This window comes from Watersipora subatra, chromosome 6 (assembly GCF_963576615.1).
Source record: "Watersipora subatra chromosome 6, tzWatSuba1.1, whole genome shotgun sequence".
Taxonomy (NCBI): domain Eukaryota; kingdom Metazoa; phylum Bryozoa; class Gymnolaemata; order Cheilostomatida; family Watersiporidae; genus Watersipora; species Watersipora subatra.
This window is the reverse complement of record NC_088713.1, coordinates 9,415,274-9,487,362: the sequence shown is the minus strand read 5'-3', so window position 1 is coordinate 9,487,362 and position 72,089 is coordinate 9,415,274. Positions and strand designations below refer to the sequence as shown.

Genomic DNA, 72,089 nt, shown 5'->3' with positions numbered 1-72,089 from the left:
CGCTTGCATACAGAGCACTTTAACGTCCAGCCACCACCAGTAATATTTTCTCAGGTTCTGACCACAATCTGCTTTTTTCATAAGAATAATACAGAATATTATGAATGATAGATTTAAAATATACATAATTTCCGAATGACTAAACATAACCGTGAAAGGAAAAATGTTTGTTAAAAATGAACTCGCACAAAATTTGTAGGGAATTCTTTCGACAACATCAGAATTTCTCTATCATCGCAATTAAACTGCAAATTTTATTGAATTGATTAAATTAAAACGAGTTTTGTTTTAGTGTTTAAGGATAATTGACAGTCAAGACATTTCAAGATTGGATTTTTTAAATTTAGGTCGCAAGCAAAATGTTCAAATCAAGTTAAATTGTGACATTGACATTTGCTACAATTGCAAAAAATTCACAAATTCACACTTTTAATGCTGCGACTTGGAAGCAATAACCAATATCAACTATAGCAATGATAACAACTAATGTTTTCATTTTGCACAAGTTTTTCTTCTGAGCATTTTAATTGTGATAAGTTTTTTGTCAATTTTGTTTTTGATACATCCTTGCAATCAGATACCTCAAACATTAACAAAAACGATTGGAAATGATAAAAAATAGTGATACTTTCTAATAAAATCTACAAAGATGTTGTATGAGTTTATATTTGAAAGTTTGTTGTAACAAAATGATGTCTTTTGAAAGCATACAGTATAAAGTTTTTTTATCATTAAACTGAGTCAGCAAATCTAGGATCTTAGATAAAGATTATAGCGGCTAATACAGAATTGGAAAAACAAAAAGGCGCTCCTGTCCTTGATTATTGTACTACTATGGCACTAAAGGAACTAGTGATTGGAAAATGTGGCAACCAACTATATCTATTTAGAACAAAGTTGTTTGATTATTATTGCTTTTTATTAGTTTGCAATAATGAGAGTGCTTTCTAGGTCAAATACAATGTTTGAGTTTAATAACTGTTAAGTAGTATAAGTAATAATGAAATATTCCAGAAATATTTTACGCCGCAGATCGCTGATGCAAAACTAGCTGGGTTCAGTTGACCAATCATAGTTTTTCTCCAACAAAAGAGACCAAAAGAAATTCACGCTTAATAAGTTCAAAGGTCATGTTGTCACACAGAGCAATGGGAAACTTGTGGTAACAAACAAATGTCATAGAGAGCAAAATGTTAATGTAAATGTATGAGCAAGTGAATAGGATACTAAAGCTATTCTGCAGTTGGTAGGGTTGGTCTGCTAAAGGTCCTTCATTTGAGAATTTTTTAACATTATGAAGCAACACTAATGATTTAAAAAAGATTATTTTGCAGTTTTTCTAATACAAGAATATCAGAGTTTCATAAGTGTGTCAAATGATTTGTCCAAGTGCGTATCTCCTATAAATATTCAAATCCAGTGCACTCCCTGGTTACTACGCCCTTGTTTTACAGTTTTTGCCTTACAATGTGGAGCAGGATGTTTTTTCGTCCGCTCATTGCGGGTTTTTTCAACCAAAATGTCTCGTGAAATTAAAATTTTATCATCGGTGTGCTGACAGCGTTTGAATTAGAAAGAACTCGATGGCATTTTGCTGAAATCTATTCTGCAACACTTGAAAAATATATAATGCTTGCTCTATCTCAGTTCAGCGTGCTTCTTGTTTTGCAAATGCTTAATATTGTGTGGAATAAATATTTGTGAAAGTGAAAGTCTGTGGTGAATTTAAGCATTTAATACAGTATTTACTACAAAGTTTAATTTATCATCCCACAACCAAACGAGCGGAAGCGAAGTTTGAGAGTTTTTATGATAAATGCATGTGCACACAACTTACGAATACTATTCATCAACATTGAGACGAACCCTTGTCTCGAAATCTCCTCAACAAATTTAACCATCATTTTGTAGAGTCGTTGAAGTATAATAACAATACAAAAAACATATAAGCCTATTTAATTATGTTACCAAGTCTTTGTAAATTGTCAAAATTCTCTTAAAACTTACCCATCTGAACGAATTACACACAAATAGACAAATTAATTTAGCTGAAATTCTTCACAAAGCGCTTGACAAGCTTGGTTTAATAAAAGTTAAGACCGGAAAATGCAACGCCAAGCAACAGAGAATAGATCGATTAAGTCATGCGCATTGCACAGAAAAATAACGTGCATATTTCACCAGTCTATAGCATTGTCAAATTGCCGAAGGTTTCTGTAATTAACGTAGGAGTATTGAAACAGGAGTACTGTGGTATTCTAACTGATGTCCAACGCAGTGTAAGTAAAGGAAATTATGATGATATTTGTTTCTAACAATCCTAATGAGATTATTACAATATTTAATTATAAGTTTGGATGACTACAAAACAATGACTAAGTAGTACAGATTTTCTACAAATTTTCTAAAAATCTATATACATCATGTAAATATCACAACTTATTGATATTGCTAGCTATGACGTTTTTAAATGTAAACAAAATTGTGCATTGGTTTTATATTCTTACTATATTAATAATATTTGTTATTCTAATAAAATCAGTGCATTTTACTTCTAATATTGCATTTCTCCTATTGCAGAGAGAGAGAGATATTAACATATAATCTTTCACTTTCATTATTCCTATTTGTTGTATATAATAACACCCAGTACATTACAACTAACATTGCAGTTATTCTGTTGCACTGCAGTGCCATTTGACTGCTAATATTGCATTTCTCAACCAACAGTACCCTTTCTTTTTTCCAATATCATTTTGGTTGTGGGCTGTATGACAGGGGAACTTCTAGTAAGTACGCAAATATATATACATATATATATATATATATATATATACTTTTTTATTTTCTTTATATATATAGCTTTAATTTGTTTGTCGTTGGTCATAAGATTGACAGAGACATTAAAGAAAAAGAAAATAATTACAATTATATAATTGATAATTATATATAACAACTAAGTACACTAAATTTACAGTAGCTCACTATTATTACTGAGATTAGTATACTATTTTGCTAATAATTTCTTATGTATATAAAGTATTACCTCTTCTTGCTTAAGATGAAGTTTTTATTTTGATGTATGCTTATGGTGAAGCAACTCTAGGATATAGTTAAATATGTGCTGTCGTTTATATAGTAGATATAGATATGTGCTGTCTAGGGTACTTGGAGGTTAAAACACAAGTGACATAAGCAAGCAATTTTGGTTGTATTTGCAGAAACCAAGATAAAAGCGTTTAAAAGTGTTAGTTGGTTTCATCAGACTCTTGCTGTCAACTAACAATTGCAATTGGAATACTGCGTTAACTTTAACTGAAGTCATTTTTTTCTTTTTTAAATTTTTTAAGTTTTCTGACCTAAAACTTTTTTGTTTCACTGCTGAACCAACTAGTATCAGAATCGAAAATTCATAGTAAGAACTTTCTTGCATAGCTATGTCTTTCACCAAGTAGAAAATGAATTTTTAACACTGCGCACAGCTTGCGCATCTCGGCTAAACTTCATTATTATTTTTAAAACAGTAACACAAACCACTGAAAGTCCAATTTTTTCACAAATAAATTTTCCTATATTTTTTTTAAATATGAAGTTTTTTTAAACTCTTAAAGGAGTTTAAATAAAACCCACATTTAATTAAGCCTAATTTTTTTTTTAAATGGTTGGTTAAATTTGATAATCACAAAACATTGTGTCTATTGTAAAACTGATGAGTCTAATATTATGCAAGCTATTCTGGTATTATATTTTATTTTTTTTATAGAACTTATGCTTGATGAGAGCTGTTTGATGAAATATTTCCGACAGCAGGAAAAATAAGTGTGCTGCTATTGCTGTTTACTAAACTGTGTCTGCGAGTTCTAGCATAGCCATCTCAAACTTACAAAAACAATTAAACTCAAAGTTGAGAGCTAAGATACACTAGGTAGTAGGAGCTTTATTAGTGCATGCAATTAATTTTTTTTACATTTCAGCTTTTTTAAAATAGTATATTAAAATCTGTAATTTACATAATCAACTAAATTCAAAGTCTTTATTCTAACAAGAGCCATGCCCATCTGTCTATCTAGCTGGCCAGAAATCTGTTTCAAACCAGAGTTAGAGGCTGGGGAAACAATGCATTGTACAAGATTCAAATTCGTAGCTATCAGCCTGTCAGACACAAATAACTGCAGCTGGTATTTGGGAATATCTGTACGTTAAGTTATTTTATTAAATCTGACAATCTCTCACAGCCAGAGCAATAGTAATAAAATATATAAAATTTGTTTGTTAATAATTATGAATAATTAATACATAATAATGATAGTTCGAGTATTGTAAAATTTCATAACCATATTTTGGTTGCAACAACGCCAACAATTTTCTACGTAAAAGTTTTTAACAAAATATTCAATAAGGCCATAATAAAATTGAATTATTTTGTTTCTATATGAATAATGAAATGATGCCAACATATTTTATTTTTGCAACACATGTAGTTTATTACTTTAAATCATTTTCATTTCTTTAAATTCATTTTTGAGAATTTTTCTCAAAAAATGTCAAAGACTGCCTGGTAAGTTTTCAAATTTATTTGGCATCGAAATCCAGCCACTTTACCTTTATTCAGGCGAAATATCAAGCAAGATATTTTCTGGGTTTATGTCATACCATTGTTCAATATCTTGTGAAAATAACTCCGCTAAGTCTGATTCTTGAGCAAACAAACTTTCCATATTTTCATCCTAGATGTTTACGCATGTGAGAATTTCCGGATTTGCTTCACCTCCTATAGGTATTTCAATAGGAGCTGGTAGTCCTATCAAATTTGCATCACGTCCTCTTGCTGCAGATGCACCTGGTGGCCTTATGACAGTTGCAGCCGATGCCTGTTTTGCAGTTGCATCTGGTGGCCCTATGAGAGTTGCAGCTGGTAACCCTACACAACAGTTTCAGCTGGTAGTCTATGTTGGGGAGCATCACCTCTTGGTTTTTGCCTCTGAACAAATAAATTTGGAGGAGCTGTTGGCGCGTTTGGTTGTTCAAATTGGTTAAGTTTCATATATACCATGTTTCCTTCGTGTGCATCCTTTGTGTTTTGCCGTTGCACCCGCTGGTTCTACAACAGTTGCAGCTGGTATCCCTATGACAATTGTAGCTGATGGCCTTACAACATTTGCAGCTGGTGCCTGTTTTGCAGTTGCACCTGGTGGTTGTACAACAGTTGCAGCTGGTGGCCCTATGACAGCTGCAGCCGGTGCCCGTGTTGAAGTTGCACCCGCTGGTCCTGCAACAGTTGCAGCTGGAGGCCCTATAACAGTTGCAACTGGTGGCCCTCCAAAAGTTGCAGCTGGTGGTCTTTGTTTTGGCTGTTGTCGTTGACCAAGTAAATTTGAAGGAGCTGTTGGCGTGTTTGGCTGCCCAAATTGGTTAAGTTTCATATACACCATGTTTCCTTTGTGTGCATCTTCAATAACTCTTAAGGGATCCTCAATAAATGGGTTCTGTAAAACATTTAAAATTAAATACGGTTTAATAGCCATGTCTTTATTTAATAACAACTTTAATTTTGCAATTTATACATTTTTATGTTTTTTGGAATTTGTACAGACATTTTGTAAGTTAATATTTTTACTAAATTTTTTAAAACCATTGTAAAACTTTTATACAACATTGAAAAAATTAAATTAATAAGGATATGTACCAGTTGTACCGTTTTGTATTTTATGCATTTTTATATGTTGCGCTACAAAAACTACTTAGCTTAAAAAATTTAGTTACAGATAGTTTAGTTGCAGTTACAGGTAAATTTAGTATCTACTGGTGAACCCCCTACCACCTAATATAGCTTTAGTTCTCTAATTAAATACGGGTTTTATCTAAACTGCTTTAAGAGTTTGAAAAAACTTCATATTTAAAAAAATATAGGAAAACTTATTTGTGAAAAAATTGGACTTTCGGTGGTTTGTGTTAGTTTTAGAAATAATAATGAAGTTTAGTCAGGATGCGCAGTGGTAAAAACCAAGCTGTGCGCAGTGGTAAAAATTCATTTTCTACTTGGTGAAAAACATATCTACGGATGAAATTTTCTAATATGTTGTTTTAATGCTAATACTGGTTGGTTCAGCAGTAAAACAAAAGACATTTTAGGTCAGAAAACAATTTTGAAGATTTAAAAAAAAGAAAAAAAATGACTTCATTTAGAGCTAACGCAACATTTCAATTGCAGCTGGTAATTGACAGCGAGAGACTGATAAAACCAACTAATTTTTTTAAATGCTTTTATTTTGGTTTCTGCAAATACAACAAACATTGTTTGTTCATGTAATTTGTGCTTTAACCTCCAAGTACCTCAGCCAGCACATTTTAGCAATATTTTAGACTTGTTTCACCATAAACAAACATCAAAATAAAAACTTCAACTTAAGCAAGAAGAGGTAATATTTTATATACATAAAAAATTAATAGCAAATTAGTATATTAATTTCAGTAGCTATAGTTAGCTACTGTAACTTTAGTGTATTTAATTGTGGTATATAATTATCAATAATCTAGCTACATTTATTTTTTCTTTCTTTAGCATCATTATCAATCTTATGACCAATGGCAAACAAATTAAAGTCATATATATAGGTACATGTATATATTTGTGTACTTATAATAAATAAAAATTTATAGTAAATACTAAACTAAACACTTGAATTCACCACAAATTTTCATTTCAACAAATTTGTATTCCCGACAATATTAAGCATTCGTAAAACAGGAAGCATGCTGAACTGAGATAGAGTAAGCATTGTATATTTTTCAAATGTTGCAGAATAGATTTCAGCAAATTGCATATTACGATCTTTGTGATTCCAACGTCGTCAGCACACCCGATGATAAAACTTTAACTTTAAGAGACCTTTTTGTTGACGTCCTATGGCGAAAAAACCTGTAATGAGGTGACTAAAAAAACTTGCTCCAAATTGTAAGGCAAAAAACTGTAAAAGAAGGGCGTAGTTACCAGGGAGTGCACTGTATCTGAATATTTATAGGGAGGATGCACTTCGACAAATTATTTGACACACTTATGAAGCTCTGATTTTCTTGCATTAGCAAAACTGCTGAATAATCTTTCTTAAATCATTAGTGTTGCTCCATAATGTTAAAAAATTCTCAAATGAGGGACCTTTAGCAGACCGACCCTACCAACTGCAGAATAGTTTTAGTATCGTAATCGCTTGCTCATACATTTACGTTAACATTTTGCTCTCTATGACATTTGTTTGCTACCACAAGTTTTACGTTGGTCTGTGTGACAGCATGACCTTTGATCTAATTAAGCGTGAATTTCTGTTAGTCTCTTCTGTTGAAAAACAAATAATGATTGGTGGACTGAACCCAGCTAGTTTTGCATCAGCGATCTGCGTTGTAAAATGTTTCCAGAACATGTCATTATTACTTATACTAATTACTCAAGAGTTATTAAATTCAAACGCTGTATTTGACCTAGAAAGCACTCTCATTATTGCAAACTAATAGAAGGCAATAATAATCAAACAACTTTGTTCTAAATAGATAGAGTTTGTTGCCACATCTTCCAATCACTAGTTCCTTTAGTGCCATAGTAGTACAATAATCAAGGACAGGAGTGTCTTTTGTTTTTCCATTTCTGTATTAGCCACAATAATCTTTTTTTCGGATTTTAAATTTACTGATTCAGATAAAAGGTAAAAAAACTTTATACTATATGCTTTCAAAAGACATCATTTGGTTACAGCAAACTTTCAAATATAAACCTGTACCTTGCAGATTTTATTAGAAAGTATCAGTATTTTCTTTCATTTTCAATTGTTTTTGTTGATGTTTGAGGTATCTGACTGCTAGGATGTATCAAAAACAAAATTGACAAAAAACTTATCACAATCAAAATACTCAAAAGGAAAACTTGTGCAAAATGAATTCATTAGTTGTTATCATTGCTATAGTTATTGCATTCAAGTTGCAGCGTGAAACGTCATGTTTTGTGAATATTTTTGCAGTTGTACACATCAAAATCACAAATTGGCTTGATCTGTAAATTTTACTTGCGACCAAGTTTTATAAATTCCAATCTTGAAACACCCTGGCTGTCAATTCTCCTCAAACACTAAAACAATTTACAATGATAGAAAAATGCTGATATTGTCGACAAATCTCAATACAAATTTTGTGCAGGTTCATTTTTAAAAAACATTTTTCCTTTCATGGTTATGTATAGACATTTGGTAATTATGTATATTTTAAATCTATCATTCATAATATTCTGTATTATTCTTATGAAAAAAGCAGACTGCGGTCAGAACCTGAGAAAATATTACTGGTGGTGGCTGGACGTTAAAGTGCTCTGTATGCAAGCGCAATTGGTTTATGAACACTTGCCAGAATGCTGCCAGGAGAGGTGAATTCATAATAAAAGTTTGATGGTTGTTAACAACAATAAGCAAGTCTTTAGCGATTAAGATTCTATTGCCACTGAGCTCCTCCGCCTCTAACTAAACTTCTAGCTAAATCACAAAGTCAATGTTTGTACAACAATCCTCCTACCTATTTGCAGTTTACACTTAGAGCGAGTGCAGCGGATGCCATACTTGACCTTTGAAGAACCGCTGACAACAACTTGTGATGAAAAAGCTTTTTTAGATTTTTTGTATTTGTTGTCAACAAATATAAAATTACAAATTTCAACATTAAAGTTGATATTAAAAAATATCAATGCAGCTCAGAATTATGACAATTGGTTAGGAAAACAAACAATACCTTCTGGTATTCCAAAATAATTGTGCAAAGAACTATTCTTTATGCTTTATCGGCTCTAAAAATAGCTTGTCTGTCTGTTTGAAGCTATGATTAAAATTTGGAAAAAAAGATTGCACCGTAGGGGATTTAAACCTGTGACACTGAGCTTAACCTTTAACACAGAGCCACCTGCACCAATCATTCACTTTCCATAATTCAAAATTAAAATGCATACCTATTATCTGCTCTTCATCAGCACACCTGACAATTTCTCACAGCACGCTAGAATACCTAGTTACTAGTAATACTTTTTACTATAACAAGAGCTGTGTCTGTCTGTCCATTTGTCTGTCTGTCTATTTATCCATGGATAAAATTATCCATGTGCCTGTTTGCCCATCTGCTTAAAGCCACAGTTTGAAGTTGGAAAAAATGTATTGTACATGGTTCGTAATCTCAACTATCGGCATATTAGGCTAACAATCTAATAAATGCAACAGCTCAACGCCTGCTGGCGTGGCAGACTTGTACTTTCAGTTACTACATCTTACCATCTCTCATCTTATCATCTCTCATGATTTGAAGATGAGAGATTGTAAGAGGTAGCAACTACTCTTCAATATATAACAATATTTCTGTTAGTCATTCAAAATGTGAAAAAATACTAAGACTGCTAGTAAATTTAAATTCGGTATAAAGTTTTTATCCAACGACCAAACGAGTGGAGCGAATGTTTAAGAGTTTTTATGATAAATGCATGTGCACACAATTCACGAAAATTATTCATCAACTACGTCAGAAACCCTTGTATCGTAATCTCATCAACAAATTTAACCATTTTCCTTTGGAGTCGTTTAAGTATAATAACGATACAAAATACATAAACCTATGTAAATATATTACCAAGTCTTTGAAAAGTGTTGACATATTCTTAAAACTTACCCATCTGAATGGATTATACACAAATAGACAGATTAATTTGGCCGAAAATCGTTATTACAACTTGCGAAGCCTTACTTTTATCAAAATTAAGACCGACAATTGACATGCCGAGCGACAGAGAATAGAACCATTAAGTTGTGCGCATTTCACGAAAGAATAACGTGCACATTTCACGAGTCTATAGCATTGGTGAATTGCCGAAGGTTTCTGTAATTAACATAGGAGTACTGAAATCATTTCTTTTTTGCCGATTTTAAAGTAACTGACATTTTGGAAGCTTTTGAGTACTTTGGTATTCTAACTGATGTCCAAAGCAGTGAAAGTAAAGGAAATGACGATGATATTTTTTTCTAACAATTTTTATGAGATTATTACAATATTTAATTATAAGTTTGGAGGATTATTGATGTGTTATAGTCCCACTGGCAACATCGATGATGGGCAATGTGTTACTGTTATTATTTTTTCTAAATAGTTTTATTAGATAGATTTTCTAAAAATCTATATAAATTTCACAACTTCTTCATATTTCTAGCTATGATGTTTTGAAATTTAAACAAAATTGTCCATTGGTTTTCTATTATTACAGTATTACTATATTAATAATATTGGTTATTCTAATAATATCAGTGCATTTTACTTCTAATATTGGCCAATATTGCATTTCTCTTATTGCAGGGGGAGAGATATAAACATGTCAAGAATTCCTTTCATTATTGTTGTTTGCTGTATATAATAACACCCACACCCAATACATTACAGCTACCATGGCAGTTATCCTATTGCACTGCAGTGCCATTTGACTGCTGATATTGCATTTCTCAATCATCAGTACCCTTTCTTTTTCCATTATCACTTTGGTTGTGGGCTGTATGACAGGGCAATTTCTAGTAATATAATTTACTGCCTACTATGTGCTTACCTTACACTATTAAATAAGTTGATGTACTTCTGAGGCATTATTGTGACTAGTTATTTTATAAGTAGATGATGATACAACAAAGCTAACATTAAAAAACACCAATTAATTTCATTTCCAACAATCTATATATACATATATATATATATTTATATATATATATATATATACATGTACAAATGTTTTTCCAAAACTGTGTGTTATCCAGCTATAACTATTAAAGTCTTGGAATACAGAGTCCGCAAGCAGAAGAATTGACCTGGTTCACCAGTCGGAAACCTAACTAAGCAACACTAGCTTGATAGATTCACTAAGCTGTATATGCCACTATATATGAGCAAAAAGGCTCTCGCTTTCAGCTACGGCGCAAAGTGATGGTGTAACGGGAGCTCTTATTAGTAAGCTTGCTCAAACTATCCATTGACAATATGCCAGGATAATAGCAAGTGGCAGGCAACTGTTAATATTTGGACAAGGCCTGGTAGCACATCTAGTATGAATATGAATATATCGTTTTTGCATTGTAATTTTTTATCCTTACGTAAAATTGAATCATATTTTTCAAATGTAACAACTAAAAATCATTTTATATTTATTTTTAATATGTTATGTAAAATAATATAGCTATTATTAGTTTTAATCAATCATTTTCTTAAATAATATAACAATTAATATTTAAATAATACATTTAAATGGCAAATTAAAATCCTAAAAATAAATATAATGTAATACATATGAGTATTACAACACGACTAAGGCATGATAATAAAAATAATACTTTTTTGAATATTGTAAAATTTAAACAAAACTTTTATTGGAACATTGCTAACAATTCTTACTGTAACAAATTTTAATGCACTTTTAAAATATGCTATAGCAAAATTTCATTAACCTTTTTACGTGAATTGATGAAATGAAGCTGGCATAATTTATTTTTGAGATAAATGTAGTTTATTACTTGAAATCCTTGGAATTATTTTAGAAAGAAATTTAGTTCAGAGAGGTTCACCAAACAACTTTTAACTTTTCAAAATTATTTGGTATCAAAATCCGGCAATTTGTTTATTAGGGTAAAATATCTTCCGGGTTTATGTTTTCCCATTGGTCAATATCATCTGCTAGTAATGCAGTCAAATCGCTGAAATCTTCAGTGGGTAAAACATCTAAACTTTCATCATACAGGTCTTCTATGCAGTTAAGAAAATTTGGGTTTGGTCCTCCTGTAGCTATTTCAACAGGAGGTGGTGGTCTCACAATAGTTGCAGCTGGCTGCCGAATCGCAGTTGCACCTGGTTGTCTTACAACAGTTGCAGCAGGCTGCCAGGTTGCCTGGTTTATGTCTTCCCATTGGTCAACATCATCTGCAAGTAACGCTGCCAAATCACTGCAACCTTGAGCGGGTAAATTGTCTAAACTTTCATCCCACAGGCCTTCTACGCATTTAAGAAAATCTGTGTTCGCTCCTCCTTCTGCAGCTATTTCAACAGAAGCTGGTTGTCCCACAATATTTGCAGCTGGCTGCCAAATCGCAGTTGCGCCTGGTGGTCTCACAGTAGTTGCAGCAGGTGGCTGTGTCACAGTTGCACCTGGTGGTCTCATAACAGTTGCAGTTGGCTGCCAGTTCGCCTGGTTTATGTCTTCCCATTGGTCAACATCATCTACAAGTAACGCAGCCAAATCGCTGTGACCTTGAGCGGGTAAATCATCTAAGTTTTCATCCCACAGGCCTTCTATGCATTTAAGAAAATCTGGGTTTGCTCCTCCTTCTGCAGCTATTTGAACAGAAGCTGGTGGTCCGACAATAGTTGCAGCTGGTGGCTGTGTCACAGTTTCACATGGTGGTCTCACAGTAGTTGCAGTTGGCTGCCACATCGCAGTTGCACCTGGTGGCCCTATAACAGTTGCAGCCGGCTGCTGAGCCTCAGTTGCACCTAGTGGCCCGACGACAGTTGCAGCTGGTGGTTGGCGTTGGAGAGCATTACTTCTTGGCTCTTGACTTTGACCAGGTATATTTGGAGGAGCTGCTGGAACAATTAACTGACCAAGTTGGTTGCATTTCATATATACCATGTTTCCTTTGTGTGCATCGTTAATAACTTTTAATGGGTCTTCAACAAATGAATTCTGTAATAAACATGAATATAAAATAGTAGTCTCATACCCAAATCTTATTTTTTAAACTTTAGTTTTGCAATGATTACCTTTTTATGTTTAAATAAAATTGTGTACAGACTCTAAAACTTAATAGTTTTACCGAAGTTATTAAAAATAATTATTAAATTTTTACGCAGAATTAAAAAGAGAAAATTACTTAAGTCATATACAAGTTTTACCATTTGGAATTTTAAGGAAATTCCATTTCATGTATCCCATTAACCCTTTGAACTCTGATGGCCAGTTTTCCGGCATTGGGCTAAGTGTGCCAGAAACCCTAATGGCCAAAACATCGACATTCAATTAGTCCTGTTTACAAGTACTATTTTTAAGTAATGGCCTAGACCGATCAAATTAGTTCTTGCGCAGGTTTTTAGACCAGAGATTTTACTTCCATTCTTAATCATTTTAAAATATAATTATTCACTGCCTTTTTAATCATAATATCTTTTATTGGAACAAAATTGCAAAAATATTGATACAACATATTTTTTGGCAGTTCATGAAGGATTCTAATGCAGCTGAATAAATATATGAGACTAACTATAATTGTCCAGATTATTTTATGTTATGAAACAATGATGATTATGTACTCAATAGATATGATCCTACTGTAAAGATTTTGATGAGTTCCTGAAATTTTACAATTTTTTATGTTTTAGTTCGGGTAAAAAAAACCTGTTTTCTGTTTTGGAACATTTGCTGTGTGTGTTGATGAACTTTTACCAGTGTTTTACCAACTATCATTTTATTATGAGAATATATAATTATTGCTCATAAAAACTTTTAAAAAATTTTAACGTTGGAAAAGCTGCTCAAAGATGCTGACATGCATTGACAAGAATGACCGAGCTCAAATAATTAAAAAAACTAATATGCATGACAAATTTAATTACACGCACAACTACATACATTAATTTAATTAAACCTACATTAATCTACTAATAAGGCTTCGACCACCCAATGTAACTTTAATTTCCAAATTTAATCTCGAATGCTCATGCGAATGAGACAAGGCTCTACTGGCAAGCCCCCAAAAACCATGTTTAGCTTTAGCTCCTAATTTCAAACTTTATTGGTAATATACATGTAAATATGCTAAAGTCCACAGACACAGTTTGTTAAACAGTATAGGCAGCACAGAACCTTATCTCTTCTGCTGCCGAGAAAGTTAAGTTAGCTCAAACATTAAACACTCTTCATGCAATTTGAGCTGTCATCAACATAATTCCTAATGAATGACTAACATATATTTTTAAAATAACTTAAAGAATAGAGAAAGCATAATATTATTATGATTTATTAGTTATCTTGAGGTGTTGACTGATGTTCTGAAAAAAGAATCAAGGAGATTGGCCCCCTAGAAGCTGAGATATAGACAGCCAAACACAGGTCTACCTAATAAAGAATCAGAGGAAAACCCTTCGAAAATCCCGAAAACTATGACGTATAAAATCGACTTAATGGTCATGTGCCGGAGTTGCGCACCCTTACCGCCGTTACTTATAATGATTGTTTTGGCTACGAGATGTGAAACGCTTCTCGCGATAGTAAATAATTTACATACTAGCTCTGGTTTCTCAGAAAAATCATCCAAACATTGTGTGGTAAAGGCATTTGCCCACAACCCCTCGTCATGATTTTTTAAAGCAGAAGAGCAGATTTTGACTATTGTGCTTCAAATTTTAACTCGATCTCCACGGATATGCTCCGAAGATCATCTGTTCAACGAACGGCGCGTGTATAGTCTATATGCGATATCCGCGATTGCAGTTTTTTTAGAATACGAAATAGGAATGGGACTTTTTGTTCCTTCATCATTTTTCTACTGTGTATCTACTGCAGCATTCAGTTGATTTTCATGATTATCGTCACTATTAACAGACTGGAAGTTCACTACAGCCATAATCTTAAAAAGACTAACTTGACCGTGCTGCTCTTGCTATAAGAAAAGAAAACGATAACTTTTGCTTTGATTTTTCTATTGAGCTATTATCTTATCTATGATTATTTTTTATGATTTATATAATATTCATAATGCATATTATACAAAATAATAATATAACTGCGTATAGAATAAATGATGTAACTAATATAATTTGTAGAAAATTCCAAATGATAACCGAGATTGATTTAATTGATTCTATTTATTAGCTATAGTTAAAAAATCTGAACAACGCTAAAGATGAGTCTGAATAGGGAAGCTAAGTAGGAGAACAACAAAACTGAGTTGAACTAGCAAGATAGCGAAATGTTGCGAAATAATAGATGCGTGTAATTATTTTATGCTAAAACTAATCTACACGTCAGAGGGACTGGTTCGGAATTCTAGGAGCGATGATTGTTAGGCCCAATTTGATTGTTCTATACTTCCAGGGATTAAACCAATTAAAACGCCGTGATTGTTATAGGAGAGCGCATTAGTTGGCTTAATTGACCAATGACACACAAGTCGATTTCATACGTCATATATTGATGATTACCAAAACACTTTTGTTTTTTGGTAGACCTGTGTTTGGCCGGCTATATCTCAGCTTCTGGTTGGTCAATCTCCTTGATTCTTTTTTTAGAACATCAGTCAACACCTCAAGATGAATAATAAAGCATAATAATATTATGCTTTCTCTATTCTTTAAATAAAATTGGATTTATCAGTTATATGAAATATACAGTTTTTAGTGGTTACCGAATTGTAACCAACTTTTTAACAGTGTTTAGATAAAATTTATGAAAGATAAACAAAAGATTTTTAAGCTTTAGTGAGCCAAGTTTGTTATAATACTGCGCTCACTCATTTAATACTATTAAAGTTTTGAATTAGAAAATGCTAAACTAATATAACAATCAGCAAGGATGAGATTCGTTGATTTTTAAAAATCAACAAGACTCATCATTGCCTTTTGGCTTGCTAAAAATTTAAAAACGATAAGACAATCTTAGACTTAGAAACATTTCTTATGATTTAGGCTTGAGAATACCTTAAATTAATTGATTTGATTGATTGGAGTGGTTAAAAACCTTGAGTCTTAAACATTTATAGTATGTATGGTCTGCGATAACAATAATATACAGCCCCACAAGGATAGGCGACGGGCATCATGTGGGCGGGGTTTAATGATTGAGCTCTGTTGGGATGAACCCGAACATAGCACTCGAACAAACGAATATGCTGAATAAAGACCCTTGTAAATTTACAAATATTATGAACACTAGTGGTTATTTTACTGATCTGTTGGTTTCATTTTGTTGTCAAATAAATATAGTTGCCCAACATTGTCATCATTATGCTCAGTCAGTTGCCTTTCTTAAAGGTTGACTTGCAACAAAATTCACTATACAGTTATTTGATATCAAAAGATTCACCATGTTTTACTATATTGTGTTGTACAGTGATGTGCAAAAGAAAGGGCCCACCCTAAATTGTTGTGTATTTCGGACAGTAAACCTGTGCTGAAGCAAAGGTGTTCACTCCAAGTATAATAATGTATATATTTTTGGAATCAGCAGTTTCTGGAGAATCGGAACCTGATGTCATTTTTGATCTATCCTGCAAAATGTAATGTCTGGGATGGAATTTCCATTGCAACTTCCGAAAATGCCTAATATGGCATAATTTAATTTCATCAGTATTACACAAAGTATCATTGGGAAACTCTTTTTGTCGAACAATTCACTCTCTTGGAAGTGTTGGTGGCCCTGAAAAGGGCCGTTGGGGTTGATTTTGGAAGGTCATTAGTACTTTGAGAAATTAGTCAATAGTACTTAGTGCAATGCGAATCAGAGGTGGGCCCTTTTTTGCACATCATTGTAGGTGCAAAATGTGTGGAAATGTGATTACAAGCTCTTAAAAGCTCAAAAACGAACAATTAATCGCAGCCACATGAGATCGTCATAGTTTGGATTCTTTTTTCCAAAACGGCTCAAATATGACATAGTTGGTGGAGATGGCTTCTGTTTACACTTTCATGCAACCTTATTCGTCAAATATTTTTACAAATATACTTCACGCATTCAATAAAACCATGTCCATTGTTCTTACGCATCTGTTTTATCGTCATTGTAATGCTGTCACTTTTAGCATTGATTATATCTTATAACTTACCGTAAAAATTTATTCGATTTTTAACCTTACCTCGAAGGAGTACATATCATTGTCTGATAATCATGACAAGCCTGTTGGTCACCTGTGATAATCGAAAAGTGCTGCAAAAATTATTTGCGAAGTATTGGGTCACAAGATCAGAATGCAACTTGACGATTAGATCAAGCCGAAACAAAACTGTATAGTAGCGAGCATCTATATTTTATATGGGGTCTTCCGTAAAACCCGAAGTGTTTGTCATAAACTAGTGCTACGATAAGTTTTATATTGAGCTTTTTATTGGCCTTTCAATTCACGTGAGACCATCACGTGATAAGACAATAACCAAACTGTAATTACTACGTCAGATAAATAAAAAGATTCCAATCTACGGCAGCTTTTCGTTTTTGAGCTTTAATAGCTTGTAATCACATTTCCACATAGTTGGCCCCCACAACACAACAGAGTAAGACATGGTGAATCTTTTGACGCCAAATAGCTGTAATGTGAATTTTGTTGCAAGTCAACCTTTAAAAACCTCAAGTTAACCTCAACAATAAAATATGAAATCCAAAATATTCTCAAAGTAAAATGAAACAACTTTCTAATAGTGTAAATATAATTCCCAGGCATATTAATTTTCAAGTACTAGTTTTTCTGTTACAGATACATACAATCCAGTATTACGCTAGTTGTTAAAACTTGCCGCCATAGTGATAGACCTTTAGAAGTTTTGTAATTATCTCACTAACTTCAGACAAACCTTAAGTAAAATAGAAAAATTGACACTTTTCGCAGATTTTTACAGTAATAATTGGTCTTGAAACAGGAGCAATGCAAAAAAATAAAATGGAAAACAAAGTACTCTAATTCAACTATGATAATCTATGAGCTCTAAATTAAAGTTATTTCTTTCTCCAACATCAACAATAAAAAAGACATACTTTATTTAGAAAATAAAATGTTCATAAAATGTAGAAGAGATCATTGTGAATTGTCTCTATTGATTTTAATAACATAGACTGATTTTACACTTTTTTTAAATACAATAACAGTAATAATAATAATGATACATAATAACAACAATTGTATTAATAATAGTAGTATTAATAACAATCATGACAATAAAATGAAAAGGTAAAGATACTGTAAGACTTTCCTATACAAACAGACCAAATCATACCAGCCCGGAAACCAGACACCGTTGTGCAAGACAGAGAACCGACCACTCATGGATAATCAACATAGCCGTGCCAGGAGCTGCAAAGATAACAGAAAAAGAGGAAAAGAAAATAAAAAGGTGTCAAAACCTGGCAAGAGAGATGAGGAGAATTTGGAAAACATCACAACGGTTGTACCAATCTTTGTGGGAGCACTGGGAGCAGTGACAAACTTGCTCAAACAAATGCAGCTGCTGTACATGCAGAAGAAGGAAGTAGATAGGGTGCAAATCTCGGCCTTCTTAAGATCAGTGAGGATACTGAAAAAGGCGTTGAATATACCATGTTAGGGGGCCCCAGCGCGGTACCAACGCATCACCGGCTGAAGAGCTGAGAAAATCAGCAAGGACATAATTATATTAATGATAATAGCAATGATATTAATAATAATAATTATTATTATTATTGTTATTATTAATATAACTAACAACTAATCACAATGAGAAGAGGAGAGGATGGACACGAATAAACAACATCAATGCAATGGAATGCTACAACCAAAGTCAACTAAAGAAGAGAGGATACATGAAAAGAATGCATCAAATATGGAAAGATCGAGGATTGTTTAGCACAACAAATTAAAGAATAGCAGATCAAGTAAGAGTCATCAAAAGAAATGGACTGATGTCCAACTTGGAGATGGAAGAGATATGACAGAGAGTAACAATGGCACTACCAAACACTCTGATTCAGAACAAGAAGTAAATGAGAGCGAAATTACTGTGGAAATAATAGAAACGCCAATCGAGAGACCAAAAGCAAATGAAGAACAGAGAGAGATTATCAATCGCCTCAAAGACATCATTGAGGGACTGGAGCAAAGGTGAAATATGCCAAAACTGAAGAAGATACCAAAAAATAAGATCAGGAAGCAACAGTAATAATCAATCAGGCGATCGGGTTTATTGACACCACTGATATTGAAGGTACGAACGACTTGATATATGCAGGAGCACAGCTGGTAATGGAAAGATTACAGAAAGAACAGAAAACTGGTTGCAAGATAACCCAATTACCGGTATGGAAAATGAGACTAGAAAGAAAGCATGAGGAAACACGGTAAGATCTAGCAAAGATGAAAAACATCAAAGAAGGTAGGCAATTCATCACAAAAGAAATAGAGCAAGGGTATTGGCTGAAGAAAAAAGGAATAGTTCGAGTGATTGAGGAACGCTACTCTGGAGTTTTGGAGTAACATATGGGCATGGCCGCACACTCATAAAGAAAATGCCAAATGGATCAAGGAGGCTGAACACGACTACAAAGATTTAGAAAAACCATCTGATATGGAGATCAATGTTGTTGGATTAAAAAGAGTCCTTGGGAGATTATCACCGCAGAAAGCCGCTGGACTGGATGGAGTACAGGGCTATTGGGTCAAGAACTTCACAGCTTTTTGCACAAGAATTGTGAATCAGGTGAAGGAAATTATCAAGAGAGGCACTCCAACATCATGGATGACCACAGGAATCTCATCATATTTAGTCATGTTTACTTCATCATGATATTAGTCTACCTAGCCAGGGTCTAGCTTTTTGAGTGGGTGGGCTATTTGCCCCCCTCTCCTTTCCCCCTTCTTTCTTTTTCCTTTCTCACTTTTTCTTTAGAGAAAGGGAAAAGAGAGAATGGGGATAGGAGAGGGTGGCAAATAAAGTTCTGATGGCTCATGATTTGTGTGCAACGTTTCATAGCTTTGATACTTTTAATCTATAGTGGTTATCAGATATTATCACAGAATTGCTTTAGTTTACTGGATTATGTGTCCAAGAAGATTTTTATGTGAAAACAAATGTCATTTTTTCACCTTCTCTTCATTAGCTCCATTGTTAACAACAGTGCAGTCAAGCACGAGGTACAATACAATGATGTTACGTCATGCTATTTAAGTCTGGCAGGCTTTTTCCCTATTTGCCAATCTAGGTTTGTATATCTATAGGAGATCAATATTGCGGGGTTGAAAAGAACCCTTGGGATATTATCAACACGGTAAGCCGCTGGATCGTATGGAGTACAGGGCTACTGGCTCAAGAACTTCACAGCTCTTCACACAAGAATTGTGAACCAGATGAATGAGATTATCAAGAGAGGCAACCCGACATCATGGATGACAACAGAAAGAACAGTGCTAATTCCTAAGGATGCAAGCAAAGGCAACATACTATAAAACTCTAGACCGATTACCTGCCTGCCAATAAAATACAAAGTATTGACAGCAATCGTCTCGAACAGCATTTACAAACACCTGAAGAAAGATGAACTATTACCTTGAGAACAGAAAGGCTGTTGAAAGAAAGGTTGAGGAACTAAAATACAATTGATAATAGACAAGTGTGTTATGAAAAACAGTAAGGCTGGCGGTGGGATGGATTTACAAAAAAGTGTATGATATGGTTCCCCACTCATTGATAATAAAAGTAATGGACATGTTAGGGCTCTCAAAAACATCAAGAGGTTCATGATAGCAGGTATAAAACAATGGAAAACAGAGCTGGAAAGTGGAGGGAAAGAACTAGGAAACGTATCGATCAGCCGAGGTATCTTTTAGGGGGGGACAGTCTTTCTCCTTTGATGTTTGTGATATCAATGATACCCCTCACAACTGTACCATGCAAAGTTAAACCAGCGTACCACCTCAAAAACAAGTATGCAGTTAACCATCTACTGTATATAGACGACCTGAAACTGTATGGGAAGAACAATAACGAAACTGAGACACTGATACATACAGTGAGAATCTTCAGCAATCACATCAGTATGAAGTTTTGGATTAGATAAGTGCGCTACCATCACCATGAAAGAGTGCAACTAACTGGCAGAGAAAATCTCATGCTACCAAATGAAACAGAAATCCATGAACTAGAAGATAATGAAAGCTACAAATATTTAGGAGTTTTAGAGGCAGACGATATAAAACAACTTGAAATGAAAGCTAAGATCTCAAAGGAATACATTCAGACATTCATGGAAGTGCTGAAATCAAAGCTGACTGCTGGAAATCTCATTACTGATATCAATACATGAGCTGTATCCTGGTACAAATACGGAGCAGGGATTATTCAGTAGACAAAGGCTGAGTTACAGCAACTAGACAGAAGGACGCGGAAACTAATGACAATGCATAAAGGTCTCCATCCAAGATCTTATGTAGATAGAGTATATGTTAAAAGGAACCAAATAGGAAGAGGATTAATGAGTGTAGAGGAAACTGCAAAATACGAAAGTCACAGTCTGAAAAAGTACACGGAGGGCAGCCTAGTCAAATTTACAAGAATTTATAACAGTGGGTAAGATCATAAATACCGACAGTGAAGATGGAAGACAAGAGTATAGAAACCATCAGAAAACTGAACGAAAGCAAAACTGGCATGATAAGCCAATGAATGGACAACATCTACAACAGACAAAGGATTAAGCAGCAAAGAAGACATGGCAATGGGTGAAGAGGGAATGTCTCAAGCGAGAGACTGAGAGCCTGATCATCGTTGCGTAGGATCAAGCATTAGGAGCCAACTATAGGAAGGCCAAGATAGAAAAGTCAACAAACGATCCAAAATGCAGATTGTGCCAGCAGAAAGATGAAACAGTCAGCAAATATCAGCACGGATATTGGGGGGTCCTACCACACAAAATTGTCATTAGAATAGAATAGAATCATCATTAACTTTTAAAATCACTGTCATTACTTTTAAAATCACTGTTGTCATCTTTTTCAAGTCGGTAACCAAAACAACCTCTTTCTTCATATTCGTTATTTTAATACGAATACTCATTCTGGCGGCACTGGGTTGCCTTGAAAACCTGAAACTTGCACAGCTTGAACTTCTGCTAATCAAAAGCATGGCTCAACCAGCAAATTCACAAATTTGTTAGTTATGTTTGGGAGCATTGCTGATTATTCCGCAAAAAGTGACAGGCGTCTTTGGTTTTTATGGCAACACATCTTTAACTGAAAATAGACCAAGATTGTGATAGGTTTTCAGTCTATCACTGTCGGTCATAGACTTAGAAACTTAGCTGCTGTCAGTGTGTGGTGACATTTCATTCCTGTTTACTTAAATTACATAGCAGTCTATAAATGCTGGGCCAGATGCTTCCAACCGAAACTAATGAAGTTTTGTTTGATCGTGTTGATTTATGGACAAATAATAAGTTAGTGAATCTACAGCCACATGTAACGAACTTTTCGTTGGTTCTAAGCGGAATTACGAAATGAACGAAACTCACGGAATTATTCCGGGCTTCTAGGATCGTGCTAGCAAGCACGATTCTAGCAGCTTTTGCAGTTAGTATAGTCCAAGACATGTATAATGACACACAATAAAAGTATGAGTGCACTTCAATATAGTACATACGATGCAACTGCTTAGATCGCGCTATTGTGGGTATTTATCGTTTATACACCATTGCTACAGATCCTTTATTTTATAATAATAAAAATTTCTTTTTAACAGCAAAATTTTTGTGGTATAAAGTGTTGCTATTTTTAGTGAAATCATATTATTTGCATCTTATTTACTATAGTGAATTGCCGTGAGGATTTTTTGCGTGTCACATTTTGTGCTTTGGATTACATAAACTTTAAAAGTTGCTAGAATCGTGTGCGCTAACCAACAATAGCGCAACATAAGCAGTTACATCGTGTGTCCTATGTTGAATTGCATCGGTAATTTATTGTGTCATTACACGTGTCTTAGACTAATTGCTAAAGCTGCTAAAATCGTGCTTGCAAATAATTTGTTTAGCTAGTTAAAAGCGTTTCGTCGACGAGTTCGGTGGGCATGCACAGCTCAGATAATTTTGTAAACTTCTACCGAATAATTCTGCGTTTTTTGGTCAGAACTCAGAACCAATGAAAAGTGTGTTATGTATAGCTGTACCTTCTTTAGTAAGCTTACACAATCATTGTCAAACGCTCCTTGTTGGCACGGGAAATGCTAGTGTTGTTGAAAGCAATGTTATCAGTCTAGGGGAAGATAGCTCAATGATGCAGACAGACAAGGTTGTTAAAGCTAGAATACCTGATTTTAATAAACAAAAACCAAACAATGTCAGATCATAGACATAGCACTATCTGGAGACACAAGGGTAGTACTGTTATATCTGATATCAGTCATGTACAGATAGACGTAAAGAAATTGGCAAGTTATACCACCATACGGCTTACATAACAAACTCCCAGAGTTACGACATCCACAAATCTCATCTTTGGGATTAGTGCCATCACATGACAACCCACTCATTCCACTGTCTAAACTTTAAGAACGTTACATTGGAAGGCTCAAGATTATTGCAAAAAGCCAGTAATGGAAACCCAGATTAAAATCCTAAAAACGGCATCACACCCCCAGTCAACGACAACACCCAGACGATAACAACTTTCGTCATGCGGTACGAAGATCCGCGTCTGGTGCCAAGCTACACCAGACAGGGATTAAAACTGGAAGATTAAATGTTATGAAACCTCGCTGACGTAAATTCAACAGGACATAGCCAGGAACCCCAGAAACTGCAAAACCCAAAATTGGAGATCTGAAACATATAGTTTCACTCTTTGACACCCAGGCTAACTCCTAATCGATATATAAGGACGTATATTCACCTTCATACTTCACTCTTCAATACAAGCTTCTTCACAGCGGTCAGACGTGTCAGCAGAAGAAATGGAAGAGTCAACTTTAGGAGAACAAAAGGGGTGACTATATTCTAAGTCTCTAGAAATTTACTTGTATACTTTTATAAGTTTAGTCTGGAGTGCAACTTATTATATATTTTTCTTATTCTTAAATAAACATAAGGTATTGTGAAACCCCTCTTTGCATACCTTAGGAATTTTCTTATCTCAGAGCATAGTCCTAGATTCTCACATCTAGGAGGGTCTTTTATAAGATCCTGAATACTTAATCAACGAAACATTGGTTAACAGTCATTAATCAGGATTAGGCCTATCTGAGTTTATTATAATAATTTAGCAGTGCATCTGCTCGTGACAATAAACCTGAGCTTACTCCCTAACCGTTGTAAGATTGCTTGGTAGGATAATGCAATACTATCAATAATCATCACAACAGTACAGAAGGAAGATGAGAAGATTGGTAAATACAAAGAGCTTGAGTTTGAGATAAACAGACTGTGAAAGGTGAAGACAGAAGTGATACCAATAGTAGTGCACTCAGAACAATATCAATGAGACATATAGCATACCTGGCTGAGGTGGGAGTAAACATATCTTTTGGGACTACACAGAAGACCTCCATCTTAGAAACAGCTCACATATTGAGGAACGTACTCTTTAAGTGGAATTGAGGAAGATGTTGGATCCTTTGGCCTTTTGTAAAGGCCAAAGGACTCAACATGGACTCAACATGGACTCAACATGGACTCAACATGGACTCAACATGGACTAAAACCAGCCACCTACCACCACACGACTGTGAAGAAAAACTCTAATGATAATGGTAATATTAATAATAATAGCAATAATAATAATGATAATAATAGTAATAATGGTAATAATAATGAAGTAATAAAAATAAGAGTAATAATAATAAGGATAGTGATAATAATATTAGTAATAATAATGATAAAAGTAATGATAATAAGAATAATGAAGGTAAGTTTGCGCAGGAAAGATTGTCACAGTCGTTACTCTTTGCTGTATAACTACATTTCAGTATTGATTTGTGATGTGAGCAAATACCAAGACTGCTAGTAAATTTTCATTTGAAATAAAAATGTTATATTATATGCTGCCAACTATGCGCTTACATTACACTGGTGAGCAAGTTGATGTGGTTTTGATATACTCTTGTGACTAGCTATTTTCTTAGTAAATAACGCTATATCAAAGCTAACATTAAACACACTAATTGATTTCATTTTTAACAAAGTCAATGCAAATATATTGTTTCTGCAGTGTAATCTTGTATTTTGACATAAGGTTGAATAGTTGTTTTTTAAAAATAGCATCTAACAAAAAATTTATATTTACTTTCAATATATATTACATTATATTGATGGTTCATCTGATTTTAATTTAGCATTTAAATTTATTACCTAAATAATAATTAATATATTATTTATAAATATGATTGAACAGTTTTAATAATAACCATATTATTTTACATAATATAAGCATTACAACACTACATTAAAATACCACTTTTTCGATTCAGATTGCGACTGCAGTCAACCAATTTTTCATAAAATATTTATAATTTGTGTTTCAAATGGTACATGTAGTTATCAAAAACTTACTTAATCACAAAAAATTTACTAGCTTTTAGCTTGTAAAAGCAGTAAAAAACAAATTTTAAATATTATACAATAATAATAAATAGATTCATTAAATGCAGCATTTTTATATTGATGCAATGTTATTTTAATTAAAACTCTTTTAATTTTTACTGTATACGGTGGAAATTTCTATAAACCAATTATAAATAGTTTTTTATATTTAAATTATTTCAGGTATAAACTATTATAATAGCTATGTAGGTTACTTGATATAATTTGCTAATGGTGCAAATAACATATGTCATTTCAAATATGCCTTCAAGAAAAACACTACATAAATTGAAAGAAGGTGAAAGTTAACAGAGCAGGAAGAAAGAGCAGGAAGAAAAAACTAAAAACAACAGTATGCGGTGCTGTAATTATTATTAAAATTTATTAGAATTAGGGTTGGAAAAAGTCATGTTTTTTTTTAATCAAAAAAATCAGATTGTCTTGATTTCAATCAGACTTTTTTGATTTATTTTAGATCTTTTTAAAAACATTATTCACCAGCTATTTCTCAAAACCGCTAACATAATGTCACTTTCTTTTGTTCAAGTGTTCTACATGAATGCATTAGCAACATAACAAAACAACTTTGCATCACTTTAATTTATTAAAAGTTGTTTTCATTTTAACTTTGACCAAATTGTGCATTTCATATTTACAGAATACCCTCTATAAGTCCTATTTTATGAAAAAGTTTAAAAAAGAACAATCAAAAAAATCATTAAACATGATTTTTAAGATGAGTTAAATCAATGATTTAACTAATCGTCAAGCCCTGATTAAAACAGAACAATGGAGAAGAGGCAAGCTCAAACAGATGAAGTATGCAAAACACCAAAACTGTGTAATATATTCCTGAAGTTCAGTGAACATAGGGTCTCACGTCATATTGGGTTATCAAGATTGTTTTTTGCTGACCAGGTTACCCTTTTTGTATGTCGAATAAACTTCCTAAAGTCAGCAATATATCATCAACCATAAAAAAGTTTGAAAATTTTATAAAAGTTATAATTATATAAGATGAGATATTAGGACATACTAAAAGTTGTGAAAGACTGAAAAAAATTAGAAAGGTCTAGGAAAATTTTGTAGTACGAAATGTTATGTAATGATTTTGTACTGGTAATGGTAAAAAACACAGAGAAAGTTACTAGATGGTCCCATACGTTTGATCAGCAGTATAGATTGTGTGATTAAAAAGATAGGTAGTTGTTACAAGTATTATCAGTCTGATTTTGTTCAAGTTAGATGGCATTTGAATGTTTAATGTTAAAAAAACTATCTACCAACAATCAGAAAACAAAAATACTATATCAAATAAGTTTGCTGTAACAAAAATTGGTGGAGTTTTCAGCAAAATCACCATGTAATAGTGCAAAAAATAATTGACCAATAAAACTTAGCAAATATGAAATTAGACTAGCTGATCGGATAAAATAGAAAATATTTTCAAATAACAATTTAAAAACCCTAGTTTTTTTAATAAAGTTGAAAACTGCAAGAAAATTATTGAAAATTAAAAATCCCTATGTGGTCCCATAATTACCATTACTGCTGTGATGCGATTCTTTGGAAGCCATCATTTATAAAATTGTGTCAATTAGGTTTCAAAAACTGTTTTTTATCATGATAATTACCCATTTGTCTTTGAGACTCCTTCTCTTGACGAAGACCTTTCCGCAAAGTTTATTGAACAGTTCATTTACTGTTTCGGTGTCTCCCATTAGCAGCAGTTCATTTGTACACCTTGACATGATGAGCAGAGCCTGCATGATATGAAATAATTACTACGCTGTATTGTATTGCATAGTAACATATTATAAAATATAATAATATATTGTAATATATGTTCCAGGTAGTGTAAAAGTTTTATGTGAAATAATTGCTTTGTACTAAAAAAAAGTTCCATATGACGCAGTTTCCAGTAGGGCGAGTTCTTAAATTCTTATTGAATGGTAACCGATATTGCCGCAATTGAAAAAGATGTAAAGGTTTTGTGCCAACCTTGCTTTGCTCCACTAGTATCCATGTCCGAGGCAGCTGCTCCTTGGCAGATCGTGCCAGCCCCGGTCGTCGCCTTCTCTCATTCCTGATCTCTCTTGGGTGCTGCCACATCTACTGGCTTCGGTGAACGCAATGCTTCCTCAGCTTCTTTCCAGCTCTTGGTGGCTGAAGCTAATAGTTCTAGTAAAGATGCAACACACGCGTTATCTAGGTTCTCCACTAAACTGAGGGCATCCTGAGTGAGTGCTCCAACAGGAAAGCCCTGGTTGCGGTCGGAAGGGCCGTTTGGCTGTCTTTTTTATCTGCCTCTGAATTGTTTTTCGGTGACTCCATCAAGTAACATACTCCATTCTCGTACCGATCTGGCCTTTTAGTGGTCCAGACCATCTTTGGCTTGTGTCGGACAGGTTTCGATGAGGCCTCTGGTTTCAGAGTCATTTCGTTTGCCTCCGTCATTGATCCCGGTTCTTAAAGAACTTCTCTGGGTGTGGCTGGCTAAATTATAATTGAGCCCAGTCATTGATTATCCTCTCCTCCTGGTCCGGCTGTAGTTCCTACAGGAATTGTCTCCTGCTCTTGGTTTTTTGTGACCTCCATGCGGAGTTTTTCCCAGCTGGCGGGTGACATTACTGATAAAGAGTCATTTCTGACTTCCATCGGCTTTCTCTCTGACCTGCTATGCCGAGTTCCCTTCATGTCAGGGCCTCTGCTTTGCTCTGGAGTGGCCGGGGCTTGTCTCAGCCTTTCTAGACAAGAATGGTAGATATTCAGCCTTGCTTCACTCCAAATGGAGGACTGACCCTGTCGCTCTACCAGATAGGTTTGGTTGCCCTAGGTTTTCAGGACTTGGTATAGTCTCACAAACTTCGCCTGTAGCTTGGGTTTTTTCCTCGCCTTCGGCGTTTGTTCGAGGGCCACACTCAGTCGTCTGAGGCGTACAGCGGTAGATCTTCTCGGTCTTTTTGCCTCACCTCTATCTGGTTTTGTCACAGCATTTCATGCACAGTTTGCAAATTTCGTTGCACTCCGAGTGCATGCTCGTGGGTAGGGAAGAATCGGTGGGTGGGGGTGACTCTCCAGCTGGTCTGGCAACCTCAGCTCTTGTCCCAACTTCAGCATATTGGTTGTTTCTCCGGTTGCGAAAGGGGGTGCCTCGACATGCCCTCATCAGCTGGGGCGGTAACAGGTCCCACTCGTCCTGTCCTCGAGCTAACAGTAACGCCCTCAGAGAATCCCCAAATCCATGGTTGTTCCGCTCCACAATTCAGTTGGCCTGTTGGTGGTACGGAGTGGTATGCGTCTTCCCTACATTCCAGAGTTGGCACAGTTTGATCATTAGTTGGCTCTCAAACTGTGCCCCTGGTTTGTGTAAATCTGCTCCGGTAATGCCGAGTAACAGAACACTCATTTGTCTAGAGCATTCGTGACCACCGGTGCCGTGGCATCTGGCAGTGCCAGTGCGTCCTGCCATTGGGTGAAGTGGTCTGTAAGGACTAGCATTTACTTGTTCCCCTTCGGAGTAGCTGGCAGTGGCTCAACCAGGTCCATGGCCACCTTCTGCCAGGGTCTCTGGGCGTAGAGCTTCCTTTTGTCTCCAGCCGACTTTGTCTTTCCATTATTTGCGGCCTGGCACACCTCGCAACCCTTTATGAAGTTTCTGACCGTGGATGTTAGCCCGAGCCAGTACCAGGTCAACTGGAGGTAGCTTGTCATCCTTCCCACCCAAGAGTGGGCCGGGGCGTGCGTTTCCTACACTGAGGTTTCTTTCTTAGCCAGTGGGCAGATGGTGCACCATTTAGCACGGCCCTGTGGGGCCACATGTGCCTCCAGCACGCCATCTTGTCGAATGCGCAAGGCGCCCCGCATGTAGCTCAGTATGCTCAGCTTTTTGCTCCCTACTTTTAGGTGTTCTGCTGACACCTCTTTTCCAGTAGCGATTGCATGATACATGACGGCCACTGGTCCCTGTCCGTGGCCTGTAGTTTCGCCAGCTCGCCTTTCTGTCCTGACTTTCCTGGTGGGGCTGGTAGCCCCTCGGGAGTACTACCGGCAGGTTCCATCCTGCCACTGCTGGACAGGAGTCCCATGCGAGTTCCTGGCCGGCCCCCAAGGGTATGCGACGTTGCCCAAAGTCGATCCCGCTCTGTCAAGAGTGGGAGTCCCATCCAGGCAATTGCTTGGTACCCAAGTGGCTAATGGCCTTTGCTCCCTTACCAACTCCTTCTGCAAAGGGCCTTCGTCCCTCTGTTCAATGCTCGCGCATTGTCAACGGTTTTGGCAGGTTTGACTACTCAACCCATCTGCGTTCCTGTGGCGAGTTCCTGACCAGTTTTCTAAGATGTATCGAAATTCTACCAAGATCTTGATTCATCTGGCCACCTAATTCAAAGGTTCCCTCTTCTTACACAACCACTGGAGTGAGGCGTGATGGGTCCATAGAAGGAACTTTTGTCCATACAGATAGGGCTGAAAGTGCTTAACCGCCTTAACCACCGCAAGCAGTTCTCATCGAGTGATGCAGTAATTGCGCTCTAAAGGGGTGAGGGTTTTGCTGTTATTGGCAATGATCCTCTTGCAGCCATTTTGTACTTGGGACAGCATGGCCCCTACTCCGCACCCACTGGCACTCGTGTCCAAGATGTACTGTCTCCAGGAGTTTGGGTAGCCCAAGATCGGGGCAGTGCTGATACTGTCCTCCAGTTTGTTTAAGGCGACCTGCTCTTCTATCCATCTCCAGAACTTATCCTTTGCAGTCAGCTTGTGCAACAGATGCACTCTGGAATATATTGTAGATAGTAGCCCACTGTCCCAAGAAACCCTCTGGAGTTCCTTAACTCTACGCGGTTTCGGCCACTTCGTGACTGCCCTTACTTTGTCGGGTTTTGGAGAAACTCTGTTTTGGTTCACTATGTAACCCAGATAGCGAACCTAGGGTTGCAATAGTTTGCATTTAAACGGCTTCAACTTCAGTCTGGCCTTGTGGCCTCTCTGGAAGACCTCCTGCTGTTGGTGCAGGTGTGTGTTAAAATCTGGTGTGATGACTATGATGTTGTTGAGGTATAACAACAGTGTTCTTCAGCGAAGGCCAGGTAAGACGGGTTCCATGAGCCTATGGAAGGTGGCTGGGACGGAAGTCAGTCCGAAGGGTAGTACCTTCCACCTTTGCAAACCGGAATGAGTCGAGAAGGCCAATTTCTTCTGGGCTTCCACATCAAGGGGCACTTGCCAGTACCCACTCACCAGGTATAATTTGCTGAAGCAGCAACTGCCAGGCAGCGCGTCCAGGCTGTCGTCGATCCTGGGTAGAGAGTAGGCACCCTTCTCAGTGACGGTGTTCAGACGCCGGTAATGTATCCAAAAGCGCCACTTCCTGTCTTTTTTTTGGACCAGCACCACAGGGAAACTCTAAGCTCCTCCAGCTGGCTCAATAAGCCCTCTCTTGAGTAAATCCTAGACTTGCCTTTTAGCCTCCACCTCTTTCTCCGGCCTGAGCCTGTAAGGGGAGGGGGGTTGCCGAATCGGCTGAGTGCCCTCCTTGAGCGGCATAGAACGTTCCACCTTGGAGGTCCTACATCTATAGGTTATATCTATTATATATAAAACTTTTGTGACTTTGTAGTTTGTTATGATAGATTGTAAGATGTGTCGACAAAACAGAATGGGCTGTTGCAAAATTATTATTAAATGCTTGAATGCGATTGATGGGTGCAGATATTACAGTCTACCAATCTGAATGTCACGAGGTAAAATAGCGTTAAAAAATTAATTTTATTTTAACCATTGCTCCTACATATAAGTCACATTTTATTAATTGACTAGTAGAAGTCTGGTGCACTGTCAGACACTGTCGTGAATTATCGGTGTAGATAATTGTCCCATGAAGTGGTAAGGTGACTGAGTGGTATAGCATTAGTTGTCTTGTTTTAAAAACTAGTGCCTTGGATCAATTCCTTTGCGGAAAAGGTTTTTCTCCTCACACTTAGTGTGGCTTCGGAAAGAAGGAGATGACTCTCATTATAGCAAAGATTGTATTAAACTATATTAGACAAACTTATACCATAATTAAATTATATAATTTGTAATGTAATGTATTTCTGTATATTGTATCGTATTATATTTTAATGTATTGCTTTAAAATATTTTAGTGTATTACTTTAAATTATTTTGTGTTGAATTTTAGGTTAACGTTTTTTTTCTTATTTTAAATATTTTAAAAATAAATTTCATATTTTTATATTTTTTTTTTTTATTTTATATTATCATGCATTATAGCAGACTATATTACATTTTACTGAATTTTTATGCCATATCAAACTGTACCGTGTTGCATTATTTAGTACTATATTTCAGTTATATTATAATGTATTGTTATCATGTTTTACTACAAGTTAATTTATGAAAATAATGGGATAATATATTGTATTACACTACAATTATGTCACACTATATTATACTATATTACAATATGGAGATATAATGCTATTGCATGCTATACATTGCCATTGTGAAATTTTAATAATTCATTTATCTCGACATGTTGTAATATTCTCTATAAGCTTTACTATAATAAGGGTGGTGTTCACCCGTCTGTTTGTACAACTGTCTAAAGCCAAGCTGAGAGCATTGGGAAAAAATTCATTGCATAGAAGTTGAACATTGATATCCAACATTGCAGCAAAGCCTGCCAGCTACTGCATTACTGGACCACCTTGCAGCAACGTGGAATAGTTGTGCACATACCTATTACACACTCTGTGACAATCATCTCGCATGATGCATGGAACTTACAGTACACTATGCTTTACTATAAATTGAGCTGTGTCCATCTGTTCGAACCCATGGTGTGGCATTGTGAAAAAGGAATTCTATTAAGCGGGATTTGAACTAGTGACATTTAGCTTAACAGCTCAACACAGCAACATATGAGCCAGCACAGTCCTTCACAGCTCAAATGTTGACACATTTGTGCTAGTCAGCTATATTAGGCATTGCTGAATAATTGTGCACACAGCTATTTGCGTTTCCTTGGTTTAACTGAGGATCTCCCACACGAGAACCTGGGTGCTAGTCCATATGTTTCAAGCAACACTAGGAGGTGAAAAAAGAAGATTGCAGCGTATAGGATCCAAACTTATGACTATCAGCATGGTATCCCAGCACTGTAACAGCTGCTCCAGCTTTTCACTTTCTGTCTTCCTAGCATAATTATACATTAATTTTACTAGCTAGATGCCCAATGTTGTACGGGTATTAAAAGCCAGCTTATACACAATGAAAGGTGATGAAGTTGCCTGCCACTTGCTATTAACCTGGTTAATTGCTAATGAAAGTTTTGAGTAAGCTTACATGTAAGAGCTAACTACTTGCTCTCCCAATTAAGCACACATTAAATTACATGACCGCTATTAATCATGTTGCACCATCACATTGCGTCGTAACGGAAAGCTGTAGTGTATTTGCTCCCATATACCGACATGTATCGCCTAATATATTTATCAAGCTTGTGTGGCTGAATTGGTAAGGCATTGGACTGGGGAACGGGAAAGTCTGAGGTCAAATATTGGGCATTACAGATTTTTTATTCTAAAATTTTAAAAACTATAGCTTGAAATACCTACACACAAAAACACAGACACACCAACTTTGTGAAATATATATATGTAGATTTATTAGAACTTTAGATTTAACGAACAAAACTCAGCAGTTACAGATTGAAAGTTTATGCACCTTATTTCTCCGTGATAATACAAGGTTTTAACAACAACAACAATAATATATTCAAAAGCAAGATCAATGAGCATCCAGGTTGTAGTTGGAGGCTGGAAAAACATATTTTTCATATGGGATTCAAAATCGCCACATTCAGATAATCAGCCTGACATGCTACCACCTGACACCTGTCACGTGACACCTGACACCTGCTACCACCATAGCTGATCATTTACCTTCACTAACTTCCAAATAGTTTCACGCACACTAACTTTATATTTTATTGAGACAACTGATGATTTCACACAATCTCACTAGACCGCCAGGATATTAGCTTTAATTTTATTTCACATGCTATTAGGAAAAATTCTGTAAAAGAAATTGTTCAATTGTTCAGCATACCGAAACGATTTGTCCAAATGTGAACACAGGGTCCTCATCGAGTACATAAGTGTTTATTCCTTGTATGAGCTCATTAATTTTGTCAACAAGAGCTGCTGGGCTGTGGAACCTTCTGATTATTTCTGTTTCGGTTACTTGGAAACAAGGCATCGTTGCTATGGCATCAGCTGAAAGTAATGTGAAATCTTGTGACAGCAATTTTAGTCTGCAAATTAGTACTTGGTGTTATGGCGTAGAGCCGTGACCAGAGCTAGAAAGACTGATGCCGTGGCTATTGGCATTAGTCTTTTGACATTTGACAGGCTATTGACATCAGTGGACCGAGCCTTCCTACCATCAAGAAAGGCTTAGTCACAAATAAGCTGGCTCGGTCGACTCAGCATTACACAAAGAAAAGTGGTGGAGCCTAATGCAAAGCAATCATTACAAAAAGGGAAAGGCATTGCTTCAGCAACATGAACTGCTGAGATCAGGGAATTGCCTTTTTGTAGGCCACTCAAATAAGGGCTAGAGGACTGTCGACGGGCGGTGTTGCTGGCTCCAGCAACACAACCCCTGAAGGTCACAAATGACTGTTGCTTCTAGACTCGGTTTGTGGAGCTGAGATCCTCGAGCCCCATTGCTGCCACCATTGCAAAGAAAACTGCATATTCTTCTAGTTTCCACTAAACAGAAATATACGCACCGAGTTTTGTATATATATACATATATATATAATATATATATACATATAAATATATTATATATATGTATATATATAATGTATATACATATATATATTATATGTATATATACATATAATAATATATATATATATATATTATCTAAAAGCAGGTGCAAAAACATATAAAAAGAGAACTCTACACTAAAAACCTAAAAGATAATGAGTTGAGTATGAAATATTTGAAAAATTATTACGAAGAAAGTAAGCTTTTAGCATTTTCGCTACAAATTTGTTTCGTGTGAAACACTCATCAGACGCGGTTGTACTAAAATGAAAAGCTTTACCGAATGAGCTTTACTGAAAAGCTTTACCGCATTCGGTAAAGCTTTTCATTTTAGTACAACTGCATCTGATGAGTGCTTCGCACGAAACAAATTTGTAGCTCAAATACTAAAAGTTTACTTTCTTCGTAATAATTTTTCAAATATATATATACGTATATATACATATATATATATATATATATATATACTCATGCTACAGACAGTACTTTTTCGGCTATTGAAGCCTCATCAGTGCAGCTGATCAGCATATATATATATATATATATATATATATATATATATATATATATATATATATATATATATATATATATATATATATATATATATATATATATATATATATATATATATATATATATGTACTCTGTGAGAGGTGCAGCACTATTAGCCTTTGTGCAAAGCTCATCACTTTTGTGATTTGAGCACTCTGGTGCCAGCACATTGACTTTCTTAAAGTCTGCGAGGCAACTTAGTTGTTTCGTGGCAGGAAGTCAACTCTCATGGGTAATGGGATTTGTGTCCCTTGCCTAAGCTCTGAGCTGCACTGATGAGGCTTCAATAGCCGAAACAGTACTGTCTGTAGCATGAGTATATGCTCCCTCACTTTGGTTTGGTTGAGCACTCTGTGAGAGGTGCGGCACTATTAGCCTTTGTGCAAAGCTCATCACTTTTGTGATTTGAGCACTCTGGTGCCAGCACATTGACTTTCTTAAAGTCTGCGAGGCAACTTAGTTGTTTCGTGGCAGGAAGTCAACTCTCATGGGTAATGGGATTTGTGTCTCTTGCCTAAGCTCTGAGCTGCACTGATGAGGCTTCAATAGCCGAAACAGTACTGTCTGTAGCATGAGTATATATATATATATATATATATATATATATATATATACCCATATTTCCGAGTTAGGAGTTGAATAAATATATACCAGTTAGGAGGTTGCGGAATATAAGGGATTAGGAGTTAACGCAAATATATATGGGTAAGCCTCCTATATGGTCTAATTTATCTACATTGTAGATATATATATATATTTATTCACCTCCTAATTATTATATATTTTTATGGAAATTTTAGGAGAATATGGTATCATACAATATATATTCATCGCCTTATCATACTTTGTATATATGCATACTAGAAAAACTGTCAAAACTTGGAGAATGTCTAGATGGTTGTTGTAAATTACATATCAATTTGAAGGTAAAATAATTATCAAAAATAATGATTACCAGTTATCAGATTGCTACAAATTACACATAAATTAGAATGTTACCATTGTAACTTATGTAATAGTTACAATGGAAACATTACATAGCATGGCATAGCTTACCTTTAGTAAGATGCCGTAACTTATATCATTTAGGAGTTTGCTATAACTTGTTTCTTTTAGAAGCTGCTCTGATTTACATATAATAAAGTATGTTGCTATAACTTATAGATCATTTGAGAAATTGATATAATTTGAATTTCACATAGTTGGTAGCAATTATCTATATATCAGTTAGGAGGCTGCTATGGATTATATATTAATTAGGAGGCAGCTGATATTTTTATATCATTTAGGAGGTTGCTATAACTTACATATCATTGCAGAGGCTGCTATGAGTTACATATAATTTAGGATGTTGCTATCACTTATAGATCACCTAAGACCTTGCTATAATTTGAATTTTCCATAGTTGATAGCTATTATTTATATATCAGTTAAGAGGCTGCTATGGATTATATATTAATTAGGAGGCTGCTGATATTTATATATCATTTAGGAGGTTGCTATAACTTACATATCATTGCAGAGGCTGCTATGAGTTACATATAATTTAGGATGTTGCTATCACTTATAGATCACCTAAGACCTTGCTATAATTTGATGTTTCCATAGTTGATAGCTATTATTTATATATCAGTTAGGAGGCTGCTATGGATTATATATTAATTAGGAGGCTGCTGATAGTCATATATCATTTAGGAGGTTGCTATAACTTCCATATCATTGCAGAGGCTGCTATAAGTTACATATAATTTAGGATGATGCTATCACTTATAGATCACCTAAGACCTTGCTATATTTTGAATTTTCCATAGTTGATAGCTATTATTTACATATCAGTTAGGAGGCTGCTATGGATTATATATTAATTAGGAGGCTGCTGATATTTATATATCATTTAGGAGGTTGCTATAACTTACATATCATTGCAGAGGCTGCGATGAGTTACATATAATTTAGGATGATGCTATCACTTATAGATCACCTAAGACCTTGCTATAATTTGAATTTTCCATAGTTGATAGCTATTATTTATATATCAGTTATGAGGGTGCAATGGATTATATATTAATTAGGAGGCTGCTGATATTTATATATCATTTAGGAGGTTGCTATAACTTACATATCATTGCAGAGGCTGCTATGAGTTTCATATAATTTAAGATGATGCTATCACTTATAGATCACCTAAGAATTTGCTATATTTTGAATTTTCCATCGTTGATAGCTATTATTTCTATATCAGTTAGGAGACTGCTATGAATTATATATTAATTAGAAGGCTGCTGATATTTATATATCATTTAGGAGGTTGCTATAACTTACATATCATTGCAGAGGCTGCTATAAGTTACATATAATTTAGGATGATGCTATCACTTATAGATCACCTAAGACCTTGCTATAATTTGAATTTTCATAGTTTATAGCTATTATTTATATATCAGTTAGGAGGCTGCTATGAATTATATATTAATTAGGAGGCTGCTGATATTTATATATTGTTTAGGAGGTTGCTAGAACTTACATATTATTGCAGATGCTGCTATGAGTTACATATAATTTAGGATGATGCTATCACTTATAGATCACCTAAGACCTTGCTATATTTTGAATTTTCCATAGTTGATAGCAATTATTTATATATCAGTTAGTATGCTGCTATGAATTATATATTAATTAGGAGGCTGCTGCTATTTATATATCATTTAGGAGGTTGCTATAACTTACATATTATTGCAGAGGTTGCTATGGGTTACATAGAATTTAGGATGTTGCTATGACTTATAGATCACCTAAGACCTTGCTATAATTTGAATTTTCCATAGTTGATAGCAGTTATTTATATATCAGTTAGTAGGCTGCTATGAATTATATATTAATTAGGAGGCTGCTGATATTTATATATCATTTAGGAGGTTGCTATATCTTACATATCATTGCAGAGGTTGCTATGAGTTACATAGAATTTAGGATGTTGCTATGACTTATAGATCACATAAGAGTTTACTACAATTTGAATTTCATATAGTTGGTAGCTACTATTTATATATCAGTTAGGAGGCTGCAATGAATTATATATTACTTAGAAAGCTTGTGCTATTTATATATCATTTAAGAGGTTGCTATAACTCACATATCATTGCAGAGGTGCCATGTGTTACACATAATTTGGGATGTTGCTATCACTTATAGATCAACTAAGAGTCTGCTATAATTTGAATTTCATATAGTTGGTAGCTACAGTACTATTTATATATCAGTTAGGAGACTGCTATGAATTATATATTAACTAGGTGGCTGCTGCTATTTATATATCATTTAGGAGGTTGCTATAACTTACATATTATTGCAGAGGTTGCTATGGGTTACATAGAATTTAGGATGTTGCTATGACTTATAGATCACCTAAGACCTTGCTATAATTTGAATTTTCCATAGTTGATAGATATTATCTATATATCATTTAGTAGGCTGCAATGGATTATATATTAATTAGGAGGCTGCTGCTATTTTTACATCATTTAGGAGGTTGCGATAACTTACATATCATTGCAGAGGTTGCTATGAGTTACATAGAATTTAGGATGCTGCTATGACTCATAGACCACATAAGAGTTTACTATAATTTTAATTTCATATAGTTGGTAGCTACTATTTATATATCAGTTAGGAGGCTGCAATGAATTATATATTAATTAGGAGGCTGCTGCTATTTATATATCATTTAAGAGGTTTCTATAACTTACATATCATTGCAGAGGCTGCTATGGGTTACATATAATTTAGGATGCTGCTATCACTTATAGATCGCCTGAGAGTTTGCTATAATTTGAATTTCATATAGTTGGTAGCTACAGTACTATTTATATATCAGTTAGGAGACTGCTATGAATTATATATTAACTAGGTGGCTGCTGCTATTTATATATCATTTAGGAGGTTGCTATAACTTACATATCATTGCAGTGGTTGCTATGGGTTACATATAATTTAGGATGCTGCTATCACTTATAGATCGCCTGAGAGTTTGCTATAATTTGAATTTCATATAGTTGGTAGCTACAGTACTATTTATATATCAGTTAGGAGACTGCTATGAATTATATATTAACTAGGTGGCTGCTGCTATTTATATATCATTTAGGAGGTTGCTATAACTTACATATCATTGCAGTGGTTGCTATGGGTTACATAGAATTTAGGATGTTGCTATGACTTATAGATCACAAAAGAGTTTACTATAATTTGAATTTTATATAGTTGGTAGCTACTATTTATATATCAGTTAGGAGGCTGCAATGAATTATATAGTAATTAGGAAGCTGCTGTTATTTATATATCATTTAGGAGGTTGCTATAACTTACATATCAATGCAGAGGTGCCATGGCTTACATATAATTTGAGATGTTGCTATCACTTATAGATCAACTAAGAGTCTGCTATAATCTGTACAATAAAACAACAATCTGTATAAAACAACAATAATTGTTGTTAGAACCTACATATTGTATAGTATGTTAAACTTTAACGTAGGAATCAATAAATTTGTATTTAAAACAACAACAGCCACCATGCTTGATACTAAAAAATTCAACTAGTCAAGTACCATAGAATGGTCGTTGCTTCGTCACCAAACGGAGTAAATTTATTCAGACGTCAAGTTTAATGCGATATTACAAAAGCCTCAACAACAAGAAGATCCTGCTGCCAGTTTAATTTTGCAGCTTCTTGAGTAAATTGTGGGCTCGGGCATAAGTCATCATTATAATTTTCAAACACCAATTTCTTTTAACAGTATACAGCTTTGGCATTTTTGGTAGTTTGCCTCAATCTTCCGATCATGGCTTTTTGAACTCTCAATTTTCTTTTAGGCTGCATAACTTTCTGCTCACTAATATAAACGAATAACGTAACTCAATATTTGTAAATATGGTCTATGTTATAGTTTCTTATTCAGTCACATATCGCTGCTGCACTGCATACAAAAACTTAAAAAAAATTAGTTGGTAACAATGCATGGACGCAACTCAGTTACTGTGATTGCTAAAATGAAACACACACATTTTTGCTTGCTGTGCATATTATCTACAGTAATAATATGAATTACTTGCGCAACATACTTAGTTACTCAATCTAACATACAATAACAGCAATGTCTTTCTATTCATCTTAAGCCACTCTTAGAACGTTAAGTAAAAACATTTCCCCACTCGGGAATGGAGTGTCAGGTTGCAAAACCTGCGCAATACCACAGCACCATAAATTGGGTAGATTCCAAACAAGCCCATTGTGCCTATGTAGAACCCAGGGAAAAACTTAATGTCACATAGAGAGCCAATAAAAATACAATAACATTCTATCTTAAGGGCATTTTCGCTTTTCAAAACTTCTTTCTTACTGCAATTTATTGTTAGCAATGATCAGTCGGGCTGGACCCAGCACAGTACCAAATTTTTTCTAACTTTAGATCTCTTGACTTTGGGTGGTTTTATTGATCAATAGTAATACTGAGTGCTATTATTCACATTTTACCAGTAATAATAATGCCCTGAACTGTCAAGAAATTGATAGAACATTCTACTCAGACACATTCACTTAAATTTGGAAAATGACCCAAAAAGATATATTTCTCATTGTGTAGTGAATTTCTGATTGTTTTTAGTCAAGCACAGCGTTCTAAGTAATTTTTTGGGCTTGTCGGTTTGACATAAAGTTGTCAGTAGACTGGCTGCTGCGGCATATTTCCTTATATTTAGTTTTTCTTTAAAAGAATTATTATAATTTATCTTAGAGCTTGTTTCTTGAATAATACATCATAGTGTACAGTGCAGTACAACAGATAATATCTATTGTCGGTATTGTATTATCTATCATAGTCATTGTTTTATGCACATTTTCTGTACATAAAATAATAGCTAAGACTGCTTGATACAAAATAACTATACAAGTGCATTACTGCGGAGTTGGTCTCTTTTAGTCTTCAAAAAGAGCACATTTATTGACAAATACAACGCAATGATAATAAGAAGGTTCAACAACATAAAAAATTCAGCTGGCATTTTTTCTCGCAGCCTTCTTTAGCAAGTTGTTGGCTCGAGCCCGAATCACTGTAACACTTCTGTTAGGCAGCGTTGAGTGTTTAGCATCCAACACTGATCTTGTTGGCAGTTTGCCTGATTTTTCAGTCCAGTACTTGTCAAATTCTGCTATTTCCTCTGCACTTTACCGTTTTCTGCTGACTGAGATAGTAAATAATGTGAATTATCATTTATAAAAATCTGATAAGCTATGGCTTTGATGAATCACATATCATTGCTCAGCTCCATTCAAAAGTTAAATAAGCTGGTTTACGTGCTGCAAGTCAAAACAGAATTGATGGTTTCTAAGATACAAGTGAACAATAAGGACATTAATGCTCGTTAGTGTCATTTCTCATTTAGTAATATAATACTTAACCAATGTATTGTTATTCAAAACACACATATACTGTAGAAGGTACTTTGATGACCACTTCTATATACTACTTTAGTAGCTAATTATGAAACTAAATGGTGTGCCACTTGCATGCATGCGATAGAGCAGTTTGGATTTCTATTTGCTTCAAATTATTAGAGAAATTATCAGGATTAACATTCATTGAGCAGTCTCAATGGCCAGTGTTCAGAACGATTGCTGCTAAGCTTAGTGTGACCTGACTGGGTAGCTATTTATTGAGTCATTAATTAGGCTAATACTTGACCTATGGGGTCAAGCAATGTGGTTAAACACCATTGTTCAGGTGTTCATTGAAACCACTAATGCCTAGATTGCTCTAGATACCTAAATGCCTCTGACTAGGAGAGCTATGTTTTGTAACCTGACAGCAGCAGAACACAAAGACTAGTGTCAGCATTTATGTAGGCAACGAATTTGACTGAAATACTTGAAAAGTTAGACACCTTTATTTTTTCTACTGCATTTGAGCTACAGCAAAATAATCACGCTTGGTTCCCTAGTACATTGTGTTAGTTTAAAGCCACTTATCATAGCATCACCCACATTTAATCTGATGTCTGAAAATCACTCTTCGGTGTTGATAATCCATGTATGTCACTCTGCACTTATTTAAAATCAATGCATTTTTGATTAGATGCTACTACACAAAGAGAAATATACCCTTGGGTTCTTTTTTTAAATTCATGCATTAGTGATTTGCAAATATATGAAAGCAGAGCCTTATTTAAAACTAAAATCTTGTTCCGTCAATATTTGCAAAGTTATGCTTGCTATTTTAACCTTGACCCAAAACTCCAATATTATAACATTCTGAAATACAGCTAAATTGACATAAGGTAGAATCTTAATTTGAAGGCCATGTTCATTCGAGTGCTATTCTAGAAGTGTTGAAAACTAGAGTGTCACCCTTTAATTGACAACCACATCCAGCTGACTGCGACTTCAACATTCTTTGATCTTTGGATCCGATTTTGGACAGGATGGATAGAAAAATGTTGACAAATTTTTACTAACAATGACTCAGTTACAACAATAGCAATTAATACTTTTGTCAATGCATATTGAAGCGAGTTTTCTAACTTCTAAGCTTTACAGTGTTTTCGTTAAAGCTTTGAAAGCAGCACCGTGGAAATAATTAATAACTCTATCAGGCTGATAATAATTTTATTGTTTAAGCGGCCTTGATAGTTCGGCATATATGAAAAAACGGTTTAGCAAATATGATGAAATCTGTACTACTATTTGAGGCTAAAATTTCTTGCACATGCTACATCATTAGAATAAGCAGTTAACGATGGCATTTTGCAAGCTCAACGCCCAGTGTATATGTTATCACTGAATCACAGCTTAGTTTGTGTGTTATATAGTTTTTTATGTGTTTTTTTCAAAAGAAGTAACGTTCACTTGAACGGCGGCGTTCTATCTTTAACCGTCATCTATTATAGTACAGGTCTAGTAGAGGGGCGTTTAAATGAATGGGGATTCAATTAGAGATTACATAATATTTTACTAACCCTTTCACCGCTGCATGCGCATTTAGGCGAAATTAATGAACGACCGGCATATGTGCATGTTGCGAATTTCCTGGCAATTGCGTAGTAACTTAATTTTATTATTCGTTGACAACATAACTAACAGTCTTTAAGACTTTTTATGGTATTGACAGTGTTGTCCAAAAGTTTCCCTGTAAAATTACCCTAAACTCACGAAGCAATTTTAAATTTTTGTTTAGGACTTTTCAACATAAAAAGAAACATTTGTTCTTTCTGATTTTCGAAATATTTAGTGCTATTATAGCTTTCGCAAGTACATCCAGAATTGAAAACAGATAATTACTTATGTTGATAACATTATTGATGATTGTTGATGACTGACGGATTAAGATTTTAGTGATTACACATATAATTAAAGTAGCAGCTCCAATAGTGACTCCAATGGTGGTCAAAGTAATAGTTTTTGTAAGAGTAAGGAACATGGTAGAGCATTGTTTTTTGAGATTCGAAGGGATCGTAGCTTCACATAGCATTAGCAATGCACGAAGTAGGAATGCATTAAGTTTTTTGAATAGTACTATTTTTTAACGTGTTGGAAAAATAAAATCTATAACAAAAAGGTTTTAGATAGAGTTGAAGCTAATAAAGATTGAACATATATTATGAAGCACAATCGACAATTTTTACCACTATAATTGGAAGGGTTAAAAAATGCAGTGCCATGGCATTCAAACATAGATTTTATAGTAATATTATTTCTTATAAATTTTTTGAAATAAAACTTTTATTAATGTGGCACGCTCTTGTGGAAACTAACCGTTAATCAGCAACATACCCCCTTCAAGAAAGCGTCCAGCTGTGCTTCGTACCATTTTCCATCTGGTGGATATAGTGCTTGGATGCGGTGACCAGGTTTCTACCAAAATAAGCAAAACAATTTTAATAGCCCAAACAGATGTTATGCAGATTAAAAAGTGATGCAAAAGATGCCTGTTGTTTTTAGGTTTTTCAGCAAACCCGCGTCCCTACCTCCCATTACTAAAATTCTATGAAGCTGTAATATTTTATCTCATGCGATATTCTTCTACAAACCTGAAACATAGATTTTAAAGCTTCAACAATTTAAAGGATTTCATTTACTCCAGTCACTTACTTATGACTCAGCCTCTAGTTTAAATCCGTATCAAATTACGACTAAAATGCATCAACTTGTTAATTACAATGAAAATAATACATTATCATAACTTTATACTGCCCTAAGCAAGCAAAACGCCCTATCTGAAAAGTTTTTCAAAATTCACTTTTTTGTGCTTATATGTAATTTAGGTTGAGATCTAACATGTCTCGAAATTTCATATATCTGAGACCAGCAGAAATAGCACTTTTCACAATGTGCAAAACGCCCTATCCACATTTACCACACATAAAGTGGCAATCAAAGCGCTCTATCTGCAGATACAGCGTTTTGATTGGCCTGAACATACACAAAGTTGGACATTATGAGCAGCATTATGTAATCAAAGAGTATATAAACAAAGGGAAGCGAAACTGAAGCATATATATTTGGTTGTTTCAAGGCAGCTCATACAAACTAGTGCACTTCTAAGTGCTCAATCTTATTGCTATATTTTTTATCATAATATATTTATTATGACAAGACGATATCTAAGTGACAAAAGTCTCGATTTAAAGATCCGACTCAGAGATTTGATGAAAAATTTGTTTTAATTACATGTCCATTGGAAGGTTTTGCTTTTTTAAAATACTGACATTATTGCACTCAGTTGTTTGCTTTAAATTATTTTTAATAAAAGAGTTTGATCTTTTTTAAAACACTATTTTACTTATTCCTTTCATTTCATGACATCTGGTTTGAAGGATACCTAGATCTTTGATCATCTCTTAACTTTTGAGCTAAATATGGCTATTACAGGGTTTTAATACATGTGTTGACTGGATGAGTAATAGGAATTGCAACATATATCATTTTGTTGACTAATTGCGGGTTAATATCAGAATTTAAACTTGTAATCCTTTGATAATCCAGTCATGGCAAATGGTCTTGTGGCAAACTAACAATGAGAAACCAGTCCAATTAAGCAATCAAAAGGCCCTATCTGCAGTGATAGGGCGTTTTGATTGCCTAGTGCCAGCTTAGTAAATTGTCAATTTAAGCAAACAAAATGCCCTAAGTGAAATAACTCCTTTGATTTTAAAGTTTCACGAAAAAAAAATTCAGTAAAGATTGTTGGATATCTCACCATAATAAATAAAAAAAAACAACTAAAATACTGCTAATACTGATGCCAGGCTTGACCAAAACGCGTTTGTGCTTGTGCTGAACAATTTACAAATATCAAGATACAGCGTTTTGCTTGCTCAGGGCAGTATAGTATAGGCTACTAATAATTCTGCCTGTTTGGTGCTATCAATCAGCTAACACTACTAATCAGAATAAAAAGCATCCATAATTATTTTAATGCTTTTTAAAAAGTTACAAAAGTTAGGAGCATCGACAGAGTCACAGATATTCATCAATTGCTGGCTACTGTGCTATATGTTACCATAACTATTTTAATGTGTGTCGGTTAATCTCACAAAGCTACCCTCGTGTATAATTACAAAGTTATCATTTTATGAAAATTAGTAATAATTTCATTCTTTTAGCATTATAAAGTTGGGGTTTCTTGACCTTTTTAACTTGACAATATTACGATCTTGCAATTAAGGCAGTAAAATCCAAATCCAAATTAGCTGCGAAAACCTATGCATTGTTGTTTGCCGTCGCAATTTGATGACATGAGTAAGTTGCTTAGATATAGTATTTAAAGTGGCTCACCCTAAAGGTCAAAAATGGCCACTACCGGTCTAACCTTTTGCATTGGTATTGAGGCGAAGTAAAATACTTTTTCATGATGCCTTTTCACCATAATATGGTACAATTAATTCAATGACAAAATTGGCAAAAGTAATATAAAACAATTGTGACAAACAAATATACCAATTGTGACATGATTAGTCTGTTCTTCTGCTGCTGCAAAACCCTAAATGGCTAGACGCGTGAAAAAAGCAAAATGTTTAGCGGCTACAATCTCGCTAGAAGGTTGAACTTATGTGATAAGTCTTTAGGTTGTGTAGGAATGAGAGGTTGGCTTGTTTCTTACAATCTATTTAATCAATTGACTAGCATGCAAGAAGATAGCAAGCCATGCCACATTAGGAGAATGAGTCACTTTAAGCACAAACCACAATTGCATAAGTACATAGGTGATTTCTGCTAGTGAGAAGACCTTGGAGAATAAGACCACATTATGCAATTCTGTGCAGATTTTATTACTGGAGTTATAATTGTGCTGCAATACTTCTAATACAGTGAAAAGCAAATGAGCTGCCCAACCACAACCTCCTTCATTGTAAAGTTACAAAGAATAGGAATAACAACAATAGCTTTCATTCGGAGGCTGAGGCTATTGAGAAGTAGAAAGTGAATTAGCTAAGCAGGCAATAGTAGAACACACATAATAAGAGCGTAGGAATCATGATTGACGTGTATGCAGGCAATGAATTTATCTAAAATTTTACTACCAAACTTTTTAGTAAAGCTAGACACCTTTGGCTAAAAAGTGCTAGATATAGGTCAAAACAAGCCAGTGACAAATTTCATGTTATGCATCCTTGTTTGGACACTTTATTTCTAAAGTGTTTAATGCATTGCCAGTTTAACATCAAAGTGTGCCAAGAATGCACAAAGAACATTGACAGCAATAACTGCATAGTACTGACAGCAATAACTGAATAGAACATGCTCTTTAATTAAAATGTAACATAAAAATAAACGCTTCAGTTTGTTTTGGTAAGCTTGCAGCAAAAATGTTTGTTGTGCACATAAAATATTGTTTTGCTCTAAATACTTTACGAAACAAGTAATAATAACTTTATTGATGCAAGTGGTACTGAAATTATATTTGCTACGAGCACCGATGGAAGTCAAAATAAGTAATACAATTCTTACAGACCTTTTAAAAACAATGGCCTTTGCTGCTACAAAACAGTGAGTAGACCCATAGGAAGAGAAGTATATGTTCTTATACCGCTGAAACTACCTTTGGTTCAGAAATCAGATTTAAAAAGAGCAATGAATTATTATAAGCGTTGGCAAAATGTTTGTGATGGATAGGAAACAAAGCTGGGTATTGCACATGCTGGTAGTTTAGCTAATGTAAATAGATTTCCTACACTACCTAATTGAAAGCATCAATGCAAAATCTAAATACATGTAAATACTTACTAGCCATAGTACAGAGTGACCTTTTAATGTTTGTCAACATAACATTCGTATGCTTTGAGCATCTTGAAATTATATTAAAGTTGCTTTCATTATGAGCTCCCTTTGACATTTTAAACTATTAAAATGGGCAAATACAAGTTGCATTTTCAGAGAACTTTTAAATTCAAGTCATATGCTACAAAAAGTTCCTCTGCGTTGTTTGTAGTATATTCTAAAAGTGCTAACACTACATTTGTTTTAAATTTTAAAGTTGACACAAATAATTGAGCAAATTATGTAGCTTATCAGTAAAACTTTTGTTAACATCAGCAAACAAACTGCATACATGCTGCCCGATACCGAAGGCCAAAAATAATAATATATATTGCTATTTATATTTTAACCATTAGTTTTGCAGTTTTGTTATTGTACAGCAATTTGTATAAAACCTACTGTATTTCAGGTTTGAGTAACTATGAGTTTTAGTAGTGTTCTGGCCCTTCCTATCGCGTGTTTTCAACATTTTGAGGTAATAATTAAAAGCCATGAGTTGAATTGCGCAACTTCAGCAGCATCTTATATATATATATCATTCGCCAAACTCATTGTCTTGAATCATCAAAGTTCACTAAATCATTCAAAAGGAAATACATACACTTGTATCTCTACTTCTTTTATAGCTTTACCCTTTTACTGCCACCCATGTACAAACTAAGCTACCGGCCTACCGCCAGCCATTTCACCGAAAATTGCCAATTTAGCTTCATGATATGTACATGAAGCATGTATACTATTTTGTTTCAACTTCAAAGTTTATCTATAAACTTTTTGTAATTTATTTTATTTTGCTAAAATGTTAACATATAGTGCTATGCAAAAATCAATGTACCTTCACTTTGTGCATTGCTAAAGCTATGTGAAGCTACAATCGCTACGAAGCTAAAACGATGCTCTACAATGTCCCTTACACTTAAAAAACTATTATTTTCACTATCATCAGAGTCACTGCTGCTAATTTAATTATCTGTGTAATCACAAAAATCTGAATTTGAATTGACTATAGTGTCATCAACATACATGTAAGTAATTATATGTTTTCTGACTTGCGCGATACTTAACAAAACTTACACAAAAAATGTCCATTTTTATTTTGGAAATTCTCAAAAAAAAAATTTGAAACTGCTTGGTTATCTTAGACTAATCTATTAGAGAAATATTCGAACCACACTGACAATACCATCAAAGTTTTAAAATCATCCGTTGTTTTTAATGGATAATAAAATTAGGTGACCACGCAATTGTTGGAAAATTCGCAAAAATGTGCATACGGCAGTTGCTGATAGATTTAGCATAAATTCGCATACGGTAGGGTAAGAGTAAAAACCAACAAAATATTTGTCAATCTCCTGCCTCTAAACATGATATCTCAAATCTGATAATTACTCTCAGTGTTGACTGAGTAACTAAAAGTGGTAATGAGTAACCATGGAAAACTATTCATTTTATATAATTATACAATTGCTCAGCAATTGCAACCATGACTCATAAAGACTAAGAAGAGCAATACTAAATCTCTTTGCTATGCTACATTCCTTTGATTGGTTTGCGCTATTTATATTATGTAATCTGCCAATAATAGATGAATAGAACACAAAAGTGGCATAATGGTTTATGTAAGCGTTTAAATAATACAATGCCTGTAAAAATTAACAACTTTTCTTACTGAAGCTATGGCTATATCAAATTATTACACTAATTTTTGGCTCGCAAGTATAATGTGCTATTTTACAGCAACTTATTGCAATATCGCATACCTTTAATTTGATGTCTGCAAATCAGTCTTTGGTGTGGGCCATCAATGCTTCTCATCCAGCAGTTATCTATAACTAAAGCGTCATTGATTATTTGCAACTATACAAAGAAAAACTACTTTTGGGCATGCTGTTACATTCTTACGTCAGGTATACATTTGCTAGTTACAGTAAAACTTTGTACAGTATATTTTGTGTTGGTGAATTTAAAGTTTTGCTTATCATAGTGACTTTGCCAAAACGTCAAACTTTACTACATTTCAAAATACAACCTTACTGATATAATGTTTTATAGTTTGTAATCTATAATTATGTATATGTTAAAAAATATTATAATTTTCGGTAGATGAAACCTTGATTATTTTGACATATTTTTTATGCAAACCAACGTGTAATTAGCAACATACCTTTTCTAGAAAAGAACATCCAACTTTGTCTAATACTCTCTGCCATCTGATAAATATGCCATCTTGGCAATAATGCTTACCAAGTTTCTACAAAAATGAAAAGATAATTCAAGTAGCATAAACAGATATACAAACCAAAATGAATGCAAAATACACATTTTAGTTCACTGGTTAGGTTTTTTTTGGCAAACTTGAATGCCTGCCTCCTACTACTGAAGCTCTATAAAACAGCTAAGCTCCTAATTACTACACAATTACTACACAAGATTCAAACTAAATACTAAAAGTTTCAAAATTCAAAGGCTGCATATACCCACTTACTTGCTTATGCCTATGCATGTACTACTATTACTTACAAAATCATAACTGAAATACGCAAACTCTCACTATTCATGATAACAATAATACAATTACTTTATGATCATGTTATTCTAATAACAGTTTTGACTGTTGGTAGAACCACATTAATAACGTTACTTATCATTATAAAAAAACATCAAAAATTATAATAATAATAACTGAAAATAGATTAAAGTTGGAGAATTAACTGATTCACTAAAATAACTATTAATTGTCAGCTGGCGTGTCTGTGTTGATGTTACAAAACTGAACATTTGTGTAACAATAATAAAGTCAAAAATTAGGACTTTACAAAAAGTTTTGATTTTTTCCTTTTTGGTAATATAATGCTGACCTTTCTTGACTTTTCTATGCAGAACAATATCAGCAGTTGGATGACATAAACGGATGTAAAAAATATATCAAACGTGTTCTGTGCTACATTCCTTAAAAATTATAATAATTGAAACATACTTTTTTCACGCTAGTCCTATTTCAATATTAAATAAAATTTATACTGCTTTTCTACAACTGTATGTTTCAAGTAAATAAACTGTAAATTGACTAAAATAACATGAACAACTTACCGAATGTGACTTGCTCCCTTACATGTAGTCATTCTGCTGCTACCAAGCTCTAGTAGACTACATGGGTGAAGAACTAATAGTCCTAACAGCCACAGCAACATTATAACAGCCACATCTCTCTAGCTGTTATATACTGTGGTTATACTTTTGCCACTTTACTTCAATAAATTTAAAAAATCAATTCTTCGACTAAAAAACCATCTCTCAGGTATTGCGTTTGGATGCAAAATTTCAAAAAAAGATTTATTTTGTGGCTGGATGCAACGGCATCGAAAATATGAATTGTACTGATTATAGACTTATTTAAACTTTTACTACAGCCATGCTTAAACATCAGTTGAAACCATAATGTGCAATTATTGTGAATTTTCACGAAAAAGAGCAGATCAATGAGAAACCTTGCAAAAAAAGGGAGTGCTTAAATGGCAGTCTTGAAAACTATAAAGAGGGTCAGCAAATAAATTGTAATGTATTGTAGTTTGTTAATATACAACTTTATTTCTCAAATCTAATAAAGCTATCATGAATATTATCAAATCTGACTGTATCCGACATAGCTGCTAATTCTTTGTATTTGCTGATGCTTAGTCATAAACTTATTGCAATATGTTTTTAAATATATTGTGCTATTAACTGAAACGATACCAAAACAGTTAAAAGTAAGAATGTTTTAAAATTGATATATGCCTCCTAGTTCCATATATAAGAGCCTCCTAGGGTTTATAATTTATTGATAAAAAATTACACATTTTTGTTGGAGTTGTCTCCTCTTTTCCATATATATGAATATAGATATATAAGGCGATTATGGGAATCATGTTTAAAATACTTCTATAGGGTTGTTAAGCACTATAAACACTGCTAGAATTAGGAGGCTCCCTGGACGCCTCCTAATTTTTCAGAGCCTCCTAACATGGATTATATATTGATAGAAGCCTCCTAGTTGGGAAATATAGTTCTATATATATATATATATATATATATATATATATATATATATATATATATATATATATATATATATACACCTCATCAGTGCATATATATATAGGATGAAGGCCCGGCATTGTTCAAGCAATAAAAAAGGTAGTTGTATAAAAAAAGTTATTTTTATTTAGCATATACAACATTTAACATTCTAACTTTTAAACATAATATTATGGCAAAACAGTTTTTGTGCAGTTCAAACAGTGTTTGAAAAAAATGAACAATAAGTACACAGAGGTGCATGTTAAAAAACTGATGTTGCAGCAAAGGATTGTTGGACTCAAAGTTTTCTTTGCCGAGCAATAAAAAAGTATTTGCTCGAAAACCTTTTTGTATTTAACGTGTAACAACAGTTACCAATCTAATTGTTAAACTACTTATCAAGGGCAAAGTGCTTGTGCTTATCAAATAAACTTAAAAACAAATATAACAACTGTGATGGTGTTTAAATGTGAATGTGAAATAATTAGCAAGTAATGGCTAAATAAAATCTGTTTTGCTACGATTACAACAGAAAATTGTTAGGCATACAGTTATATGATTTTAATTTTTTTGAGTGTTAGCAGACAAAATTGTGGCAAAGATGTTGTATAGGGTGGTATAAAAATCCATAGTAATAGTCTAATGCAAACAATCTTTAGGGAAAGTTATCAAAATCTTATAGACCTAAAAATTAGTAAAGAAAGAACATATTAAAAGTTAGTAACAAATTAATATATTAACAGTAGTATATTAATTAATATTAATTTATTAATATTAACTATTAAATGTTAATTGTAGTAACTTTATTTACCTACAGTAACTTTAGTGTATCTATTTGTTATGACCTGTAAGAAAACGTAACATTACATTGTTCTACATGCATTACATACCTTGGAAATTTACCTTGGGATTTCTTACCTTCAAGGCGGTTGTTTAATATGAATATTCAATTTAACTTGAATGAATTTAGCTTATTAAACTCATACTTGAAGCTAAGTTTTAGTATGTATTTTACTGAACTAAAGTTGAACTTTGTCATAACAGTATCTGAAAAACCATGTTTGCAGTAAACTACTTACTAACATACCTACGGCATTCATAACCAGTCCAAGAAGTCTCTCACTGTATTTTGTAAATCGTTCGTTTCTAAATTGTGTTTGTTGTGGGGCTGGTATTCTTGAATCAAGCCTATAACAATGAGTCTAAAACTCAAGTCTTCATCAAATTCTTATGAAATTCACATGAAACCTATCTGAAAGCTAGGTGAAATCTATTTGAAACTATGTGACATCTACGGAAAGTTTACATGAAATCTACATAAACACATGAAATCTTTGTAAAACCTGTGTAAAATGTACATGAAATACCTTTGCCAACAAAAACTTGCTATTTTTGCTGTAAAAGCGAGAGTTTCTGCCATGAAGTTTTACTAAATACTCCATTTAAATTTTTAAAAGCATTTACTTTTGTAAAGTTTTGAAGGGATGAACATAAAACTGTGCAAAAACCAAAGCATTTCAAAAAGCACCCATGCTCAACTTTTCTTTTCAATTTCAGAAAAACTAGCTGCAAAAAAGCTACTATTTCTATAATTTGAGTGAAGACCTGTCTCAAATATTAAAATTTTGTTATTTAAAATCCCTGAAGTTGAAGAATTTTACTAGCAGCAATACTTTAGGTAGCTTTTTGCAATTTTTCATACTAATCTTAAACTGAAAGTAAAACACACTAAAGTGTTAAAGACCACGAGAATTCTGACTAAATAAAATAACTAGTTCAATTTTTGGCCAAATAAGAACCCAGTATTGGGGGTTTTACACAAAGTTGTTGCCAGCATAGTCACTTTTAAATTCACTGTCATCACAATCGCCACCTTTTTCAAGTTTTAACTAAAACAACCTCTTTTTTCTCAGTTGTTATATTAATACAAATATCCATTCTGATGGCACTGGGTTGTGTTGAAAACCTGAAACTTGTTCAGCTTGACCTTCTGCTATTTAAAGGCACAGCTCAACCGACGACCTTCAAAAACTTATGAGTGATGTTTGAGAGTGTTGCTGATTACTCCGCAAAGAGTGACAGGCATTTTAGGTTTTTAGGGCTACACTTCCGGTACTGAAAATATACGGGGAATACCTTCCATAACCACTGTCAGTCATAAACTTGGAATCGAATTTGCTGTAAGTGTGTTGTAGCATTTCATTGCTGTTTAAATAAATTGCCTGTCAGTCTGTGACTGCTGGGCCAGATGTTTCAAACCAAAACTAATAAAGTTTTATTTTATCGTGTTGACTTATGGACAGATAATAAGGCAGCTAGTAATCCTACTTAAACCATCGTCGTCACCTCGTCAACGTCACCTACAGTGATAAATGGTCATCTCGTCTGTCACTTTTCAATTATTCCTCTCGTCAAGTCGTCAAAAGTGCCATAAAATATGGTAGCATTACCGGTATCTTAAATTTATTGGGGCAGCACTTTGCACAGCTCTGTTAATTTTGTGATCCTAATCAATGTTTTTGTATAGACACCAAAGCCAGTCCTTATAAAACCTTTCCGCGGTGTAGGAGTTAATGGTAAAGATAATATTTGTATTTATACCTGTCACAAAGAAAGGAATGAATGACATCACGAGCTGCCACATTGGTATATTGAAGCTTTACAATTGAGAGTTCTGGTAAGGCAGCCTCAGTTACTGCATTTGAAGCAAATCTTGTTCTCCATTGTGAAGCTGGAACTGAAATTCTTACACCCACCGTACCGTCAACATTTTCTGGTAAAACGAGAATTGCTGCACCGAGGAAGTTTGAGTTTGTCATCATGTTGGGTTCTCGAGTCAGGTTTAAAAGCTGAGAGCAATTGTTGAGCCAGTCTCTCTAAGAAGTAGCAGTATGATTGCATTAAATGTCAATAAATCAAAAAATGTTTAATAAGCCAAGTTTTGCTGGTGCAAAACTTTACACTTTTAAGCCAAATATTGTACATAGAAGCAAGCTCGCCGATTCTAGTTTGCATTGTTGATGAACTTACAACTTTTTTAATAGAGTATCAGAAATTAACATTATTCACACTACATTTTTGTAGATTTTTCAGATATTATCGGTATTTTTCTATCCTTTGCAATCGTTTTTTATGTGTGAAGTGATATGACAGTTAGTATTTTCCAATATTAAAATCAGTTAAATTATTACGGCTTGAACACTCAGAAAAAATTATATAAAAAGTGACATTATGAGTTGGTATAATTACAATAGCTGATATCGACAATTGCGGTCATGTTGCAGCATTATTTGTCTCTAATTTGTCGGTCTCTTTACAACTACAGACGACATAAACGCATGTTTGATGAATTTGAGCAAATTAGCCATGATCAATTTTTCTTAATTGAATTTATAAACATTCTGGCAACCAGATTACCTTAAACATGAACAACAATCACAAGTTATGAAAAATTACTGATACTTTCTGATAAGTTTACTAAAATTATGTACAAGCTCACTTTTAACATTCGATTGACTGTGAAAGCATGTAGGATAACACGATTCCATTTTTAACTGAATATAATGTTAAAGCTTAAAACTTTTAGAACTCTGTAAAAAGCAAAACTCAAATATTGTAAATAGTTTTTTATTCACACTCTTTCAAAAATGTTTAGTTTTCGAGGTAACAGAAAACACATAATTATTGCAGTCCACCGAGTCTTATAGAGTGTTTATTTTTGTTATAAATAACCAAACAAACAGTTTCAGTGTAAAGCTATTGTCATTGAAGTGAAGCCTTTTAATCTATTTATATATATATATATATATATATATATATATATATATATATATATATATATATATATATATATATATATATATATATATATATATATATATATATATATATATGTATGTATATGTGTATGTGTATGTGTATATGTATATGTATATATGTATATATATTCATATATAGGACATTGCAATGACATTGTGTCAGCGCTGTCCAGCTACAGCCATTCCAATAATAGCTATAGCCGGAATGACACACACATTCTTAAAAATATATATATATACAAATATATAGATATATATCTATATATATTATATATAATATATATAGATATATATATATATCTATATATTTGTGTATATATACTTTTTTTAAGTATGTGTGTGTCATTCTGGCTATAGCTATTATTGGAATGGCTGTAGCTGGACAGCACTGACGCAATGTCATCGCGTACCATCATTAGAAGCTTAGCTCTTAGCAAGCTTACTGAAATTTTCCATTAGCATTATGCCAGGCTAATAGCTACTGGCAGGCAACTTTCATTACTTCTCATTGCTTATAAGCTGCTTTTAATACTCAAGCAACGCTTGGAGGCACAGCTAGTCTTGACTATTTTTGAGTTTTTATAATCAAAATTTCTATCAGTGAGTTGTTAGACACCCTTGTCCTGTTAGCAGCCATTTTTTATTTCTTTATTGGTTGAAAATACCTTTGATATTTTAGTAATATCTCATGGACTCATTACATAATCACATTTAAATTTCAGAATTATACCGAAAGCCTATTATACCGTACAACAAACAAGCAAAACTTTAGAATCTTACTTAAGCTGCAAGTGCAAAAAAAACTAAGCGAAACTACTTTGTAGAGTTTGCCTGGCACATGGTTAGGTAGGAAATAATACTTCAAATTATTTCAGACTCTGGCTTTTTAGTATTAACAAGTAACAACATAAATTAGATAAAAATACTTTTATTTAGAGAAAACAATGTACTTTGTGAACAAATAATATTTAAAATATTTTGACTGAAATCGCAGACTTGGTCTTCCAATTAGGCGTGTTCCAATCTCCATTACACCATGAAGAAGCTGATGAGAGATTCCGTCAGCTGGCATATGATTGACATGACCAGCCTAATGGAGTCTGATGAACTTCATTTTGGTAGAAAAAGGAGCAGAACCAGTCAACTTGAAAAGGTCTTCTTTAATGAGCTCATCTTTCCAGGTTTTTCCAAGTATAAATCTGACTCTTCTGGTGTGAAATGCACTGAGCTTGGATTCTTGTGGTCTGTAAGATGCCAACTTTTCTGCACCGAAGAGAATAACTCTGAGACTACAGGCTTCAAACGCACAGGCTTTGGTTTTGACACTGAGGTGCTTGTTTTTTCAAACACATTTGGTGAGTCTGCTGAAAGTCAATGATGCAAGACCTAGTCTTCTTGAAGTTTCATTGTCTGCCGTGATATTCTGGTTGAGAGAGGATCCAAGATAAGAGAATTTATTAACATCTTGAAGGACTGTTTCATTTATTGAGAATATGTTGGTTTCATTAGATTGAGACAAAGTCACAGTCTTCTTCAAACCGATAGGTAATCCAAAATGGCTGCACGCTTCTGAGAAATGTTTGAGCGTTGACTGTATGTCATTTTTTGAGGCAGGACAATGCACAACATCATTTGCATCCAATAGTTCTTGGATGATGTACTTTTTGTCTTAGAGGTAGCTTTGATTTTGTCAGGTTGAAGAAGTTGCCATCATGTCTGGGCAGCAGAGACATCACATGATGGGTGCAGGTACTACTTAGTAACTTTAAAGGCATAGGAGGAATAGGCACTAAAAGGAGTGGGCACAAGAACACATTCTTGCTTAACACCTCTTTTTGTAGGAAAAGTATTTGGCAGTTCGCCCTCTAATTGAGCTTGAGCTTACATACCAGTATCAAAAGACTTGATCCTTGATCAGAGATAGAAGTACGGGTAGACATTCAGTCTTTCTGAGGACTGTAAATAGTGATTCTCAAGCTACAAGATCAAAAGCCTTGATCAGTCAACAAAAGCTAGATATAGACACTCATGTTGTTTTCTAGGTTTTTCTTGGAGCTGGTGAACAGCAAACTTCATGTTAGTCATTGATATTTTAGCTCTGGAAACACACTGTAATTCAGTGAACACATCTTCAGCAATCATGGTTTGTAGTCAGCTAAGCAGGACTCTTGCCTGCAATTTTTCTGTAACACTGAGAAGAGAGATAGCTTGAGTTGTTGCAGCTTCCACGATCCTCTTTTTCTTTTTATACAGAGTGGAGATTTCTACCTCTTTAAATTCCAAGGGTACTTTCTTGGTAGCTCAACACTTGCAGGTGGATGTGTTGGAATAAGGAGTCAGATTCTGCTTTCAGAAGCACGGGAAAAATTGCATCAATACTTGCAGCTTTGCCAGTTGGAAGATTCCTGATTGCACTGACTATTTCAGCAAGGTCAGGTAGTATATCTAGGCGGTTAATAATATTATGTAAAATATATAAAAAATGTTATAAAACAATAAAATATAATTATAATACAACAAAAATTTAGTATAATGTGTTTTACTATAATATAACTGTTTTTTATTACAATAAAAAAGTTTTATAGCATAATAATGTTATGTGATAAATTATATATATTTTGTATATTATACAATATGTAATATTGTATATTGTCTAATAATGTTATATATATATATATATATATATATATATATGTGATATATTATACTTACAAATACTCAATTGCATATACTATATAATAATATTAAATACATGTATGTTATAAATGCATATATTATATAACATATAATAATATTATATACACTTAAGTGATAGTTGCGTACATAATAAAACATATAATAATATTAATAATGGTAATTGTATTTAAAAATAAATAACATTTCACCTATATTATAAAATATATAATTAACTTATATACATGTATGTGATGATTGCATATATTATATAACATATAATAATATTAAAAGTAGTAATTATACTTACAAATACCCAGTTGCTGACGGAGAATGGTTTCACAATTTGAGTCTCATCCACCACAATAGGACACATAAACATTTTTGCTGATAGAACAAATCCCTTTGCAAGAGCAATGTTTTGCCTTTCTATGGCTCTAATAGAGACTTCCGCAGTCATTAAAAGTGCCTGTAATTTAACAGAATATTTGACTTGAATATTTATTTTTGATAAATAAAATACAGTAAATTTATTACCATTTATTTTTTACTAGCAATTTGACAGTTTGCTACACTTTTAGCTAGTGTAGTGAGGTATTAATACAATATAAACACTATATAAATGTAATAGCATACATATATAATATTTCCCTCACATTCTGACAGTTTCCTGCTCTTCGAGAAGTAGCAAAATAATACTTCATTTATTGCTGAATAGCCTGAGAGTTATAATATAGTGTCCCATATTATAGCATAAGTATAATGCAATATAAAATGAAAGAGCGTATATAATGTACATGTAGTCTAGAATACTATAGTAAAATCTAAATATAATGCAACATGAATACAATATATTATAATAGAGTGTACTACTATATAACAATATTGTTATAAAATAGTACATCATAATATCATAAGTATTATGTAATATAAATTAATAGAACATATTTAATATAGCGTAGCATACTAAAATAAAATCTAAATGTAATGTAATATAAATACAATGCAATATAACATAGTAGAGTGTATTATTCATTATATATTGTGTGTATATATTACTGCATTAGTAATACTACACTATATATATATATATATATATATATGTATATATATATATATATATATTTATATATATATATATATATATATATATATATATATATATTACTACAATAGTACTATATAATATAATAATGTAGTAATATATATATATATACATAATATAGTATATACACATAATATAACCCATAATATACTTTATACACAATATAGTATATATACATAATATACAGTATGAGTATATGCTTCCTCGCTTCGGTTTGGTTGAGCACTCTATGAGAGATTTGGCACGATTAGCCTTTGTGCATAGCTCATCACTTTTGTGATTTAAACAATCTGGTGTCAGCACAATGAATTTCTTAAAGCCTGTGAGGCAACTAGTTGTTTCATGACAAGAAGTCAATTTTCATTAGTAATGGGATTTGTCTCTCTTGCCTGCTCTGAGCTGCACTGATGAGGCTTCATTAGCCGAAACAGTACTGTAAGTAGCATGAGTACATAATGTATATGTATATAAATACGTATACATTGTATATATATATATATATATACATATATATATGTATATATATATATACATATATATGTATATATATATATATATATATATATATATACATATATATATATGTATATATATATACATAAATACATATTCATTGCATATGTATAAATACATATACGGTGTACATATATAAACACTTATACATTGCATATATATATAAAAACACTTTTGTTATAATAAGATGGGTGTATGTCTGTTTCAAACCACTAATCAAAAATAAAAAAGTAGCGCCTCATAAATTATTTAAACTCTCTAAGTTCGACTCACTAGCCTGACGCTTTGTTATATGCACGAATCAGCCTCATAACATAGCTTAGAAATAATAGTACACATTGTTATCTTTCATAGTTTATCAACTTACCTGGCAATTTATCACTGAGCACTAGACTGCTTAGATATTAGTACAATATAATAGGCTATAATTTACTCTACATGTATAAGATATGTTGTGGTATTTTATATTGTAATATAATAAGAAACTAGATAATTTTTACTACAAAATTAGCAAAATTCATTTGTCCGTCCATCTGAAATTATGTTACTCATTGGGTAAAGGTATTAAACCCACAGGAATCCAACACAGATATTTGCGTTTTAAGCTATGTATATTACCATTTGCATCATTTCACCACATTCCAATTGTAAGAATACTTGTACTCATATTTATTATATATAATGATTACTCACAACGTCCAGAGCTGCCAGCATACTAGTATTTTGTTATATAATATTATTTATTACAATATAGTTTTATAAGTTATAATATAATACACTGAAACATAATATAATAAAATATAAATTAATATACCATAATGTAATATCATGTAAAATAACATAATTTAATGTAACATGTGATAGTAATATATGAAATACTACAGTATATTATTCTACAAAGCAATATAATATACTACAGCAAAAAACAATCTACGAGAACACAAGACAGTATAAAAAACTATAATTATAACTATTATGTAATATCATATTAAATTATGATATTACATAATATAATGTAATACTAAATACTTTGTACTATGTACTACATATATTTGTTTATACATATACATTGCAATGATATATGCCATTTATATGTATAAATACATACATGTATACATTGCATATAATAGGTCAAATGAATATATACATTGTACATATACAAATACATATACATTGTATTTATAACTACATATACATTGCATATATATATATATATATATGCAACTCTAACTCGGGTCTCCTACCAGAGACCTGGGAGTTTGAGCACTCGCCTCAAGATCTTAGCTGTTCCCAATAGCGCACTTTTCTGCAACTCACCTGAGTTGATTGTTGTTGGTATTTGGGCAAGCCACATTTTATGCGCCGGTGTTATTGCGCCCAGTGCCCCAATGACTACTGGGATTACAATTGTTCTTACATTCCAGCATTTTTCAATTTCTTCTCCAAGAGGGAGATATTTCTCTACCTTTTCTTTTTCTTTGCTGGCTATATTGTAGTCATTGGGTACTGCTATATCTATTATAGTAGCCCTCTTGTTCTCCTTGTCTACCACCACAATATCTGGTTGGTTTGCTAGGACATGCTTGTCAGTTTGGATGTAGAAGTCCCAGAGGATCTTAGAGCGATCATTTTCATTCACCTTACCAGGAGCTTCCCACCAGTGTTGTGGTTTATTAAGGCCATACTCATCACATAGACTTCTATACACAATACCTGCGACATGATTATGCCGCTAGCTGTTCCCTGCTAGCTGCCTGCATCCACTGATGATGTGTTGGATGGTCTCTTGTGCATCTTTGCACAGTCTGCATCTAGGATCGTCTCTAATGTGATAGATTTTCATTTGGAGTTGCCTTGTTGGGAGCACTTGCTCCTGGGCTGCCATGATTAACGACTCTGTATTGGCCATTAGGTTTCCTTTGTTCAGCCACATATATGTCTGGTGAAGATCGCCAACCTTAGATATTTGTTGGTGGTAAGCACCATGAAGAGGTTTCGTGTGCCAGTCAATTTCCTCATCATCAGGGCGTAGGTCCGTTGTAAGAGCAGCCGATTGAAATTCAGCTAGCAACTTATCTGAAATGGCCATGGAGGCTGCATATGCTTTGATGCTTTGCTCCTCCTCTTTCACTGTCTGCTGTACACTGTATATATATATATATATATATATATATATATATATATATATATATATATATATATATATATATATATTTATATATATTTATATATATATTTATATATGTATATAAACTAAACAACTATACAAAAATATATATAACTAAACAACACAATTTATGTATCACGTTGCTCAATTGAAGAGGTATGAAACCTCATATCTTTCCTACGGCATGCAATTTGATATATATATATAGATATATATATTTGATATATATATGTATCAAATTGCATGCCGTAGGGAAGATATGAGGTTTCACACCACTTCTATTGAGCAATGTGATACATATGTAGATTGTGTTGTTTAGTTTAAATTCCATGAGTTGAATCTGTAACTGCTAAGAAGCAAACCTAAATGATACAGATATCTATCATCAATCTAAATAGTTTTTAAGAGTTATCCCACCATCATTATCCAGTCGTCTTCTATGATTTGTCCATCTCTTGGTAGAAAATAGAAGGCGAGAAGAGTTTTAAAATAAAGACGACAATCAGCGTCCTTCGGCCTTGTAAAGCAGGCGTTTAAAAAAGAGTTTCTAATTTGTCCGTACAAATTATCACCTCGTAGTTTTGCACCTGAAATTTTAAAAATACTCAAATGGTTAAGAACAAGTGCTGTTGAAAGGTAAAATCAACAAAAAAAAATTATGCTTGAGTCCTCGATGAAAAAGAATCTCAAAAAATTAATAGCAAAATTGATAAATTAAAATAGGGTATTACAATTTTAGGTAAATAATTTAATTCAACATCTCAGCTATTTGTGAAAATGAAACAATGACCTTTTTTCTTATGTACTGTATTTTTGTATAGTGTGTTAGCATGGTTATAGTACTCAAAATATAACGATTTTTACAAACTGATTTTGAAGTTTTTAAATTTTACAGCCTTTCCAAGTTTCATAAAAATGATTCTCAACTTGGAGATAAAAATCTCTGCTTACTTCTCATCTATGTTATTATTGCTTCTTTTATGCTCATCTATGTTATTATTGGCTGTTTTATGCTCATCTATATTATTATTGGCTGTTTTATGCTCATCTATATTATGATTGGTTGTTTTCTGCTCATCTATATTATTGTTGGCTGTTTTATGCTCATCTATATTATTATTAGCTGTTTTATGCTCAACTATATTATTATTGGCTGTTTTATGCTCATCTATATTATTATTGACTGTTTTCTGCTTATCTATATTATTATTGACTGTTTTCTGCTCATCTATATTAGTATTGTTATAGTAGGTTCCGTGGTGCAGTAGTAGTATGTCCATTTTTGAAGCAGGATATCATGAGTTCAATTCCTGAATGGTGAAATATTCTTTCCTTAATGTTTTGGTTTGGCAACGAATGGTCACGGCTCTTATTATAGTAAAGATTGTATTTCTATTCATCATTCTATTTATCCTAACACTGCAAAATAGTTACTATGGTAAAAATAATGATTGTTTTCTAATCTAAAAATGAATTAGACTTTTCTGCTAAGCGTAAAACTTATAAATGAAAGTACAAAAAAAATTAGCAAATTTTATTAAAAAATATCCAAAGGTATTTTTTATAAGTTGTAATTGTTTTTGATGCTTGAAATTGTCTGACCGCCAAAATGTTTTAAGATTAAAAATGTCAAAATTTTAAAAAGTAAAGCGCTCAGCAAAAAGAATTGTGCAAAATGACATCACTAGTTATGATTGTTGTTATAATGGATATCGGCTATGACAGCAGCGGCAGCAGTTGGTGTTTCTATTTTGTCGGTCTCTTTGCAACTATAGGCATCATAATCCCACTTTTGCTTAATTTGAGTGTTTAACTGCAATCAAGTTTTGTTGACTTCAATCTTGAACCTTTCTGGCAGTCAAATCGCCCTCAAGCATCAAAAACAATTGCAAATGATAGAAAAGTTCCGATGCTTTCTAATAAAACCTCCCAAAATGTGAGCAAATTCATTTTAAAATTGACCGAAACTTTTTTTTGGCCTATACTCACTGCTAATCCAAACTCTCAAAAAATTGCAAATTTACTAAAGACCAGAATTGACCTTCAACTGGAATCAACTGTGTGCTTTAATGGCTGGGACTCATATGTCTGATGTTTCTAGGCAGTAATGCAACAACCATTTAAAGAAACTCACTGTATTGTTTCAAGAGCTTCCCAAGAGGTCGGTACTTCAACGTGACACCATCAAACGCTGTGTCTATAAATCCTTGAATAAACTGATGAACTTTTGGATCATTTTTATTCATGTTCAGCTCCTCTATTCTAAAAAAAAAATGTATCAAAAACATCTTTACATTTTATGACCACTAACAATAAAATTTTGCAAAATTTTTAATAAAATTTATCAGAAATATTTTAAATATCGGTGATGGTTTTTAATGTTTAAGCGGTCAGACTGCCAAAATGCTTCAAAATATAAAAATTAACACAACTTCATAGCCCTTAAATTGCTCAGATGAAAAATACATTCACAATGATGTCACTAATTGCTTTAGTTGATATTGGCTTTTGGATTTAAATTGCAACAAACACTACATGACTTTATTCTGATGGTCTCTTTACAACTATTTAGATGTCATCATCACACTTTCGTTTGATCTGATTGTTTTAACTGCATTCAAGTTCTGTCAATTTTAATCTTGAAACAACCTGGCAGTCAGATCACCTCAAACATTTAAAACAATTGAAACTGATAAAAAGTACGGATCTTTTCTGATAAAATCTAGCAAATTTTGTAGAAGTTTATCTTTAATGCAGCCATTTTCGATTTTTTTGGTTATCTGTTTTTTTGGCTATCGAAAACAGCCAGGTTTTCGATAGCCAAGAGCACTTTTGGACATGTTGTCTTTTATGCCATTGTCTAGCAAGGATTAAACCACTGACCTGCCTTTCAACAGCCCAGAATGCAAATCTCCAAATCAAAGATACTTTTTGATAGAATTAACTTTGTTTTCAACATCCGATTATAGTAAAGATCAGTTCCCTAACTGTGAGCAAACGTAAAATGTGCTGATAGAATAATTATGTACACAACTATGCTACAATATTGGATAATTGATTATTAGCTCACGGATTAGAATGCAGGAATGCTAGTCCAAGTGTTGTTAGTTTGAAACCTATATGAAGCAATATTTCAACCCAACCTCTGACCATGGCTTTAGACAAATGGATGGACACGATTCTTAAGCCGAGTTCCCATATCGGCTGCCAGACCCCGGCAGTAATTTTGCGACACTTGCGAAACTAGGCTTGGCAGCTTCTGCTCACATAAAACTGCATCACTAATAATTGGATAAACATGTTCTCTTGCCATGCTGTTTCGAAAATGCTGACCTTCATCTGTACAGTGCATTTTGAAAAGGTTTTGCTTGCGGCTCTTTGCAAAAGTTGAACAGCAAGGAACTTTTGCGTTAACCACCGACAACTACCAGCAGTACTCGGCATGTAGGTTCACATTTTACTGCTGATAGCCGTGCAGTGTTATTGCCGGTTTTTGCGGTGTCTATGAGACCCAGGCTTCATTGCACTAATTGCTCGACCCTTGCTAGTCTAGTGACAAGGAAAGATCATCATGTGTGACAATAAATTGCAGAGAATAACTATGTCTACAATTATTCTAAACTCAGGAAACAAAAGATGGGCGTGCGGGTGCGATCAGCCGCCGGTTGTGAGTACGAGTCTTGTGCAATGCGATCTTTTTCTAAATGTGCATCCGGGGTTTCTGACAGACAAACACAACATTTACTATAGTAAATACTAACTGAATGCCCGATGTTGCCCAAGTATTTAAAAATACGTTGCACATCAAATTTATACTTATTTAATATATTATTGTTGAATGTGATCCGCTAAGAGCTTAGCCTAGGGCTGAGCTAAGCCAAGTCGGCTGTGCTCAGTCAGGCAGAATAAGGAGGTAAGAGTCAAGCCAGTCAGATCCAAGCCGAGCAGAGTAGAGCCAAGCTGAGTAGAGACAAGCCAAGCCAAGCTGAGTAGAGACAAGCCAAGCCAAAGCCGAGCCAGGTCAAGCCCAGCCAAGTGGAATGAGAGGCGGGGCCTACCCGCTATATAAGTCTGAACATTTGTGCTAGAGAGCAGAGCTGTTCTGGGCCTGTTCATTGCCTGTGCTTGATTATTCTTGTACTCTCATGAGCTAAGCAGAAATATATGTATAAACTCATGCACCGAGTTTTGTACTAGTGGAGGAAAGTAAGCGTGGCACAAAACATTTACAATATAACAAAAGTTACAATTCTAACTTTTAAACTTCATATCACGAAAAAAGTGTTTTAGGCAATCGAATTAAATTAAGATAAAAGACAAAACAACTTTAAAAGTTTTCAAACTTTGTCAAACAATTGTAACATTCAAACTTCATATTGTGCAAAAATTTTTTTGAGCAAATGAAATAATTTCGGTGAAAAAAATAAAACAACTGTGAAGGTGTTTAAATTTACATGCAAAATAATTAGCAAGTAATGGCTAAATAAAGTCTGTTTTGCTACAAATACAATGAAAAACTATTTGGTATTTGGTCATATTATTCTAACTGGTTTTAGTGTTGTAGCAAAATTTATGTCCCAAGTGATGATGTCTTGATGCCACCTAAAGACCCCACTAAACAAACTACATGACTGCATTTGGAGCACTGGTAAACAACTTGAAAATCATTTTCTCTTGTTTGTATTAGGTGCCTGAATGAAGCAATTGTTTTTAATGTTTTTATTGGCTAATTGTTACATGTTGATATTACATTGGTTTAACTGCCATGCATGCTTAGAAAAAATTAAATACAGATATTTTTATTTTGGAATAAAGTCTTCATGCTTTGTGAAAACAGTATTATCACTTTTCAAGTTGCTCCAGCGTGTTTTTTTTTTAAATCATAATAAAATACGCTCAGGTAAAACAATACATTTAATACAATGCTATGCAGGAATCTTTTAAAAAATATTGGATGTTTTGCGAACCGTTTGAAAAGATAAAATTTTGCAACTCATCAAAAATTCCATGTTTGTTTGATTACCGTACAAAAAATTCCATTTGTACTGATTGATGCTTGGCTTCAAAGCTAGATGAAAACTTAAAATTGCAATAACAAATTTAATAAAAATACTCGGTTTTAATAAAACTGATAAGCTTCGCTAAGCTTATTTTTTGCTGGTAATACGTGAGGTTTTTTCTTCATATTGAGAGCCACTTTAGTATAGCCGTTCGATGTGTCATGAGAAAAAATTGGTATTGGGTGATTTATAATAAGAATAGGCCTATTATTTTTTTTTTACAAAACGACATGTCGACCAATTATTATGGTCATTTTAAAACTAGAATTTTGAAAAATAAAATGAGTTTTTTTAGCGATTTTTCAACAAGATGAGTGCTAATAGCAAAATAGTGCGTCTCAACTTTGTGTAGAATATTTGTGCCGTGAATATTTTATCTCATTAAAACTCTGAGTATTAATTTTAAAACTAAAAGTGGCAGTAAATTGGGTGTTTGAGATGTTGATTGTAATTTTGCTGTAATTAATGTTTTTAGAGAAATTTAAGAGAAAAGAAACAATTTACGACCAAAATTGATTTTTAAACTATAATTTTAATCAAATAAAAAATACGATTATCACTTTTTACGCTTAAAGTTTTATTGCATTAAAATTCGTACATTTTGAAAAAGTAGGATTATTCTCATTTATATTTTGTAGCAATTAGATGAATAGTTTTAAAATCATGGTACAAAATTTTTGTCTTGTGACTCAAATAGCAAAGCGTCAGAAAACTATGTCTCAGCTAAACAAAACTCAAAAAGTTGAACAAAAATTAATAAATGTGTGTCTGTCGAACTGCAGAGACTAACCTTTCCAGGCACACATGAGCCAGAGCCACATCAATCCTAACAGGCCGGCATAGAGGGGCAGAGGGAGAGGAAAAAATGTATGTAACAGACATGGGGCCAGCCATTTTTATGAAGAAAATTATCTTTCAAAATGATTTTTTGAAAGATAAATTTTTTATATTTTCAATTGGTTTCCAACTACTGCTGGAATAGCTTGTTTACTAAAAATTTGAAAGTATTTAAAATATTTATGAATTTTTAAATCAAGAAATGTTTCAACAGGCCATTGAAGTTTTATAGTAATCGGGTAGTAATGTGAATCAAGCTTGAAAAGGCTTACTTTTATAAAAAGGCAAGGGCAGTTCTTAAAGATATAGCCTTAGCCCCACATCCCCAGCTTTAAAGGGGTGTCTTTGTAGTAGCCTTCTTAGGACTGTCTTTCTCGTTCGGCAGTTGCTAAATCTGCTATATATGCTGCTGGGCGAGTAGTGCCAGCTGGATGAAGGCCTTGCCCTGCACCACTTTGGTCTGTTCTATTTGCTTCTCTTCCACGGCCGGACAGCAGTCGACTGTCGCTCTTAGATTTGGCCTAGAGAAACTTGGTGCCAGGGTGGATTGCATTGATCAATGTGAGTGTGGGCAATGCGTTGTAGGCTAAAATAATTCAGGCTACTGCAAAACAGTCCCTTAGCTATGTCTGCTCGATAAGGTGCTGGCAAGTCTCTGTACCTTATTCGGACCAGCCATTTCACCTGGACCACGGGCTTCTGGAGGGTAGCCATTGCGGTTCACCACTGGGTACTCAGTTAAAGGTTGACTTGCAACAAAATTCATAGTACAAACTCTATGAGTTCTTATAACTTTATGCAACACAACGGTTTTTTCTCTTTGCCGTATTTGGGCTAATTTGTTTTTCACAAAGCGATATCAAGAATAACTGTTCTTGAAATTAAAATTTGGCAATTGTACAGATTACGACGCAATATGAATTTTTATTGAGTTTTCTCAGGTTGGGTTTTTATCATTACCAAATCATCTGTTTGGTAGTTTACATACTTGCTATTTGTTTCACATCAACATTTTGATGCTTTTCAAATTTATTTCAGCTGCTCCAAAGACTCTTTTTCCAGCCACACTGCGTTTCCTTGATTCTGATGATAGCGCACTAATTTAAATGTATTTCTCGACGCTCACATTTCAATCCACAATCATTAAAAAAGAGCTAAATCTTTTTCTTTTATTTAGTTACAAATTTTATGTTATTTTAATAAATAAAGCTTATTCATTCAGTTCTATTTGAAACATCTTTGTATGACCATTTTCGATTTTTAATTAAACGTTTGTTTGAATATCGATATAGTGTATTAACCTGTGCAATTTCCTTTCCTCAACAGACGAATATTGAGTTAGTTGACCGTGTTTTTCACAAAAGTTCATTATAGTGCTCACTTTGTGTATTAGCTTACACATCATTCCTTCTACATTTAACAAATTAGTAACTCGTAAGTAATTTCACATTTTATAACAAACTTCTCTGAGAATACTCTAAGAGTAAGATTAACTGTTAGATTATCTGTGAGATTTACTCTAGGCCTACTATTGTGTAATATTACAAGTATCAGTTATTCCTTGGTCTCTTGTATTTACATTCATATTTATATGTAGATTTACATTGTCTCATTACGTTTATAGACTTTCTTATATCTTTTGAAGTTTATAACATAATTATTAAAAGTTTGTTTCATTATCTTTATTATTTCAGATTTGTGCTTTTTAGACATAATTTGAATGTTGTATTTTAAGTTAAAAAATTATTCTCTTTTCTATTATTAGGCTACTTAGTTTTTAATATTTATTATTAGTATTAATTAATTATTTAATTATTTTTGCAAACAATGTTCTAATAACATTTCAACTACAAAATACTACCATATTCTGTCTTTTTTCAATTAATCTGGTAAATACATGTATTATTAAAAGTTACACACTATCTGATGCCTCCAAAGAAAAAGAACCTGCAATGAATCATCAGAGGAAAGAGAAGAAAGACTTAAAAAAGACAGGTTGAGGAAAGTAAATATTAGAGCTTGGGAAACTGAACAGCAAAAAAATGAACGCTCAGCAAAGGTCAGAGAAAGGACAACACAACTCTGAGCATCAAAGGATGACCAAGAACGTCAACTAAGATGAACAAATGACTGAGAGAGCATTGCAAAAAAAGTCCAAAAATACTGATAAAAAACATGCACAAAGACAAGCGTGTGATTGAGAGAGGATTGCTGCAATAAGAAGTAGGCCTACATCTTGGCAAGAAAAGTTAAATGTTGCATTTTTATGGCTGGTCCTTTAACTATGAGAGTGATTTTTTTTTCTTGATAACAAGTATGAATAATGTTTGTTAAAATTGTCAAGCCCTCAAGTAGAAGGACGAAGCTCCAGGCATGTGTTGCGCTAATGGAAAAGTCAAAATACCAGCCATTGCTGCACCTCCTGGATCATTGCAAAGTTTCATGATTGAAGATAGTGCATATTCTCACCACTTTCTATCTAATATTCGCAGCTTAGAGAACCTGCTACCTTAAAATATTGGTCAACACGCCATTTGTCTACCTCTTGGGTAGTGTGGAATGACTTATGTCAACAAATATTGAAAAATTTTATTTCTCAAGCATTACCGGGTAGTACAGCTGGTATATCTATATATGTAATTCTCAAAGTTTGTCTGTATGTGTGTTTTTGGTATGTATTTTAGTATGTCCAACTATGGCTGTTAAAATTTTAGAATTTAAATCTCACACAGCCGGATTTGAACTCATGAGGATCGCAACCGCCAGCTTCAAACCTCGCATTCAGCTACAAGCTACATTGTTTTTAAGATTCCATGACTTTTACCACACACTGTATACTACTTTCTCGATTGCCCACGCCAAATGATGTATTAAAGAAAATTTCAATAGTTCAATCTTGTTTGTAGCTTTTTTTATCTTGTTTTTTTATTATATTGAAGACTAGTATTCTAGCAGTTCAGTGCCCTGTGAAATATTGGCAGATTTAATAAATATATGCATAATCATTCATCGGTGGGTGTGATAACTAACTGCGCAATTATTCAGGAACACTACAAGGAACTTGATTGGTACCGATGTTGGAGTGTTGATCTGCCAAGCCTACTGGTTTGGCATGCCTGTCTGCAGACCTGTAAGTTCAGAGTTCAAATCTCATTTAAAGCGCATTCTTTGTTCCTACAACAATCAACAAATCAACAAATGACAAATAAACAGTGATGAAAAAGCTAGCTAACAGCACTAGCACATTGTCAACCAGCTAAGTGGTCATTAACCAGCTGCATGCCAAGCAAAGAGCACTTAGCCAGTTGGCTAAGTACAATTGTAATAGCTATAGCCAGCTGGCTGATAAAGCATGATTTTCATATTGAATGGAATCCCAGGTGGTAATCTTGCACAACAAAACACTTGTGGCGCTAAGTGTGGTATTACGTTTACAAGTAAACTACATCGCAGATGACTGCATAGCCAGGCAGCCTTGAAATTTTGAGGTCTTTGTGACAATGGCCGCTCTTAAGGGAAGATTGAAGTTGCTCACGCTACTTCATTTGAGACCAAAAGCAAGAAGCAGACAGTTACAGTCGCGGAGTTTTTGAGTTAGACCTATATTTAAATGACGATAGACACATGGACAGTTCCATGCTCTGTTTACATAACTGGCAAGTTGTGACAGAGAATATTTCTTTAGGTATGTAGGACGTAGATGTATTTATATAAAAATACTTTTGCGGTTATTAGTAGTATCTACAGCTGTCATTTTGTTACTCTTGAAACTAGCTTTTTGATGGCAATTAATTGTGTGTTATTTACCGGTCTATGGTCATTCGCATCATCAAAGCCCCCTGACTATGCAACACTAGATAAATATTCAGCTTCCTCACTCTGGGCCAGCCAAAGCTATGTCATCTAGCCGAAATACATATATTAATAGTTTTATACTAAAACCAACCTGAGATATGTGAATATTTTAGTTGATACTTGTATGAGTCTTATGCTCTCTACTTTTTCCTACGTGTAGTCTAGGGACTCTGTTTTACTTGAAATTTACTAATATCCAACATGCTTGTAAATTTGCGGATGTCACCAGAACCATTTCACCATTTTCTCAGTTTCTTATCACCACATATGTAGGAAGGGTGATGCCGAAGGCGAAAGGTGATCTCACATAAGGAACGACTGGCACTCACCATCCGGTATTTAGCTACAGGTAGTCATATTTACCATCTTTCATTTTTCGTCAACCAGCTCCTATTAAGGTGGTTTATTTTACGTATTGCTTATTTCTTGTGTTACCATATGTTATAACCAAAGCACCAGTACTATTGATAATACATTGTGTATATCAGTTGGGTGGTCAACATAAAACTCACTGTAGCAAACTCTCGCAGGTGATTCACAACAGTCGTCATCATTCAGCTCATGAATTGTATGTAGCACTGTGTGCAAAATAAGCAAAGAGGTTTGCCAAGCTATACGGGATGGTCTTTATTCGACATACCTTTGTACGCCAAAGACCAAGGAATAATGGGCCACCATCGGTGAACAGTTCAAAGAAAAATGACACTTCCCTAATGTGGTGGGGGCGATAGATGGAAAGCATATTATGATAGACTGCCCTAAATTTGGTGGATCGCTATATTACAACTACAAACGTTTCCACATCCCTGTTTTGCTGGCAATGTGTGATGTCAGCTATTTTTTCACATATGTGAGCATTGGCAGTTTTGAAGGGAGATAATAATGCTGCTATTTTAGCCAGTCGTCGTTTTTCAACGATTTCAATGATGCAAAACATGATTTTCGTCCAGCA

General features: G+C 33.8%; 1 long non-coding RNA gene across 1 annotated transcript; it reads right to left on the bottom strand.

Annotated features, from left to right (window-relative positions):
• Positions 1-40,839: 40,839 nt before the first annotated feature.
• On the bottom strand, positions 40,840-49,269 carry LOC137398974 (uncharacterized). Its single transcript, XR_010979086.1, has 4 exons — positions 49,215-49,269; positions 48,811-48,882; positions 43,565-43,645; positions 40,840-40,980 (listed from the first exon to the last, which is right to left on the bottom strand). It is a non-coding gene; the product is annotated as an uncharacterized lncRNA (long non-coding RNA).
• Between the last annotated feature and the right edge of the window lie 22,820 nt (positions 49,270-72,089).